This window comes from Eucyclogobius newberryi, unplaced genomic scaffold, assembly GCF_026437365.1.
Source record: "Eucyclogobius newberryi isolate DKJ021-1_F unplaced genomic scaffold, fEucNew1.0.hap1 SCAF_19, whole genome shotgun sequence".
Classification (NCBI taxonomy): Eukaryota; Metazoa; Chordata; class Actinopteri; order Gobiiformes; family Gobiidae; genus Eucyclogobius; species Eucyclogobius newberryi.
The window spans coordinates 21,904,341-21,975,597 of record NW_027315823.1 but is presented as its reverse complement, the minus strand read 5'-3'; the positions used below and the strand labels follow the sequence as shown (position 1 = coordinate 21,975,597).

Genomic DNA, 71,257 nt, shown 5'->3' with positions numbered 1-71,257 from the left:
TGTATTGTATGGTGTGAATTGCAAACACACCTTTACTTTGTTTCCCCTTATGGCCTTGTCTCCTGTGCTCCATGTGTTGCGCTTGTCCATTCCCATGACCTTTGCCCTTCTTGGTCCCGAGCAGGTTGTTTTGACTCATTCTTCCTCTGTCTCTGTCCCTCGCTGGTCCCATCTCCACACGGACTGGACTCATGCCCTCCAGCCCCAGTCCCTCGTCCTCCGGCTGTCCCAGAGGGTGAAGAGACCGGTGCAACAGAGGACCAGCCTTAGTGCCCCGAGGCCTCTGACGTTCATGCCTCCTGCTGTACCCCTGCAGAGCCTGTAGAGGGTGCTGAAAGGTGTTACTCCCTCCTGCCGAGCTCTGCCTCCTTTTGCCACGAGGAACCTCTGGGTCTGCACCATGGGACAGGTCCAAAAAGGTCAACAGGGCGATCGAGAGGACAGTCCAAACGAGAGTCATGGTCCGGGAACAACGCCTCCTGTGGGCTGAGAAAACACAATGCAATTAGGCTTTTCAGTGATAATCCTAAAATGTTTCACTTCTGTAACAAGAATCTAGTTGAAAAAGGCCTTATTTGGAGATCAAATCAGCAGACCTCTTTTACAGCCGTGTGTAGGTCCATAGCTCTTGTCTTAAACTATAATAAATGAAGTCAAGGTTTGATTTGTGCGTAGATGTGTACAGCAAACTTTACCGCCTTGTTACTTGGTGCTTAAGGCTCAAACGTTAGCAATGGCAATGCTGTTCTTCAATGGGATGACAATAAACTGAGCAGTAATGACTTTAAAGTTGCTGTCCTCTTTTACGGACGACCCGCGTTGCTACAATCTGAAAGTCCTCCAAGTGTATTTGCTCCACTTCCTGCTCCCCCTCGTCATCTCTCACCTGCACAGACAGTTCTCTCAGCCTCAGAGTGGGCCATTTATCTGGGCCGGGAGATTTTTTACACACAACTCTCCGGTCTTCATTCACGTTCTTTCATTTCTGTGCGATGCCATTCGAAAGAGCACATCCTTCATCTGGGCCTATTCACACACTGTATAGAGCCCAGTAACTGTAAAGTCACTGTATGAGCCATGGCTGCCCAGAAAACGACAACGTGGAATAAATTCAAGTGGGTTGAGAACATTAAAATACAGGAAAACTACTTCTTGCTTGGTCATAAATGGTTTGTATTCATAGATCAGACTCTCCAGCAGGCATGGATTGGAAAATTACTTTTATTTTCTTGCAAGAAGCTCCTGAATTTCATTTCGATGGATTACCATTTTGATGAAACTAAATAGAAAACAAACCAAATTTACCCCAAAGGTATTGTAGTACAGTCATTCATGATTGGGGCAGAGCTTTTAATGCAATTTTCAAATCATTATGATGAAAGGTCTCTGTAAATGTATTTTGGCATTACATATCCCATGGAGGAACACGATTATAGAGCTGTGATGGCCCTCTCCCGCGGGTTAAAAGACAAACTGACAGACGGTGCCGGGCAAATAGAAAAGAGAGGAAAGCTGCTGCTGATGCCGTGCACCATAGTTTATGCCTGCTCATGTGAAAGTACATCTTAAAGTGTATTCAGAGGTACTGCTGCTAACACACCCTTGAGTTTACTCTGGTCTATCGGGTCGTTTCAGGCAGTGAAGGTGTGTGATTTTGTTCAGTTAATGGACAAGAGCAGGCTGAGCTCCAGTGGGATTTAAAGTCAGAGCATGTCGCCCGGCCTTTTGGGACTCAGGGCAGCTGCGCAGTTTGCAAACACACATGCTCAAAAAGCTGCCGCAGCGGTCAGACTTTGTCTAAACAAGGCGTCCAGAGAACATTGACAAGGGTTATGGCACAATTGAAATGTCAAGTTGACAAGAGTCTGCATAGATAAATTACTGAATATTCTATCAACACCCAAACAAGAAAATGTTGTTATTTGCTGACCCATGTGTAGAGTTACATAATATTACTTTTGTTGCAGATCCAAATAGCTTCCAAACATTATGTAAGGAGGCGACAAAACAAACTAACCAAGGCAGATATTAGATGATAGAGGTCTAAGCACAAAACAAAGCTGAGTGAATTCAAACTTTTCCCATATTTAACTTTTTAATATCAACAACAACTTATGTTCAGTTGCCTAAAAAATGTGGAATTAAAATTAATCCCAAACAACCCGACTGTATGAAAACAGCCAAAAAGCCAATCTTCTGACTCAACAAACTCAATTCTCCAGCATAACAGAAGGACCTGGTCCATAGGGACGCCGTGCATCAATCCCAATCCAATCTGCGCTCCTGGACCTGAATAGAAGCGTGGAGTGAAAGAAAAGGCGGGCTGGCGGTTTGAACACAGCAGTGGGCTTCTTTCTGAGCTCACTCCTCACTTGTGCAGCAAACAGGTGGTCCTTTGAGGAGCTCTCGGGGTGGGATTGTGGGTCTGTATTTGCTAAACAACGAAGGCGAACAACAGCCTCCAACCAGGGAGTGTTTTATATCTGTTTGAAGCAACAGCCAGAGCGCATCGGCTGCAGGGACCAAAGGAATACTAAGGAATACCAACTAAGAAGTGAATACTATGACATTATAAAAGGCTTCATTTCTAGCATTTTACAGGCCTAGTGTGAAAGATAAGATGATTCAACTGGACATGATGCAACTAAATGCAACACTTTTGACCAGAGTTAATACTAAAGCTATACAAGCCATAAAATACACACACTTGCACATTCATCACATCAAAATTGGGTCTAAGCTGGGACTAAAACTCAAAACTAAGCCTACGCTAGATCAGAGCTTAACAAGGACGGGAACACGACCAAACCACGTTCACATCAGGACTAAACTGTGTCCAATTTAGGACAAGTGTGAACAGATAAAGCTAAACAAACAACAACAAAAACCCCTGGAAACGATAAGAAACTAAGAATCAAATTATCTGCAACGTCAGGGGAAATTCACACAGTATGGAGTGTAATATTGAGAAGTTTATGAGCCAACAAAAACATTTTGAAATCAGTTCAAATCCCCGGTCGATGTGAAAAGAGAAACACAATCAAGGCAATGTGCGGTTGATTTGCAGTGGTTGTTGTGGAAATCACCACAAGAAGTAAAGCTTATGAGCTAAAGAGAGTAGATAGATTTCTGAAGTAGATATAATACTACGTGAACAAACAATGAGCAAACTCCAAAGGACGTTTCCATTTATGTGATTGGATTCTTATTTAGTTCAGGACTAAATGCTATATCCAAGGAGCCAGGATAGAATAATTATTTCATGGTAAATAATAGATGAATAGATAGATAGATAGATAGATAGTAGGGATGTCACGATATAACATGTTTGTGTTACTAATTGTGTTAAACAATCTTATGATTATTGAAAATGTAACCAAACAACAGTGAAATCTTTAATTTTCTTTCATTCCCATGATCTTATGTGTTACTGTTCCTCATGCTTGCGACTGGCTTTACAAAACTGAACTTTCTGAATGACAAAATCAAATCAAATGTGACAAAAACATCATAACAACACCAAACAACATCAAAAGTTATTTATCTTTTTCTTTTTCTATTGTGCTCTACATTGAACAAAAAATACTTAATTCTGCTCATAAAATTGTCACGGTTATTATTTTGTGGCTCCTACGATTATATTGTGACCTGAATAACTACAATTATCGATTATATATGGCTTAGAAAATAGGACTAACAAACAGCGTGTCATTTTCTTCACTTTTCAGCAGGAGTCAGTCCGCATGGAGAGCGTGAGGGAGGTAATGACATGATAGGTAATCTGTGCACCAAATTGCAAAGAGGCTACTTACGGAGGGCGGGATAACTGTGATGATGTGTCCTGTGTGAGCCCAGTGGGTGAATTATCAGTGAAAGGACTCCAGATCTAACAGCGTTTGGCCTCCTGACTTAAACCACTGTTACTTCATCCTTAAGCCTCACCTGCTGCGACTCCGATCCCCATCTGCTCCCGCGGTTTCATCTCTCGTAGCAACCAGCGGGTCCATAAGGAAGCCGTAAACAAAGACCCCAAAGGAACAGGAGGAGAGTGAGGGGCTTTTCCTGTCACACGGAGGACACTGTGAAGGCCCCTGTGCACTCACCGGTAATATGATTATAGCAGGTACAATCTGTTGGACTGGACAGCTTTATCTGACACCAATGCAATTTTCTCATTTGCTATGTTGACGCTACCAATGAATTTAATTTAAAAAAAATAGCCTGATATCTTCAGTTTGAGGCACTGGAGGAACTGCTTATGTGAACTGTAAAACTGTATCATATTGTGTTTGTTTGTCTTATGTTTCCATTGTTTTACAGGGACCTGGAGTCTAAAATAAAGTTTGATTAATTACAGTTTTTGTTACTGGTTTTGAAGCTCCAGCACAGGCCAATATTGACTGTGTTGTCGCAGTTATGGATATTCTTTTATCATCATACTTTTCTCATGTGGGGCAGTTTGGTTTACACAGTCACTGAGTTTATTTTATGTGATATAATTTGGGAAAATGATCAAAGTCTGCCTCACGTGGCTTCAAAAGATTAGACAAGGAGCTTATTGGACATCAGCTGCTGTAGATTCTAAAATAATCTGCATCGACCATAAAAAAACACATCGGTCGATCTCTAGACAAGTGATATTTGCATTGTCAGATTATTTGAGGGAATAGTAGTGCAAGAACAACGACGACAACATTTGAGTTCAAAATGTCATTGCGCAAAAAGCCCACAGGAACTCAGACAGTCAAATACACAGCTTCTAGATTTTCCTTTTGCTGCCACAAAAATCGTTATGTAAGTCCACACACACTAAATCTTTAACCTTGAAAGTTCCCTAAATGTTTCAAACACACACTGTTGATATACTGCTAACTGGCCTTAACTCTGAAAAATTATGCATTTTCTTTCATCAATAATCGTAAATCTAACCTATCAAAGTTACCTTTATAGCATAATGCACATTTCTTCGAGGATCACTGACCTCAACTCCAGCAGTTTGAACGTGCTTTGTCTCTAAACAATACAGATGACACATTTACAGCTTTTAGTGTGAGGTGCAAACATAAGGGAAGGTCCATCTGTCAGCAAGTGGGCCATTATGAAGACACACCGAGGTCGGCTGGTAATTTGGTCCTATAGGTACAACAGCTGTGATGCTTGGTTACGTCCTCTAGGCCCTTATCTTCTGCTCGAGTGAACCAGGTTCTGAAAACGCACACCAAATATTCAGAGTAGCAGCGGGTGGGAATCTCCTCCAGACACCCACATTGACGCCGCGTGTTTCAAAAAAGCCGTCAGACATAAACAGCACCAGTGTCAGAGCGAGAGGTGTCCCGCGGAGACCAGAAAGAATGAGTTAGACAAAAGGATTTGCGAAAAGAGGCGAGAATAAGATGTAAAACGCCATGAGAAGATGTAAATATGCAGACAAAAAAGGACATTTTAACTGTAGGGAATCTTGGTTAGAACAAAATATGAATGAGAAGCGTGTTGTTATGTCAAATAAAATGTGTTTAGAGATGTTTTTTAAGTTTAGTTATAATTGAGTTCTGAGTAAATCGAGTCATGTTTTAGTCCTGGTTTGGTCATTCTTGAGTTCATGAAAGCTGGGACTGAACTGGAACTAAACCTTGACTATAAGGTAAAGACAGGACTAGAAAAGAGACCAAATCAAGTCTACAGCAGGACCAAACTGGGCTCAAACCAAGACCAAACCAGGGCAGGCGTGAACGCAGCCTGACTTAGCCTGGATTTTGTCTTAGTTTTAACCCATGAGGTCCTCTTCATGGATCTTTTTTTTTAAAGCGAGCAACAGACTGCACTACAATTTCCCGCATGATTAATACAGTTTTTATCTATCCCTCTATTTATTTAAAACCATCTTCACTGGTACAGAGAACATATATGAAAGAGTTACAGCACATTGTTTAGACGTGATATCTTGCCCATTCAACAGATAATTATTGTTAACGAACAAGGCAACAGTGCTAAATTGAGATCACTCTGAAACCCATGGACAGCTTGTGTTCCACTGAAATGTGTTTTATTTCAGGTTCAAGTAAATGTGTTAGGAATATTGCACACTTTTCATCACATATTCAATGTTATAATGATGACGAACAAGCAGAAAAAGCAACTCAAACGCATATATTAGTAGGTCATACTCGACTTTGGTTTCCAATCATTAAAATCTAACAAATCGCAGTTAATTGAACATCAATTGAACAAAATGCGCAACGTGTGCATTACCTTGTCTTTCATGTTCCAAATACTGAGTGTTTTCCGCTGCGTTTTGGCTCGGGGTCGCACAGGCGGGGGTCCTACGTTTGGATCACGCAGCCTACAGCTCCTGATTGACTCTCAGTTAATTAACACCATCTGATCAAAGCCAATTATATATTATTTTCTTCTTTTTTTTTTTTTTCCTTTTTTAAAATGTATTTTAATTGGACGATTTCAAAAAAGCAAATGCAACTTTTTCTTTCCACTTCCCAATCTCCTATAATTCCATTACATGATTGGCCATTATTAACCTGGGCTCGTGTGCAGTGAGCAACAATGAGCTGTCAGAGAGGAAGATAATAGCAGATAATCACTGCAATCATTCCCCACACAACCAGCTCAATGAAGCCTCTTTGTCCCGCACATTTCGAGGCAGAACGTGGGGAAACAAAAAAAAAAACAGCGCCGTCCTAAAAGTTACTGCGATTATCCTGGGTGACTAAAAAATCCATGAAGTGTATTGCGTATTTCAGCTCATCAAGAGGAAACTTTTGGAACATTTTGCAGCGTTTGGTGGAAAGAAATGAGCGTAAATTGGCAAATAATATGTTTCTGGGGGTGAGTCTGCGAAAACCCCCCGCTGTAAAATACATTGTAAGTGCCCCTGGGTGTGTTTCAGCACCACAGCGGCCAAACGTGATGATAAAGCAATAGAAGAAAAGATTATAATGAGTTAACGCGTCGTACCTGGTTTCACTCTGCGGTGCGTGATGCGTCCTTTGAAATGCGACTCCGGGCATGTGGCAGGAGGAGAAGTAGTCCAACTTGCTCGCTCCGTACTCTCCAGGACAAGATGTGTTCAGAGCATCAGTCTCCAGCGTCTTAAGGAGAGGAGGAGAGGAGGAGGAGGAGGAGGAGGACGAGGACGAGGAGGAGGACGAGGAGGAGGAGGAGAGGCACCGCCGAGCGCGCTCTCGTCGGCGCGTCCTCGTCCAGGTCCCATATGCAGCCTATAATAACGGCGCTGCAAACTGCGCTCTACAAACTGTTGAGTTGAGAGCCTAAAATGCAACAATTAAATAGGCCAAGACAAAAGAACGGCTGAATAAATAAAAAACTTTTAAAAAAAAACTGCGAAGAAGGGAATATTTCCTTAAAAACAAACAAACAAACAAACAAACAAACAAGGAGATGGATGAGCCAATCAGATAAATGTGAAGTTGTTCGTCTATTTGTTTTAGAATGATGAGGTTTGAGGATCGTTTCCATTGTGGTTAGAATCAGAATCAAAATCACAATCAGACAAAAAAAGGTTTATTGTTTTTGTCAGTGAAAAAAAATGCACAAATATAACATATTGCAGGTTTAAGACAACATTTTCTATCTTTTGAATAAGAAAAAGTCGCCAAAATGTTGTCCATAAGCTGAAATCCATGAATATATATATAAGCTTATGGACCATATACATTTGATAATGAACGTTCTCTCCATGTGTAGACTGTATAATGTTGTTACATGGTTCATGCCGTGACGACAGAACAAAAGCAAAAGGAAAAACTAACGGCTATACTGCTCCATGGACAGTGCAGAGAAAGATGATGCAATTTATTTAAAGAGTATAGCATGGTGGTTGGTGGGGTCATATCTTATTCTGAATAGTATTCTCTACAGGTAAATGTGACAATAGTATAGGCTTGTATATTGTTAGTATTATATTTGTAATGTGGTAGTTTTTGCACACCATGCCCATCACACACCTGCAGTCTTATAGAGAAAGACCAATGAATAGTCTGCAGCAAAAGGCACACTGCATTTTTGATGGGCTGTTCATTGTGAGCACTGCAGAGCTCCAGCAAGCGCTTATGTGGCTTGAGGCTGTTTAAATTGTGCAATAGCGAGCCAATGATTGTGTGATTACATCTGGGAATTGTTTGACATTTAGGAGTATTTATTTGGCTCTTTGTTTCAGTGGAAAATGCAGAAGAAAGCGGTGGCCGTGCTTTATAAAGCTTTGGTTTGAACAAGGACAATGCTGACAAGCCACTAACAATGTTGTGGCGAACGCAGCGGGTCAGAGCCTGCTGTATGGAGATATAGGACTTCTCGGTGTAGTCGCTTTTGTACATAAAAGCAATGTAGTCATGTGCGTATGTCCTGTAGAAATCATCAAAAAGTACATTTATAGGTTATGTCCGTAGGGATCCAATAGCATATCAAGTATACGTCACCAAGGTGATATAAAATCATATATAGCCATAGGGTACGCGTGAAATGGGTTCACTGAATGGCCATATCTCTGGGGGAAACATGTGTAGCAGTAATACAAGGTACAATTTTTCACATTTGCACCTTGCTCCCTTTATACAATTCAAGAAAATGAAAAAATTAAATAATAAATGTAAGTAAGTAAGTAAGTCAATTTTATTTGCATAGCACCTTTCACAGACATAAGTCACAAAGTGCTTCACAAAACACAGAATAAACAATAAAAACACAAAAAACTTACAGTGAGCAATACATATACAACAATATACAGTCAAATCAGTCCGGAAAAACAAAAGCAATTAAAAGGCTTGACTAAATAAAAAGGTTTTAAGCTGACCCTTAAAAGCAATAACTGAGTCCAATGTGTAAGTGCGACGCAGGGTAACACAAATCTAGAGCCTTGTTATGTTCGTGCAATGTCTTACCGTGAAAAAGAGGCAAAGCTTTCTCAATTCAGGTTACGAGGAATGTGAATTCATACAGGAAAACTTATTTTTTCAAATTGTCCCTTTATAGTCAGGACAGAGATGTGACAGAAAGGGCATCTGGTGCGAAACAAAAGGGATCTGCTAAAGTTATACATACCGGTAGCTATAACTTGTTATCAATGTGTCCCATTTGTGTTCATTATACTGGTGCCCCTCATAAAGAGAAGGATGACTTAAAACACTGGGCAACAAACATCATTCATGTAATTTTTTTGAACATGTTTCGTCTAGTTTGAATAAGAAAAAGAAAGCCAGATTTGGACATTGGCAAATGAAGCAAGTCCAAACAAAGGAACCAGACTATTGAAATTCACATATTCTTCAAAACTCACAATAGAGATTTGGCTTCAAAGTGTTGCTCTTTAGAAATCACTGTTTACTGTAACCACAATATAATTGGAGAGCAAACAGTCCGAGTCAATGCAGCACTGTTTTTTTGGGGCCTCTGTATAACTGTGCTATGAGCCTTGAATTTAATTAGACATTTTATTGAGAAAGTGAGAAAGCAACAGATGGTGAGGGCCACTGCAGCTGCACAAGTGGGCCGATTCAGAGGCTAACTTTGTTTTAAATTGTTCACGCAAAGGGCAATTTGTTTTACAGTATTATTCTGCCACCTTCATCTTACTCTTGTTAGGAATCGAGGCGCTGGAGAATATTCCAGAAAATGTGGGTCTTGGACAATGACCAGTTTCGGCCATAACACAAGGACAATTAATCCACAGTAATAAAAAAGGAGCCAGCAGAACGTTAACTTTAATTAATTTCATTTTAAATTTTGGATTGGGACCTGAATGTTAATGCACATGCAAGGTATAAAAAACAAATATGTTGGCATTTTTTTTTTAAACAAGGATGATGATACGGTATGCAATGTATTTCCATTGGAAATTGAGTAGAAACAGGTTTAATTTCCTATATATATTTATATTTATAATATTTGTAAATTGGAGGGTTCTGAATTGGCTTCTTAAAAGGTCCAATTGGCCTTGTTCTTATGTTTGGAAAATTAATTTGGTCAACAAATATTTGGGAAGCAGTAATTTAATTTCAGTATTTTTATTTTTCATTGTGTTTTCGGGTCATAATGGCACATCATACAAACTATATCAAATGTATCTGATCAAATAACCTATACTGTAGCTTATACACATCCCATGTTCAAATTCACAAACACATCAGTGTACATCCACACTGAGAGTAAAGTGAGAGGTCAGGGTCAGCTAAAGGATAGAACATATAGACACTCTCTGTCATGTGCTGTTTTCAATATTGTACTAAAAAAATGAATCATTATTTCACTAGGCAATATTGATGGAAATTCATATATTTTACTTCCTTCTCGCTTTGAGTGCCGTGAAGGTGGAAAAGCGCTGTATGAATACACTGTAATAATAATAATAATAAATATAGCCGCAAGCGGCAATGATCGGCCCTCGCCACGCCGCCGCCACACCGCCGCCACGCCGCAAGAGGAGGGGGCGCTAACGCGCCCCAATTGTCCTTTTATTACGCCTACTGCTGAATCTGTGACGCTGTCACATCTTCTCCCCTTTGTTTTACCATCAAAAAGCTATTTTATTTTGAATTCTTGGCAAAATGTGCGGCTTTGCCGCACAGACACCGTGACTCTTTGAATGAAAATGTGGATAACTTTTGATGGTCCTGAAGATGAGTCTCACCAAATTTCAGGTTAATAGGGCTGACGCCCTGGGAGGAGTTTGTGAAAGTCTAAAGTGTAAACATGTTCTGGCGATTTCCCCATTGGAATAACATGAAAGGTTTCGGTCATCGTTACGGCAACGCCATAACAATTATGACATGGGTCTCATTGACTTTTTTGATGGGGATGCTAAAATTGAGTTGTGTGTCAAATTTCATATAATTTAGCAAAACTAAACATTTAACCTCCATATAAAATCTGTAGGGGGCGCTGTGGCGCCAAATGAATTTATTTCACTTCAAGTAGGTTTAGGGCAAAGAGTTTAACAACTGATTCTAATTTGACGCAATTCGGACTTTATCTGCGCAAACGGCAGAAATTTTAAATATGGGAGATTTCTGAAATTCTAGCTACAGTTTGCGGCTTCGCCGCACCGAGACCGTGAGAGGTATCAATGTAAATTGGATAACTTTTGATGTCCCACTCCTCAGTAGCATTTTCACCAAATTTCAGCTTTTTAGGGCCAACGCCCTGGGAGGAGTTCGTAAAAGTACGACGTTTGGAAAAACTCCGAAGTCATGTTTAGCCATTTTTGAAGCAATATGGCCGACATTTGGTTGGGCGGACGGCGTTGCCGTAATAATATTTTTTACTTCTCTTGTCACCATCTACCTCTGCGCCAAATTTCATGATTCTACGATCCGATTTTTTTTGGGTCATTTCCCATCTCTCAATGCATTTTTGGTACATTTGGGGGCGCTGACGCGCCAATTTTTTATTTTAGAAAAGGGAAATAGCCAGAATGTAGAGAGGCACGATTTTTAGAGGTGTGAACATTTTTGTGACTTTTCGTCAATGTTCACTGGGTGAAAAATAGGGGGGTTGGTCCCGAGAAGAAGAAGAAGAAGAAGAAGAAGAAGAAGAAGAAGAAGAAAGAATAATATTCCGATGCGAAAACAATGTTTCCCATTTTTCAAATATCATAAACTATACATTTTCGAAAAGCGCTCGCGCTTTCCTACCTCATGGTGTGGGTCCCTGGTCACTGACGGGTACTTTCGTTAATTTTGAGTGGGCTCCGCCCACTTTGTGTTTTTGGCCCTCTATACAGTAATAATGTTCAATTTTTGCATTACATGCTTATATGCACGGAACATGCAAGAGATGGGGAACGTATTCGTGAGCTACTTAGGGCAAATGAGTGCTTTATATGGGGATGACGTCATCTCAATGTAAAGTGCTCGTTTAGTGAGCACTTTCGCAGCCGTGCTTCGCACGGCCTTACGAGATTAATAGGCCTCTCGCCAGCTTGTGGCGCTCGGGCCTAATAATACATAAAGGAAAAAATATATATACATATATGATCTCATTCAGACATTCAGATATTTTCACAATGCATCAGGAATGTGCTAAGATGAGCCTTTAAATGTCTTGGTTTGATGTTCAAGTTGAGCACAAAATGTGAACGAACCACTAAAGGGCTGAAATATCCCTTACCGTATCTGAGGTTATTTTTAATATATTTTAAAAATAGACAATATACTTGATACCATCTTTGCCCATCTTCAAAAAATAATTAGGATTTTATAAATGTTTTTGATCTCTCACCTCTAGTTACACAAGACAACAAAATCTAAAATCTAAAGTGGATGAAACAACACAGACATTAAACCCTTTCTATCTGAGGGTTTCTAGGCAGAGTATTTTGGCAATCGGAGAAGTGATGGGAGGCAAAGCAGCGGGACCCCTGCAGAGCCTCCTCATACATTATGAGCTCACAGCTTCTCAGCAGGCATCAAGCACATACCAGGGTGTCGAGCTATTCCACCGCCAGAGGAAGGAACGTTTAATGTGGGCCAACTCTCAGCTCCATGTACATTACTGACACGCTCACCCACATGGCACAAGACAGGATGGAATTAAACCGTTTAATTAAAAGTGATTGACAGACAAACATGGAATTGTGCTTCCAATGAAATCATTCTATACATACATACATATGCACACTTGTATTTTACAGATGTCTACACACAGCATACACCATTTTGCATTGGGTGAATTAATAATTCTCATTAATAAATTGCACTATTGTCATCATTTGATTGACGTTATTAGAGGCAAAGTTGAAACAGAAAGGACGTCTGTCATAACCAATAGCAAATCAGTGAAGCAAACACATTTACAACTTTAAAAGCCCACCAGCACCCACCAAGTGCTGTAAGTGCAATTGGAGCCAAACACAATGCTGGAAAGAAAATCAAAAGTATTTTTACTTAAACTGTCACAAATGTAGGTGAACAATCTATAATATATTAATGTGCTCTGATTTATTAATGTGGATCTGAAAGGAAGCAGCTGTAACTTTGGGTAATCTTTCCAATAGATTCTGATAACAAATGTTAAAGAATTGTCTTGTTTTGTCTTTTTAAGAATAAGGTGATCTAGTCACACAGTGTGTTGAATGATTACATCTACAAGTCTGGTTTACATCTATATTATTGTCTTCAAACATTTGAGTTTCTCACAGATTGATGGAGTAGCTAGTCGGCACAATGGCATTTGTGAACAGATGATTTTTCAAGTTTGTCAGTTAACAAGCGACCCTTTTGAATGTTTACAAGGCTCACATCAATCAATTCCATTGTTGTGGAAAAGTGTGATCATTTGTGTTTATAACAAGAACAAATACACAATTACAGAACACAAAAAGTCAATCATTTCCCATTTTCGACACAAAGTTACAAATCTGATACACACATCATAATAATTATTAATATAAAAAATAATGCTTACAGTATAATGCTTACATGCTCATTCACTTTGAACAACTTCTCACTGAAGTTTGCATTATTGCTGTGGGTCTGTTTTTTTACAGTTGAATACTGCCATCTTGTGGAGAAACGCACAAACACTTCAACCTACAAGGTTCTTTATGAATGACAAACATTTCCCTGAAGCCACTTCTAGTTAAGAGCTACACAAAGTGACAGTGTTCAAATCTTACAAACAAACTATAATACTATGTTCTTGTCCAATGAGCTCAACTGCTTTTAAAAAAGTGTCTTATTGTTTTTGATGTTGAACAATTGATGCTTTTTTACACCAGTCTCAAGGCACATTAAATCCCCTCTGAGAAAGTGCTGCTGCTAAAAGCTGTAATTACCTCACTGTGTCTCATTCACGCGAACAAAAGCGCACAAACTATCTCCAAAATGTACAATTCTCCAACGTGGGCGGACAATTTTGTGCATTGGCAGCTTGTATATAATTTAAAAAAACAAAAGCACTTGGAGTTAACATTTTTCCAGACACATAGGACAAGTGTAATTCTGTGCCAGTCCCAAGCCTGTAAAATGATGCCAAAAAGGGGGTTTTGTAGTGCAAATCTGATGCATTGTATTGGTTGAGCAGGCAGTGGAAACTTCAAGGAAATACTGCAGTTTGAAAAAGGCCAATGACCATAAACACAAAGTAAAAGATATATGTGATGAAAATGTAAAAAAAATACAATTATAATGTAATTTGATTCAAATACCAACCAGAATAACAATCATAATCGATAGATTCAGAGCTATAGTCCATTCAATAGCTTGTCTTTACTTCTCATCATAAAGGTGAGGGAGCTGAACCGTCAGGGCTCAGTTTTCCTGTTGGTACCTCGTACTTGAAGACGACACTAAACAGTTTTCCTCCAAGGCGGTCGGCGAGCCATGAGTTCTTGATAACGGCCATTTTGAGACTTTCACAGCTGAGCATGGCATAGTAGTTTGTGTGAATGGCTCGGCCCATGCCCTCAATTATCACCAAATCTGTTTTACGCTCCCGCACTACCGTGGCCAACACTTTGTCCAGGCGGCTGGAACAGAAAAGAATTGTGGCTCAATGAGAGACACAGAGAGTCTTGTGCGTGTGTAGTTGCCATGACTGGAGTCAATAGATTTTAAAATGTGCTTTTCTCTTGAGGGCAAATTTATATCTTCCACATACAAAGGTTTGTGTAAAGCCAACCTTAGATCTAAGCAGGGTGAACTGGAACCACTCTGGACCAACATGAGCCGCTCGTCTCTCAGTCCATCTCTGTTTGTCACAACAAAACATTGAACATTTTAAAAACATTAATATTACATATTAGATTAACACTCACAGTATCACGGGATCCATGGCAGCAATTCTTTCAGTCAGAATTTGTAGTTCATTGTTTGTTACATCGTTTAAAGCAGGACCAGAGTTACTCGCCAGAACAACCTGAGGACATTTATACATTTACATATACATAGGTTTCGTAACATTAAATGTACAGTTTAATGTTGTTCACAAAGATCTGTACCTCAGTTCCTCGAGACAAAAGCTCTCTGACAAAAGGCATCACACCAAGAATTATGTCAACTCCACTATTATCAACAAAGAATAAGGCACACCTATGAGGAGGACCCTGCAAGAGAAAACCAGGATTGATTAAAGTATCAGTCAAGATCACAACTTTGCAAAGGAACAGCACAAAATAAATACGGCCACTTATTTTCTGTGCTGGCCACAGCTGTGTGGCCAGTACAGACCTTTAGTCTCTCGAACCACTGGTCATAGCAATCAACAAGCCAAGGCCGCTCTGAAGGAGCAAACGGAAGAGTGAGAAACAGCAAGTAAGTGAGCAACAAGAAAAACAAAAGAATAAAAACAGACCTTCAAGCTGCCGTTCAGCTTCCTCAAAGCCAAATTCAGGATCAGACTCAAGAACGCTACGACATAAGGAAAAAATGAACAAACGTATACTTAAATGACTAAACAATGTTGATCATCTGTCTTTTATTTGTGGTTATTAGGTGTCCGTCATCTAGCAAATGTATAGCTTGTAATAAAATTCCCCATCGAACTTACACTCACTTTCTCTATATAAATACACTTGGTCAGCAACATACAGTACTCAGAATGTTAAAGCTATAATGATGACATTTAGATGTGAGGAATTATTTGTTACTGAGGGAAATAAAAATCAATGATAAACTTTTAATCTCTAAGAGCAACGGCGGCCAATGAGGAAAGCTGATTAATAGATGAAAAGCGTGCTCTGGACATACTCTGACACAGCCTTGGCGCCCCAGTCAAACACATTTCCAGCCAGGACGCCTCTGATCAGAGCGAACTGCCTTTCGTTCCACTCCAGCCCATCTAGAGTCTTCACCGCCTTCAGGTAATACTTGAGAGCGCCGTCGTTTTCCCTCTGCTTAATCTGCAGAAATCAGACAGAATATAAGATTTCATGTACAACATACACAACATACAAGCACAATAAAACCAAAACTACAGAAGAACAGAGAGAAAAGAGTGGACAGATGTCAGACCTTAGAGTAGGGATCAGGAAAGTTGAACTCGTTTAAACAGTGTTCCCTCGTGTCTAACAGACTTCTGACAGTGAGGGATCCATAAGCACTAGAGAGAGAAGCATCTACATTAGGCAGAAATACATGAAAACAAACATATGGGTAAGTGAGGGATGAGGGCCATGAGGGAGGTCTGACAGCAGGACTTTTAAGTTGTGCTTAAAAGTCCTGCTTAAAATTGAAGTTACATTACCAGGCCACAATGAAGAATGTAGAAGCAGCTTTGTGTCAAATTATACTATCATTAATAACGAATAAGTTTTACACAAAGACAAGTCAAGTAGACAGGGAGCGCTACATCAGTTTGACAAAGACAATTCTAGTGTTAAAGGCAAAGTGAAAGTGCAATGAACAGATCATAAAGAGATCCTTACAAAGGCTGTTGCCGAAGAGTCTGAAGTTTGTGTCTGTATTTTTGTCTAAATTTCTCTGCTCTCTCCTGGGCCTCAGGCAGATCGGGCTGACTCGCCACTGCTCTTTTCACCACCTATTCAGGAGAAAGAAGTTGTATCAATTTAAAATGTGGAGCGCTATGATAACCAAATGTTAATCTGTACTAATGTGAATGAGCCATACTCCATCAAGTGCGTCCTCAAAGCAGTAGAGCCAGTAGTCCCGCGCCAGAGCGTCCTCGGTGAGGTCCACTGTGTCCGGAATGTAAGAGGAGGGATCCTGCAGCAAAGGCAGTTTGACCAGCTGCCTCTCCAGCCGATCCATCTCCAACATGTCAAACTGAACAAAACAAACCACTGACAACCATAAATGGATTGTAGGTGCGCTGATCATTATCATATCAGACTATCTAGAATACAATCAACTTCAAGCTACTATAAACAATATTTCAACCTACAGAATCACTAAAAACAATGTACATTAAGAGGACAAGTGCCATTTCAACAAACACTACTAGTACTAGGTTTCTCAGCTAAGGAAACAAACAGGTCTATACAAAGTATGGCATTAGTTGTTTGAATTCCATTAAAATACCACATGTTGGGGCTGCAAAATATATTGCAATCAAATAAAAAAAAAAACATTTGGAGTAGTTGCGATTATCAAATCTCAAAGGCTGCAATTATTTAGATAAAACAGTGTCTTTGAAAATAGAAAAAAATCTTTCTCAATTCGGATTTCAGCCTCTCAATTGTTAAGAGTTCTTCACAATGTGTGCACTCTCAAAAGAATCCTACTTTTTTAAATTCCAATACGCACTTTACGACAGCAATCGTACAGCCCGAGCACACGTGAGCGGTATTTCATAACTACTTCAATTTCCACACAAGTCAGTAAAGCAGCCACAAAGTATAACTAAACAAAAGTTTTTTGCGATGTTGCATAAAGCCCATTAAATTGTGTGCAAAGCAATACTTCTTATGATAATCCAGCAGAATAAAGCCAAAGGATAACACAGCCAAAAAAAACTGGGACTCAAACCAGTGCACACAGCAGACAGAAGTGCGGTACTTACGGGAAACTGAACAAAGTATAGAGGACAATGGAAAAGGGAGAACAAAAAGAAAGATTATGATGATGATATGTTTGAGTGATGACAATAAGAGGAGGATGATTGGAAATCTAGGCCATTGCGACCCGTAAGTAACAGCAGTGTGGACTCACCGTTCCACTGCGCGCTCGCTGCATCGGACTCATGTCTGGAGAAACACTCATGAGGCCCGAGCTGCCCGCATAATTTTCACCCCAGCTGTACTGGTTAGGGTCTAGTAAATACAGAAATGATTGATTTACACTTATCTTCATGGAAAAAACACATGTAAGTAGTCGTCTTCCTTACTGTCTTCCTCAGCGCCTTTCAAAAAGGCTCCAATTGCTCCAAGATAACCTTCATGTCTGAGAAAAAGGGCCTGAACTTCACCCTAGAGGACCAAAGAAATACATCATCAATATCATCAAAACAGCAGATAAAACACTGAATATAGAGGAGAGTAAAGAGGGGGGCTTGCCTTGGTGAAGTAGTTGATACTGTAGGTGATTGTGTGCATAGTCACCGGGTGTCCTCTGATGAAGAAGCCACCAAAGTAAACTCTGGATAAGTTGTGGAGCTTGGCATAGAGACAGGCCAGTTGCCCAATGTCATTGCTAATCATGTGGAGTAAACTTTTGGCCATGTCCCCCTTAGAAAACTCTAAAATACAAAAGAAATTACCCACACAAGAACATATTTACTTCAAGAATCAAGAAAGGTCAGCATAACATATTACTGATTAATAACAGTCCTAAACTATAAAACTATTTTCTAGCTTTACATATGAGTTGTCAAAAATCTCTCTCCAGATAATAAGCAACACTAAAACCAATAATTGAATATTTACCATATCAAAACTAGAATAAAGACTATGCAGTAACATTAAAGCAACTACTATCATTTTGTGCTGAAAATGTCTTTTGATTATTATTATTGTTGAAATCATTATCAAGTCTCACGTATTCTCCTTAGTACTGAAATCAAGTTTGAAATGTTAGCATTGTGACAACACTACAACATATACATATATTTTGCTCAAAGATTGTCTGTTGTGTTCAATGTTAACACTTCACCTTTATCCGCAGTGGCAGACTTGCCAAAGCTGCTTGCAATAAGGTCTCCTGTCAACCCCAAAGAACCATATGATCCACCGTAGATGTCTTTCACGAGCATATCCACGTTCGTATGCTGCCCCTTTGAGGCCAGTTGTAGCAATTCATCAAACCTCTGTGGATGATGGAACAGACACATAACTTTGGAAGGCAGAAATTGCTGTAAAATGGGATTGATAACATAGTAGGAAATACCTTTGTTTTGGTTAACAAAGCTCCTAGTCCCCAGAATGTTCCTCCGCCTATTGAACTTCCTCCAATTCGCTCAAACTTGTCTTCAGACTCAACCTTTAATGGCCAAATGAGCCAAAACAAAGTTACAAACAAGCATTTACCACTGTGACTCAAAACATTAATGGCAAAAAAAAGGATTTATTTAGGACGTGTTGTTTAGGGCTGCAATGATTAATTCACTAATGCTGTGCTTCCCAAAACATAATTGTACTCATATTCATATCATATCATATTTACAGACTCTAAATCACATTGTTAAATTACAATTAATAAACTATTTCTACTTTTTTACACTTTATATGTATTATTTTCCATCTATGAGACTTTATTTGTTTGGTAATGTATTTAAAGTCTCAGTGTACATTAGCCTGACTAGTCGACGTCTAAAAACATCGTTAGTTGCAGCACTAGTTGTGATATTACCTTGACAATGGACACGCCAGAGCCAATGTTGACCAGGAGGTAAGGGAAGATATCTGGGTGAGTTTTCTGAAACCTGAACTCGGAGTCGGCGTGTTTGGCGTACACAAAAGCCTCTTGGGGTATATTCCTCAGCACAAAGTTACAGCCCTTTATAAGACAAGTCATTTCATCCTCTTTGTCCACGCTGTCACGGGGGGAACCACATTTGAGTGAGAGTCAAGTAGAAAAACAAGAACAATACACTGTTTTGTACATTGAAATCTTACTTGAGTCCCAGTTTCTTCTCGATTAAATCTTTAAACTTGTGTGCCCCTCCACCTGTGGCTTTTATAACTTTGGTGTCGGTGTTGACCAAGTGATCTTTTATGAAGTCCAAGCAGGTCTCGATGTAAGCATTTTCAAACTTGATAAAATGCAGTCGTGCAGTGACTTCTTCTTGCACCGCTATTTCGTACAGTTTGTCCCCGTGTGCCTCCTGAGAAAAAGAGCAGTAGTTGTGTCGTATATTATTGTCAGATTCCGTCAGGTTTCCATTGTTTTCTGTGCCGACATCACAGATTACCTTTGCTGTATTGTCAAAAGAGCGGACTTTGGCCACTTTGTGCTGCAAAGTTGAGTAGTACGCGAGCTTTGTGAGGGATCCACCTGACAAAAACAAACAAACAAACATGTCGAGCATGTAACGCTAGTTTGTTAATGGTAAGCTACGTGACAAATACGGTATTTAGTCATGATTCGAAGTAGTACACTGACAAAAAAATCATTGTCACATCGTTGACCATAAAAGGCAAAGATACTACATTGAACTTTGGCTTTAAGGTATCATGTTGTTGTCATCATTTTGTCTGTAGCATAGTTGCATACTAACAAGGATATTAGCCACGTAGCATCCGTATCAGGGAAAATGTACACATTTTAGATACCTATGTCAATTGCGAACCGTTTCGCGTTCTCCAAATTGCGAAAAATCTCATCGGGAGGAAGAATAATGCTTTTATCCATGGTGTGACTACTTGTGCAGCTGACAACTCGATCACATTCCGCCATGGTCGCAAACGCTACGTGCTCGACGTGCCTCCGTTCGTCTGGTTGACCAATCAGCATCCACGCACAGGTAGGGGGCGTGTTTCTATGTTTGTTTTTCATTTCATTATTGCACATATCGGTACATAATATATGGTGTTAATATAATACATCCATGGGTTGTACAAGGAATTAGTGCAGTTCACAGTTTTTTGCCAGGGGGGGTGGTGGAAAAAAGAAAAGCACAATATTATAATAATTTGGGCATTGCATCGAATCACCGAGACAAGTTCCTATGTTTGTGAATTGTGTTCATTGACAATGGCAAGGAACTTTTTCTGATTCCACTTCTAATTCTTAATTTTAGACCAGAGCTCTACAGATTTCATAGCTTTTGGGTATTACAATATTCAACAGATTTAAAATATAAGGCTTTTTCTTTATGATTAAAACTTGCTAAACTTCTTTTAGCAAATGTACATGTATGTAGTATTAAATTGCCAAAATACTTTCCATCTGTACTCAGTCAGAAGTCCGGTAAATATGTCCAGTGTTAGAACTTTCCCCTGCCAAAATGTGCCAGTCCCTGTCCATGGACTGCTTTTGTTTGTTTTGTTTAAAAAAAACTGAAACTGAACAATGTTATTTTTTGGCAATTCAACATTGCCGTAGTTTCCCGCTTGAGTTCAATCTATAGAGAAAACAACCTTTAAGCTCATAACAATTTAATTAATCATATTATATATATATGTATATATATATATATATATATATATATATATATATATCTGTATTATATCTGTATTAGACTTGGGTCTTTTCTGCCTCATTTGGACCATTTGTGATGAGATAAAGTAGATGAATGGGATGAGGTGAGAGGCATGCACATCTTAAATGACAGTAACCTTGAGTTATTCTACTGTCTGCTCTCCTCTGACCTTTGGGATGTAACCCCTACATCTCATTCTGATTTTATTTTATGTCAAATAAATAAATAAATAAATACGTACAAAAATATGTATTTAAAGTTATTTTTAAACTTGAAGCAGATAAAACAATTCTGCAGTTAATTTATCAGGCCAAAATTTTAAGATTATTCAGATCAAAAATTGAAAATGGTTTTGGAGTCTTGACCAAAAGCTCTGAAGGTCCAAATTATGATCCACGGTCTGCCAGTTGGGGACTCCTGCATCCTGATCAGCAGTGTACAAATAACCATCAGATTATGCCTTACTTTATAACCATCAGATTATGATTACTTTTATTTCACTTTTTCACCTTGACCCTGTGGAGTATATTCCTCAGCACAAAGTTATAGCCGTTTACAAGGTGAGTCATTTCATCCTCTTTGTTCACGCAGCCACAAATAAAAGATACAGCCAAGTCGAAAAGTAAATACAAAACTATAAATGGATTTTGTTGCTACAGTACGTTTCAAAATCTTAGTCCTAGAGTCTTACTTGAGTGTAATATATATATATGTATATGGGTGCACGGTGGCAAAGGCGGTTAGCGCTCTTGCCTCCCAAGAAGGACATCGTGGGTTTGATTCCCGGACCAGACCAACATCACATGATCTCTCTGGGTGGAGTCTGCATGTTCTCCCCGTGTTACCGTGGGTTCTCTCCGGGTTCTCCGGCTTCCTCCCACCGTCCAAAGACATGCATGTGTTAGGTAAAAATTGGTGACTCTAAATTGGCCCTAGTGAATGAATGTGAGCGTGAACTGTCTGTAATGTCTATGTCTCTTGTGTTGGCCCTGCGACAAGTTGGCCACTGTCCAGGGTGTACCCCGCCTAAGGCCCGAAGTCACTGGGATAGGCTCCAGTCACCCGCGACCCCGAAAGGGAACAAGCGGTAGAAAATGGATGGATATATATATATATATATATATATATATATATATATATATATATATGAATGATGGTACTGATCTGATCAGCAGTTTGGTCTCTTACGTAAAACAGTTCATATTTATTCATATTAACTTGGGCTTTGGAGAATACTTTGAAGCAATCAATAGTTAATATTAATTTCATTTCTGTTATGTAAAAATAAGGAGTTGTGTCATCTGGCAGTTGGCTGCATTTGATTTCTTTATCTCCTGCAGAGACACTCCCGATATTATCTTGATGAATTTAAAAAAGAGCCTGCATTACCAAAATAAACAGGTAGGAGGCGACAGGGTCACCTTGTTTTATGCCCCTGTTGATACTGAATCTGGATGTAGTCCTTGAATGTATTTTAACAGAGCTATTGCCGTTTTGTACATTATATAGATTAGCTTTTGGAAGTATTCTCTAATAGATCAAATAGAAAAGATTGCTCTATTGTGTCGAAGGCCTCAATAAACAAAAAACCCTAACCCTTTAAATTAAGACATAATATCAAAAATTAACCTAATATTATTACTAGTGTGTCATAAATAATTTCATTTAAACATTGTTTAATTCTCTGAGCGATATTAAGGGCAAAATGTTTGGCGTCATTATTGATTAAAGTGATCAGCCTCCAATTATTGATCAATAGAGGATCCTTGTTTGATTTCGATCCTTGTGACAGAGTAGGGGTATTTCTCCTTTTTCTATGTCTTCACAATGACACACTGTAAAATATTATTAATTGGTCTTAACATGACTTGTAAAATGTTCAAGGAATTCAAAGAGCTTTTATTATCATTAAGTTTGACAAAGTTCTGTTTAAATTGGTCTCAATAATCTGTAATTGTTATGTTTGTGTTGCTCATCTAGTTTATTATGCAGATATTTAATTGTGATGGTACAATACACTGCTAAATTATTATTACTTTTGTGTGTTAGATTGTACATGTTAGCACGGAGCACTTTAATTAGAGTGAACGTTCATGAAAGGGGCTGTACCTGGACGGCGTGTGGCGTTAAAAGTAGGTCAGCCACGCCTATTCATTGGTGTTGAGTGTGGCCCAGGTGTGTTGTGGGTGTTGTACCCTGCGTGCCTCAAATGTGTTATTCTGAACCGTGGACTTAATAAAAGTTGCAAAACGGAATGTATCGTCATATCAATCAAGGGTGCAACAGAAATCTTGGTGCCGTGACCCGGATTGGAGATCGCATCTGGACAACACCCCTGTGGTGAACAGCTGAGTGGAGGTGACGTAAGCCACCAGCTGAGAGGCCACAGCGCTGAGGCCCATTCACAAGGACTAAAACGCTTTTAAACCTACACGCTAAGGTAAAAGCACAAATCATGTCTACCGGTCGGAGAATGTCCGTGACCTGGGAAGAGACGCTCGGACAGATCGAGGAGAAATTATTGACTTTGCCTGCTTTGGAACTCTATGATCTGAGCACAATGTTGGAATTAACTGTAAGTGAAGAGGACAATAACTTACATCGCAAAATGAGAAGGATTATCCTCCACAATCTGGAAGGAGAAGACATTGTTTCGCTGGAGGATGAAGGAATGTCTGTTGCTCCGAGTTTGTGACCGCATTGACGAACTAAAGACGTTAGCTCCGTCTGCTTCTCCAATGCAAGAGCCCCCTCTGCTGGACTCATCAGGTACTGCACCTAACGCTCAAAACGTGCCTAATGTGTCCAACGCTCCAGTTGCTGCCTCTAACGTGAGTGTTCCAGTTTATAATGCAAATCCAGCCTTTGTTCACCAGTTTTACAGAAAGGAATTAAAAATTGCTGGGCAAATTGGTGAACCACATCAAAAGGATAAACTTGGCTACACTAGTTTGGAGAGGCAGATGCAAAAAGCCCTAAATAAAGGATACAGTGAGGCTGACATTGTGGAGGCTGTAATTCAGGCCATTGTTCCAGGAATAAAATTAAAAAGCTACCTGGAAAGCAGAGTGGACTTGACTCTTTGTGCATTGAGACAAATTCTGAGGACGCACTTTATTGAAAAAGATGCTACTAAACTTTATCATTCTCTGACTAGGGCAGCACAGGACTCCAGGGAGACGCCCATTCAGTTTGTTCTCAGAGTGATGGACTTAAGGCAGCAGATTCTGTTTGCATCTGAAAGGGTTGAAACTGGACTCAAATATAGCCCTGAATTAATAAAGAACCAGTTCCTGCAGACCGTCCTTACAGGTCTGATGAATGACACAATCAGGACTGATTTAAAGCCATATTTGCGGGACCCAAAAGTGTCTGAGGTGCTGCTGGAGATGGTTACAGATGCATATACTTTGGAAATGGACAGAAGAAACAAGTTAGCCGCCATCTCCAAGTCACGAGCTGCCAGAGTTTCAGCAGTGGGGGAGGAATTTAACATGGACCGAGAGTGTCCTGATTTGACACTCACCTGCAAAAAGTCCACTGAGCCCCCCAAGTGTGAGACACTTCTGGAAAAAGTAGACCAGGGCAATAAGGCAATCTGTGAGGCTATTCAGCAGCTTTCCACCCAGCCCCAAGACCCCCACCAGTAGGGAAGTTCAGCCGACCATATGGCAGAAGAGCCAGGTTCCAGCAGAGACCACCGATCTTCCGGAAATGTTAGCGCTGCCAGACAACGAACCCCGACGGCAAGTGTGACCACTGTTTTTAAATGTGGCAGTTCTGATCACTGGGCAATTGGCTGTCGTAAAGTTACTTATGCCTCGCTCAATAAGATGAATACCACGGTACATCTTGGTAAACTTGGCGTCCAGTTCAGCCAGGCTGCCCCTCTAACTAGCAAGCAGAGACAAACAGCTAACCTAGTGGGAAGAAGGTGCCTGGTTCGAGCTTCTCTAAATGGTGTGGACACAACTGTGTTATGGGACAGTGGCTCACAAGTGTCAATTGTTGGAGTGGACTGGAAAGCAAAGCACTTGCCGCATGCCCAACTAAGACCAGTGGCGGAGCTCCTCGAAGAAGGTGGGCTTGACCTGTCTGCAGCGAATGGGACAGAAATCCCCTATGAGGGATGGATTGAGGTAGAGTTCTCCTTGGCTCACAAGGCTGTCCCAGGAATGAGCGGACAGTCTGTGCTGGTTCCTGTCCTCGTGGCCAGCAGTGACCTGGAGTGTCCCATAATTGGATTCAATGTCATAGAAGAGCTGGCCCTAACCAGTGACGCCTCTGGGAACTGTAACCCAGTGGGTCACATGGTTCAGAGACTCTCTTCAGCTTTAGAGGTGGGCCGTCGCACTGCTCATGCTGTTTTGTCTGTATTAAAGCAGCACTAACCTGAGAGTATCCCTCACATTGCTCACCTCAGCTGACGCCCCATCACTATACCCCAAAATAGTATTCTAAATGTGTATTGTGGACAAGTCAACAGGGGGGTAACTTACGCTGTGCTGGAGCCCAACCCAGAGGCACCATGGCCTAGTGGGCTAAAAGTAAGAGAGCAGCTTGTTGTGTTCCCCCAGGACAAGACACGATTTACGGTGGCGGTGGAAAATACAACTGACAGAAACATCACACTGTGGGGCCGCACCACACTTGGCTGGCTGCATAGTGTTGACGGTGTATACCCACTTGAACCTAAGCAAAGACCAAAGGGAGGAACCACGGATGTAATGGAGCACTCTACTGAGATGCCACCAGGGGAGCTGTGGGATCTGCCTGTGGACCTGAGTCATCTCTCCCAAGAACAGCAGCAGAAAGTACGGCAAATGTTGAAGGAGGAGAGTCAAGTGTTTGCCAAAGATGACTGGGACACGGGATGTATTAAAGGACTGGAAATGGACATTCAGCTAAAGGACAATATCCCAGTGCAAAGGACATATAATTCCATCCCACGTCATCTCTATCAGGAAGAAAAGGCACATATTCAAGACCTGTTAAGTAGAGGATGGATCCGGGAATCATGTTCACACTATTCTTCACCTATTGTCTGTGTCCGGAAGAAAGATGGGAGTCTCCGTCTCTGTGTGGATTACAGACTGTTGAACCAAAAAACTTTGCCTGATCGTCATCCTATCCCTCGGATCCAGGAGATTCTGGAGAATCTCGGGGGCAACTCGTGGTTCACTGTCCTGGATCAAGGAAAGGCATACCATCAAGGTTTTGTGAGTGAGAAGAGCCGACCATCTACCGCCTTTATTACACCTTGGGGACTATATGAGTGGGTACGCATTCCGTTTGGACTCCCAAATGCCCCAGCAACATTCCAGCGCTACATGGAAAGCTGTCTTGGGCATTTGAGAGATGAAGTGTGTGTTCCTTACCTCGACGATGTCCTGGTCTTCAGCCATAGTTTCGACCAACATGTACACAATGTGAGACAGGTGCTCCAACGGCAAAAACTATCTGGCATCAAACTGAGACCAACAAAGTGTGAGTTCTTCAAGCCTGAGGTGTGTTATGTGGGGCGCATCGTCTCGGCTGAAGGCTACAGGATGAACCCCAAAGAGGTAGAGACAGTCCAAGCTCTCCAATATGAGACCCCATCTACTGTCAGAGATGTGAGGAAGTTGATGGGATTCCTCAGTTACTACAGGTCATACGTCCAAGACTTCTCGAACTGCAAAGCCACTCTATGACCTTCTCTCCAGGCCCAAGTCTGCAGAGAAGAGACCCAAAAAGAAGCCCTCAAGTGGTCAGTCAGCTCAGCTTCCCCCATCACATCCAGTGCAGTGGACCACGGTTCACCAAGCAGCCCTTCAAAAACTTGTCAACCACCTGATTAATCCACCAGTCATGGCCTATCCGGACCTTGAGAAGCCTTTCATCCTACACGTGGATGCTTCAGAAGAAGAACTCGGCGCGGTTCTCTATCAGAGACAAGGGGGAGTCCTCAGAGTAATTGGGTATGGCTCCAGAACATTGTCTGCCACGGAGAAGAACTATAAACTCCATTCTGGGAAACTGGAGTTTCTGGCTTTAAAATGGGCTATTACGGAGTGCTTTCGGGACTATCTCTTCCATGCACCCCACTTTACTGTGTCCAGTGACAATAATCCCCTTACCTATGCTACCAAATCTGCGAAGCTCAATGCTACAGAACATCGGTGGGTTGCGGAGTTGGCCGACTACCGGTTTACAATTAAGTACCGGCCTGGGACTGCAAATCGTGACGCAGATTTCTTGTCAAGACACCGACCTATTCACACACTCATCGAAGAGTGCTCTGAGGATTGCCCTCAAGAGGACATTGAATGCATTGGGATGGGTGTGCAAGGAGAGAGCAGCGGTGAAATCAACTGGATATCAGCTGTCACCTGCAACATTGACGCACTGCCAGAAGAGGTCAGCATTTTTCCACCTGTTCAGCCCTTGGCAGTTAGAGACATCAAGGCAGCACAAGGGTCTAACTCAACCATAGCCAGAGTCCTGTGCCTGAAGAAAAAGCTGTACCTCAAGTACAAAGAAAAAGTGCCAGAGAGTGCACCAGTTCGACACCTGCTCAGAGAGTGGCCCCGCTTGCATGTAGATGAAGATGGAATTCTTTGGAGGGAGACAGCCGGCCGGGCACAGTTGGTTGTTCCAGAGTCCATGAGGGCCCTTATTTATAAGCACCTGCATGAGGATATGGGACATTTGGGAGCAGATAGAGTTGTCACCTTGGCACGCGAACATTTTTTCTGGCCTAAACTGAGGCAAGACATTGAACATCATGTCACACGTGTCTGCTGCTGCCTAAAGAGAAAAAAGCCAAATGGAGTCACTCGGACACCAATCCAGAGTATCAAAACATCAGCCCCGTTGGAGATGGTCTTCATTGATTCCCTGCATTTGGAGAAGAGTAGCGGTGGGGAGGAGTACATCCTGGTACTTGTCGACCACTTCTCAAAATATGCACAGGCCTACGTTACAAGAGACAAGTCTGGGAAAATGGTGGCCAAGAAAATCTTTGACTGTTCTTCGCTTTGGATTTCCATCAAAAACTCATCACGACCAGGGGAGAGAATTTGAAAATCAGCTCTTCCGTAGGCTTGAGAGTTATTCTGGTGTCAAACACTCCCGTACGTCTCCTTACCATCCGCAGTCCAACCCAGCGGAACGCTTCAACAGGACATTGCTAGGCATGTTGAGGACACTGGCAGACACCCAGAAGGCACGCTGGAAAGAACATCTGAGTAAAGTTGTCCATGCATATAACTCGACTGCCCATGAAGCCACTGAATTTTCTCCATGCTTCCTCCTTTTTGACCGGGAGCCTACTCTGCCCATTGATCTGCTTATCCCTCGCAGGAGAAAGGAGAAGGAACATCAGTCTGTGGTGGTGTATGCAGAGAAGTGGAGGGAAGCCATGCAACAGGCTTATGCCACAGCCATGGAAAATATGTGGAAATTGGCCAGAAGAGGGCAGCAGTGCTACAACCAGCGCACATGGAGTTCTACGCTTCAGCCTGGTGACCATGTGTTAGTTACAAATCTGACCCCTAGAGGTGGTCTTGGAAAGCTGCAGAGTTATTGGGAGGAGAACATCTATGTTGTGAGCGAGAGGAAGGGTCCAGACAGTCCTGTTTACGCAGTCGAGCCCCTGCGAGGTCCTGGGAGGAGACGAGTGTTGCACCGCAATCTGTTACTGCCCTGCCCTTACCTGGTAGAGGAGCCTCCAGCAGACATTCCTCAGCCAAGCTCAAGTCCCCGTCAAGCTCAAACAAGGAGACCGAGAGTCCAGCCAGAGCTGCAACGATCCAACACTGAGCGTTCAAGTGAAGAAGAATTTGTATGGGCCGCACAACAACCAGTTCCCCCTGTCACCAGAGCAGCTGCAAGAGAACCCCTAATAAGAAGGAGGCATGTAGAGAGAGCTATGCCTGCTCACCAGCCGGACGTTGTTGCCGCTGAAGTTCCTGGAGGCAAGCCAGAGCCCCAGGAGGGTTCACAAGCCTCTGATACAGTCTGAAGGAGAGCAAAGAGCGCTTACAGCCGCGCCATCAAGACCTGTGAGGGTGAGACAGCCACGATGTCTTTACACCTACGAGCAGCTAGGTGAACCATCGGTCTGGGAGCTGCATAGCTGTACCGTTGATGTGAGAGGAGCTGGAGAGGTCTCCAATGACTACAAAAGACCCTATACGTGTCCTTTTTCACGCTATTAAGTAGAAGTGCCAATGTAAATAGTGGTTTATTGATTAAGGTTTTGACAGTGGGTGAAGTAAATGGTAACAATAACAAAGTAGAAAAGCGTATGTACTAATTAGAATTATGATATTGTGGAAGTATCTGATAATTTTATGAAAGTAAGGATTATGGTAGAAAATTTATGTTGTAATGTTTTGGGTGAAACAAGTATTTTCCTTGTCCCATTGTGTGAATATCGGGGGGCCCACTGATTCTTCACTGGACTATGCACCCATTGATACCAAACGGACTGAACGTCCCTGTTAAGGGAAAAAGGATATTTTATAGTTATTGAAATGTGCAATAGTGAGTCATCGTTACCACGGTCCCAACCAGGATACTTGATACCTAGAGCAACCTTTTTATTATTGTATTGTTTTGTTCACTTTGGTAAAATGTAAAAATGAAATCCAAAAAAATATATGGGGAGCACTTCTCTTTTCAGTGGGGGAGGGTGTTGCTCATCTAGTTTATTATGCAGATATTTAATTGTGATGGTACAATACACTGCTAAATTATTATTACTTTTGTGTGTTAGATTGTACATGTTAGCACGGAGCACTTTAATTAGAGTGCACGTTCATGAAAGGGGCTGTACCTGGACGGCGTGTGGCGTTAAAAGTAGGTCAGCCACGCCTATTCATTTGTGTTGAGTGTGGCCCAGGTGTGTTGTGGGTGTTGTACCCTGCGTGCCTCAAATGTGTTATTCTGAACCGTGGACTTAATAAAAGTTGCAAAACGGAATGTATCGGCGTATCATTCAAGGGTGCAACATTTGTTTTATGTTAGTTGACAGGATTTTTTAATGCTCATGGTTAACCCATTTTAATCATATTGTATTTCATTTCATCTGTAAAAATGTCAACACAAAACCAGAATTGAGCATGTTAATACAATGTATAGCCCTACTCAAATTCATGGTCCGATTTCAGAAGTATTTTTGGCATATTCCAGATTTAGAGTACATTCTGAACTGTTACTGAACTTTCATCATAAGCAGAAATTCGGGAAACGATACATTCAGTTATTGGAAATACAAAAAACACTCTAGGCCTACTAATTCTCAACTGTCTCATAACATAGGCTTTTAATAATAACAGTAGTCATACTTGTTATACTTTGTTATACACCTGTACCAAAAAACAAAAGGGCTTTCAATGGTCCATTAAACGTCTTGAAATGAAATTGGCAAACGTTTGCATTGGCTCCAAACCGAGACGTGAAGTAGGGCCTCGCTCGTCGCTGTGAAGTGTGCCAGTTCCCCCTGAGACGAGGCGGGAGCCGGTGGGTTCTGGAGATTAATCAGAGTGAACTGTGACTGCGCCCTCCGCTGCTTTCCCACACTCGGCCCATTGACAGCGAGCCACGGACAATAGACGTGCCCAGTAAAGATGCCTAAAGACCCCCTCCACACACACATTCGCAGTGGTCCCCTGAGGCCCCTGAGGCCCCCGAGTTTCTTGTTTAGGCGATCATTCATTAACTAGCGGAATAGACACTCATTTTCTACTCATCGTTTATGTTTTTATTTGTTTGTATTGTGATTTTAATGTAGACTAACTTCATTGATCCATATGGGAAATTACTCAGACACAGCAGGACACATGTTGCAATATATTAACAAGATAAAAAAAAAAAAAAAAGTTAACAGAAATGTAAAATATTAACGTAGTAAAAACAGCAAGTTGTTTCCGATTAGGGAAAAAATAAGGCAAAAATAATTGTAATATGTACAAGAAGAATAGAATAAAGTATCTGAACACACCTATTTACAAGATGATGGACAGAAGATGGAAGACATTCTTTCTTGGCACTTTGAATTGAAGGAACATGGGGAATTAAAAGATCTCTCAAATTCATTATGGATGTGTCTATTTTTTACCCCAGAAATTAAATTGAGCTAAAGAATGAAAATTATATTAAACCGGCCAACGATCCAATTATCATCCCTGATCACTACTTTACAAGCGCTAAAACAGAGCAAATTATAGTTATATAGCTACATTAATATATATATATATATATATATATCTAAATGTTGTGGTGTCTATATTGTCGAAGTATGAACAGATTCAAATACAGTAACCATCATGCTTGTTCATTAAAACTATCCCAGACAGTTTTCAACCCAACCCCTCTATTTTACGTAATTTTGCCATTACTTGACTAACTGCATGCTTTCTGTCGGGCACATCTATGGCCCTGTTTTGTTCTGCTTCGTGTGTGATTGGGGTTCCCCTGCTTTCCCACACTCCGTCCTTTCATGGCGGCCCTGGACAAAAGAAGTGTGTCTGGGAGCATCACATTAATTATGGAGTCGGTATTGGCGAATTCAGTCCCACCGGTCGCTCAATGGAAAATCCTGTCATCGTCAGACTCATCGTGGCGGGCTTTTGTCGTGAAGCGGGAGGAATGCAGACAGGGAGAGGATTAAAGGAACGTTCACAGGATATTTTTGTCCTGCTTTGCTCTGATTATTCATAAATTCATTCCAGGTTATTGAGGGGACAGAGTTGTACAATGTTGAAAGTTAGAATAAATCTAACGCCGAATGATACAAAATAGAAACGTATACAAGATAATGCAAGGCTGAAAACCTAAATTGTACAGTAGCATTGTACAGTAAATTTTACCGAAATGATATTTTTTGTGTAAGTTATTTATGTTCCTGGAGCCCTGGAGTTAAAATGGCTTGAATTTAGAATAATGTTGTTCGGAGTCGCTTTGAGTCTATTGTTTTTAAGAAGCTGACAATAAATGTAGTCTTAGTTTGAGTTGATTATTTGTAGTTGACACAATATATTCGATTACTCTATAACCAGATAATATATTTTTATTTAAACTAAAACAAACAGAGCTGGATCCACAGTCACTAACACAATTCCCGAAGAAGCTGCGGAAAATAAGTCCAGCTGTGTTGGTTTAAGTCTCTTTAGAAATAATAATCTGCTTGGATGTCTCGAAACCTTTTTAATTTTAATTTTAAATCATTCTGTATTGCATTGCATCATGGGAGATGTAGAGATGTTTTACTATTACTATAGATATTGCGTTGGTTTATGGTCTGGTTTGGAGCTCTCGGAATGAAATATGGAACTTGGATCCATCTCCACTTCTATTTTTAGGTCAATGTTTAGTTTTCATTATTCAAAAAAATAGACTTTGAAAATTTATACTATATAGTGCAGCGCGGTGTCGTGAGTTTGAATCCCAACTTTGACAGTTTTCTGCTTGTCCTCCCTTCTCTCTCATCTCCATTTCACACTGTCCTTTCCTGTCAAATAAAGCCTACAGGCAAAATGTAGTTTTTGTCATTCTTTACTTTATTTAGACAAAATTAAGACTGGTTTCAACATGTTTTTGATTGGTTTCACTATATTGTTTCTGTTGAAGACAAATTGAATTTTCAGGGATGGAAAGAAAAAAAGTACTTTTAAGAAATATGTTGAAGGTCCAAAAATCTATTATTGCATAGTTTTGCCACCGTCACTTTTCCTGAGTACAGGTTATGTCTACTTTCCCACCTCAGTCTTCAGTTTAATGATGAGTGTATATCATTGATCAGACTCAGGGTCAGCACTTTCCCAGATTCACACAGAGTCGGTCTATGGCCCCAGTCCTCCACCTGCTCCCCAGAGACCCTCCATTATCCCTCAGGCAATAACCCTATTCACTGAAGTGCAACCTCTATTGTCCCTGTCTGCGCTCTGATTGGTCCAGAGTGTGAGAAACTAGTCCCAGGCCTAGACCCACACATTCATATGGAGATGTGGCTCTATAAATATGAGAGTGAAGGAGCACACAGCAGACTCTCTACACAGAGCTCTACAGCTCACATCCACATGGCTCCTACAATCACTGCAGCAATGGGCCCCTCTCAGGAGCACCTCAGCCTCTCTCACAAGGTAAACCCAGTTTCATTCTTCTACTGACGCTTTTATCAGGCCTCTGCAGTTTGACTGAGACATTCCTGTGGAACAAATTAACTCATGTATCTCTTGTTTTTGCAGCTGAGAAAGCCTGTGGTGGAGAAACTGCGCAGAGAGAGGATCAACAGCAGCATTGAGCAGCTCAAGTCTCTCCTGTGTGCAGAGTTCCTCCAACAGCAGCCAGACTCCAAGCTGGAGAAAGCAGACATCCTGGAGATGACCGTCTCTGTGCTGACACGTCTGCAGCAGCAGCATGGAGCTGTGAGTCAGGGCTACTCCAGATGTGCCCAAGAGGTGGCACACTTCATATCCAAGGAGAATCTTAAAAGCCAGTCCCAGAGACTTCTGCTGCTTTCCTCTACAGAAAGAACTCTCAGAACAGTCCACAAAGACAAGACTCAGGGGAGCAGCACCCTCTGGAGGCCGTGGTAGAGGCCGGACATTGAACATAATGCAACAGCATTAAATTATTGACCACATTGGTCCACATTAGAAATGGACTATGTCTATTGTTTATGAAGCTTGATTTATTTTTATTATAACCGGTATTTTTTTAAGCTGCTGTTTCTTACATCGCCTTTTAAACAGGCTGTTCTCTGTAATATTTGCAGATATAAGAAGCATGTCTCTTCGTTTTTTGAGTATATGTTATACGTCACAATTGTCAGTTTTTTCCTGAAATTGTTTATTTCCACATTGGAATATATTGTTGAACATTATGTGCCCCATGTTTTGGGAGATCTGCTGTGTGTTCGTAATATGAATGTGATGGACCCCCTGCTGAAAGGTGTCTGTAGTAGACTGTACTGTGTACAGCCGTCTGTGTTTTAACAGGCTCTTTATTCTGAGACTCAAGTGCTGTTTTGACTCTGAGAGTCTGCACTCATGCCTTCTGTGAAGCTTCTACTAAATGAATGTATCTCTTCAAGCCAAGTGATGCGCATTAAAACAATCACAAAAAACAAACCCTAATTTTTCTTGTCATTTCCTTACTGTGGTGGAAAGAGTGCTGAAAATCTGTACTCAAGAAAAAGTACAGTTATACTGAAATAGTATGCATGAAAAATACTTTCTTTCATGATATAATTTCAGATCAATCTTTTATCAAAATTTTATAAATCAACCCGTTTAAAGATGAAGTTGTTTTTACCCAAAATCCATATTTCTCTGAGCTCTGGCCAATCAGAGCAGGGGATTCAGTGTTGTTATGTGTGTTTGTCCGTATACAGAGCAGAGACAGCCGTGAGACAATGGTGGACTGGGATGATTGGGACTTGTGTTGTACTTGGGAATTTATAACATTTAGGTGGTTAAAATTATGCAAGCACAAAGTCTACTAAAAAAGAACGAGTACCCCAAAAAATCTTCTCAATTACATGAACTTGAATATGTTTAATTATTTATTTTCCACTCCTGTTTTCTTATTAGATAAGTCCAGTGTAAACAGAAAGGAAATCAAATCAAATTGGGATCAGTGAGCATGAACTACAGTATTCACAGCTTCATCTAATAAAAGAAGAATGTTTATATGCGTATTCTTATACTGAAATTACCTGGAGTGTGAACACCAGTCATCAGGTTTCTCCATTATCATAGACACAATCTTGAACCACAGAAAATGTATGTGTTTGTTTCCTCTGTCTGACTAATGTTCTTCTGTCTATCCAAAACAAAGCAGAAGAAAATATGTTTATTAAGGAACAGCTCTGATTGGATCTAGAGGGACATGCAACATGAACTAAATGACTCTGTGTATAATTCTACAGAGGTCAGACTATGGAGTAAACGGTATATTTGTGTTGAATTAAATGGCACTGATTTGTGTTCATAAAATTGAGATTGAAACCCATATTTTTTTCTTAATAAGAAAAATTAAAATTGAACTTATAATCACAATTGATATATGAGGATGAACAACATTAACTCATCAAAAAGACAGCATGTTAGCACAATCATTTTATTAATTAGAAGATCCACAAGCAATCTCCCAAGAAATATAAAAGTAATAAAAAATGTCCTTTACAAAATAAAAGTTTTTTTGTCCTTTACAAAATAAAAGGTTTCTTGTAACACTTTTCACCCTTTACAGAGCAAAAACAAAAACACGTGTTTAACGTCTGGGTCGAACTCATTTGTTAAACATAAATTAGATCACATTTTGTGGTTCAAAAATTAACCACATATATTTTTTATGAACTTCATTGTCAGCGAAGTTTGAATCATAAAACATTTGTATGAAAATATATACTTTTATAAACATTGTAGCACAACCTCTTGCCTTGTCAGAGACATTTCAAGGTGTTTTTGAGTCCTTTTTGGTCTCTAAAGCAACAGTGGACACACATCATCCTCTGCTTCAGGAAAGAGCCGTAAAATGTCCCGCGAGTACTTGGAGTAGCCGTTGTGTGCCACTATAGTCTTCCTCAGTGTGAATAAAGACAGTGTTTTGTCCAGCAGCTCTGACAGTGACATCCCATTCTGTGTGTGTTGTTCAAGCAGAGCCTTCAGCTTCTCCAGTTTAGTGCTGCATTTCCTCTCTAGTACATGGAGTTTACACCTGAGGGGCAAAAAGGACATTTAAATGGTTACTTAACATAACAAAAATACAAAGATTTAGGAAACAATTTGTATAATTTTTTTGTGTTTTAAATACTTTCATCATACTAAAATGAGGACAAAGTTTGATTATAATGTCTCCTTGCAACTGATAAAACCTGCCTGTCTTTGGCAGTTTTAGCTAAACTCATTTGGTGAATCTTTTACAAAAAAAATCTATATAATTGGAGATCTGCTAAAAAAATTATTAAACTTTGATGCGAACAAAATTAAAGAGTCAGTCAACATTTAATAGGAAAAAAAAAGAATTTTACCTAAAGAGCTGCTCCTTGATGCTGTCCTGAAGGTCCAAGTCTGAGTACTGAACCATTTTGCCGTTTCTGTTGGTTCTGCTTGTATCGAGAGATGAGGAATGAAGTTGGTGCCGGCCTGGTTCAAATGCCCTGTATTTAAGCGTCTCATCCAAAGGCCTCTGCCATCCTTTCAGCCAACCAGTGAGCAGCAAGGGCGGGACAATGGGGTGAATGATGTGTGTCCCCGCTGAACAGGTGGAACTCTCCGAGGTCGGTGGGAAAGTGACTGACCTCAAGTGGACATAGAATATTAATGTACTTTGATATGTGTGTATTTAGGAATGGAATACAAATGGCCAATGATTAGGGTGAGATTGTGCATATTTGATACAGGCAATTTAATTATTATTTATTCAGTAATAAATGCTGTAAAAGTTTGTGAACAAAAATATCCTAAATTCTAGAATGGAGACAAAAGTGAAATGGAAAATAATTTGATTTCAATGGAGAAATAGGGAATAACCTCTGAATATCACAAGATATATATTAAATATAATGGTAGATTTGGCAAAGGAATACCACTGGGATACACGTGAGTCTGCTTTAAAAAAAAAAAAAATGTGATTATGACAGCCGCTTCACATTTTTGATGAAGGCAAATGTTTAATTATATTTTTGTGAAATTGAAATACAATTTGTGGCTAGAAAATAGTATTTTTCTCTTTTTCTTATCAATAAACCAATATAAATCTTGGAGATTTTTTGTTTTAAATCCTTAAATCTAGTATTTAGATCTGATGTGAGTCCATTTTTTAAAAATGTCGTACATTTTATTTATTTTCTCTACAATTGCAATCATTAAAGAACATTATAATGATGTGTCAATAGAGATTGAATATACAGTTCATACAGACATTTGTCAGGTTAAGAAAAACCTTCAGTTTCCCACACTACACGTGCCCAGGAGGATAGGCTATGGCAGATGGGATGCCTTTGCAGCAGACACACTTCTATTGTGTTGAGGACTGTGGGAAACCGCTCCCAGCACTGGAGCCAAGAGGGGCGTTGCCCAAAAAGATTCAACTAATGTGAAGGGGGTTTATGTACATACAAATCCCAATTATTTAAATTCTGAAGTCTGCGCCAAGATCGTTTTTAAGATGTGAATACTTCATAATATTGCATGCTAGTCCTGGCTCCACCAGCCTCATCATTCAGACCTCATTACCTACACCATGTTTATTGTGGACTGCACTTCTGCTGGACTTGCTTTGAACCTTTTGCTGCTTACTTATGTAAAAGCTCAAATGCACCTTAATACCAATTTTAGTTTAGGAAGGAATTCAAACTGACTTGAATAAGTCCTGGGAAGGTTATCTATTTCTGAAGCAACTTGTGATGAGGTAACTAATGGAGCACACTTCTTTTGTTAGTGCAGTGAAAGGCAAAGTGTGGGAAACCAGAGGAGACACACTCACAGCCGCAGAGGGACAATAGATGAAGACCTCTGACCTGAACACGCTGGACTCATGGGACATTCACCTCTCAACTCTTCCTTACTTTTACACCACATTTTAATCTTGTGTTTTTGAGGAAGAACCTGTATGTGCAAAAGGCTGTTTGAGTGAGTGACTGTACATGTCATAGTTTACTGACTCCTGTTTGAGGCTGAGAGGAAGGAGGCGTGTGCAGTGTCCACCTGCTCCTCAGAGAGCTGACCCCAGGCCATAACAGCATGTGCCATGCTCCAGCTCCCATTGTCTGTGCTGCACTCTGATTGGCTGAGAGTGTGAGAAACTAGTCCCAGGCCTAGACCCACACATTCATATGGAGATGTGGCTCTATAAATATGAGAGTGAAGGAGCACACAGCAGACTCTCCACACAGAGCTCTACAGCTCACATCCACATGGCTCCTACAATCACTGCAGCAATGGGCCCCTCTCAGGAGCACCTCAGCCTCTCTCACAAGGTAAACCCAGTTTCATTCTTCTACTGACGCTTTTATCAGGCCTCTGCAGTTTGACTGAGACATTCCTGTGGAACAAATTAACTCATGTGTCTCTTGTTTTTGCAGCTGAGAAAGCCTGTGGTGGAGAAACTGCGCAGAGAGAGGATCAACAGCAGCGTTGAGCAGCTCAAGTCTCTCGTGTGTGCAGAGTTCCTCCAACAGCAGCCAGACTCCAAGCTGGAGAAAGCAGACATCCTGGAGATGACCGTCTCTGTGCTGACACTTCTGCAGCAGCAGAAGACACACTCCCTGTCCCAGAGCCACATGAAGAGCCTTCAGAGCCACTGCACTGAGCTGCATCACCAGAGCAGCTCCAGTAAAGACAAGAGTTCAGTGAACAGCACCCCCTGGAGGCCGTGGTAGAGGCTGCACCGTGCACAGACTGACAGTAACTATAGACCACACTGGTCTGGGCGCCTCAGTGTTCTTCTGCATTTCAAAATCCTCTGGGACACATGTTTCATCTAATTTAAAATGTTGCATTTCCCATGGAAATGTTGTCCAAGACGGACTGAATTCATTTGAAGACAAGAAGTTGTGTCTGATTCCAGACGTTTTCTTCTGTGTTAGCAGAAGTCATGGATTGTCAATGATATATTTCCTATGGAAAGTATACAACATATATAACTTTCATTTAAAAGATACTCTGTTGTACATGTTGTATGAATCTCAGTGATTTTCTGCTGTTTTCTATAGAAGCAATTGTTATGTCACACATTGTTTTATAATGTGTTTTGCTCCTTTAGTGGGATTGTTCTGTTTCTATGTTTTCTCTGACAAAAACTGTGTATGATCCAGTGTAAACTTCTTTACATGCTGGTTTTATATCGTGTTTGCTCCTTTGATTGTGAAGGCCTGTAATGTAACTGTGTCACATTTTGGTGACAGCGTGTGTCAGTGGAACTTGTTGTAAAGTTTCTTCTGTTGAACTTGTTGATGAGGTCCACATTGGTCTGGACCAGGATTAACTGTGTCTTTTATAAAGACAACTGTCCTCTGCTCTGTAAGAGCACTGTGTCTTGTACAAACTACAAGCTGCTGTTGTGATGCATCATCACTGTTTCTTTGAAGCTTTTTAATAAAACTTCTGAATTTGAATGTTTTGGTTTTGAGTAAATCATTTCAGGACTCTTCTCATCTTCCCTCTATTTTCTAACTTTTCACAGAATTGTGTGTTTAGGAATGATGGGACAATACCACATTTTAGAACTATACACAAATACAGATGCTGGTCAAACCTTATGGGGGAAGAAAGTATTTTTAGAACAAATATTCAATATCATAAATGTGTAAATCAAAATTCTATTTCCCTGAACAATGTACAATTTTAATGAACAGTATCAAAGACCTGTGTCCACATAGACTTTTACTGTAAACTGGATGCTTTTATGCCGCGGTGTGAACGTGCTGTAAAGCAACTGCAGCTCTGACAGTGCGAGTCCAAATATACAAAATACTACATCAAGAAAATAACAATACATGCTTTTTAAAGCCATGGGTCATAATCTGTGGCTGTGGTTTGAAATGAAGTGTTGGTAATCGACTGTGTGCCAAAAATAAATAGCATAAAGAATTAAAGAGAGAATGGCTTCCCTCCTCATAGGACATTTTCGTTAAAAGAGAGAATTTGAATAAAAAAAGCTCAGCTTCTGGTCCTGTGACTCACACTGTGTCTTACTGTAAATGAAGGGTTCAGACAAACACAACATCCACATGTAGGAGACGAATGAGGTCGACTGGACACGGGAAACAAAAACAGTTTCATTCTTCAGCAATCGTGTGCAACAAAGCGACCTTCTCCTAAAAGTCAAAATTATACTTGTGAATACACTTTTCCAAGTGCTTGAAGTTGTGTTACTTTGAATGGCAGTTGGCAGCCAACTGAAAAGGAGCATTTACCATCACCTACTGTAGTTGTACGTCTTCAAAGTATGTGTTTTATGCTATACCGTGTAAAAGGAAAATAAATATTAAAAGAAACAAAGATAAAAGTAGATAGAGAATTAGAGAAAGGGAAAGAGAGAAAGAGAGAGTGAGAGGAGAGCGAAAGAGAGAAACTTTTCCAAGTCTAAAACTTTAGCCAATCAGAGGCTTTCCCTCCAAGTCCCTGATGATGTCAGTGTGTATCTCCATGACGACACTGTGAGCATCTGTTCCTCAGGCTCCTAAGCTTCAATGAACACACAACACAAAGACTGTGTGGGAAACGGAGCAACGCTTTTTACTCAGCGCTAAAGACACATGTCACATGACACACATCTGGCACCAGATTCAAGCAGACTTCCTCTGATCATGTCAGGACTCGTCCACTGCCTGCAGTGTGTGAGGACATTTATGCTTCAAAATATGGATATAAACGTTCAAACGGAAGAAACATTTGTATTATTACTTCATTCAATCATCTGGTAACTATTTGTGAAGAACGGTGACTTAGAGCCTCCTATTTTATACAGGTTCATGTTAGAAAGAAAGAAAAAATGAAATAAATAATTAATAATCATCTGATACATTTTTAAACTTGAATCTGATCATTTTTCTTTTTATAAATGTAATACTCCTTGATATTTGTACATAAGGAACTTTTCTGGAGCGGGGCGGCCTTCTTGTCTCCAGGGAGATGTTATTTCTGTGCCTAGAATCATCCACATTATACATTTAAACTCATTTGTTTTGAATTCATCCAATTAGGTGTTTTATCTTGCCACTTAAACAGGCTTTTTTGGATCATGTCAGGACTTGATCCAATGTAAATGATGAGGATATCAATGGAAGGATATAAAAAACTAAAAAATACAAGTCAAAATCAATTAATGAAATAGTCTGTAAACAACATTACTGTTGTTCAAGAATAGAGACTAAAGTCTTATATGATCTTTTTTACTTGTTGATGTAAAAACACCTTTGTTGAGTTTCTAATACTTCAGAAGAAATAACTTGCCACAATGATCCATATCACAGGAGTTTTTTGATTGCCCCTTGTGACGAGGTAACTAATGGAGCACACTTCTTTTGTTAGTGCAGTGAAAGGCAAAGTGTGGGAAACCAGAGGAGACACACTCACAGCCGCAGAGGGACAATAGATGAAGACCTCTGACCTGAACACGCTGGACTCATGGGACATTCACCTCTCAACTCTTCCTTACTTTTACACCACGTTTTAATCTTGTGTTTTTGAGGAAGAACCTGTATGTGCAAAAGGCTGTTTGAGTGAGTGACTGTACATGTCATAGTTTACTGACTCCTGTTTGAGGCTGAGATGAAGGAGGCGTGTGCAGTGTCCACCTGCTCCTCAGAGAGCTGACCCCAGGCCATAACAGCATGTGCCATGCTCCAGCTCCCATTGTCTGTGCTGCACTCTGATTGGCTGAGAGTGTGAGAAACTAGTCCCAGGCCTAGACCCACACATTCATATGGAGATGTGGCTCTATAAATATGAGAGTGAAGGAGCACACAGCAGACTCTCCACACAGAGCTCTACAGCTCACATCCACATGGCTCCTACAATCACTGCAGCAATGGGCCCCTCTCAGGAGCACCTCAGCCTCTCTCACAAGGTAAACCCAGTTTCATTCTTCTACTGACGCTTTTATCAGGCCTCTGCAGTTTGACTGAGACATTCCTGTGGAACAAATTAACTCATGTGTCTCTTGTTTTTGCAGCTGAGAAAGCCTGTGGTGGAGAAACTGCGCAGAGAGAGGATCAACAGCAGCGTTGAGCAGCTCAAGTCTCTCGTGTGTGCAGAGTTCCTCCAACAGCAGCCAGACTCCAAGCTGGAGAAAGCAGACATCCTGGAGATGACCGTCTCTGTGCTGACACTTCTGCAGCAACAGAAGACACACTCCCTGTCCCAGAACCACATGAAGAGCCTTCAGAGCCACTGCACTGAGCTGCATCACCAGAGCAGCTCCAGTAAAGACAAGAGTTCAGTGAACAGCACCCCCTGGAGGCCGTGGTAGAGGCTGCACCGTGCACAGACTGACAGTAACTATAGACCACACTGGTCTGGGCGCCTCAGTGTTCTTCTGCATTTCAAAATCCTCTGGGACACATGTTTCATCTAATTTAAAATGCTGCATTTCCCATGGAAATGTTGTCCAAGACGGACTGAATTCATTTGAAGACAAGAAGTTGTGTCTGATTTCAGACGTTTTCTTCTGTGTTAGCAGAAGTCATGGATTGTCAATGATATATTTCCTATGGAAAGTATACAACATATATAACTTTCATTTAAAAGATACTCTGTTGTACATGTTGTATGAATCTCAGTGATTTTCTGCTGTTTTCTATAGAAGCAATTGTTATGTCACACATTGTTTTATAATGTGTTTTGCTCCTTTAGTGGGATTGTTCTGTTTCTATGTTTTCTCTGACAAAAACTGTGTATGATCCAGTGTAAACTTCTTTACATGCTGGTTTTATATCGTGTTTGCTCCTTTGATTGTGAAGGCCTGTAATGTAACTGTGTCACATTTTGGTGACAGTGTGTGTCAGTGGAACTTGTTGTAAAGTTTCTTCTGTTGAACTTGTTGATGAGGTCCACATTGGTCTGGACCAGGATTAACTGTGTCTTTTATAAAGACAACTGTCCTCTGCTCTGTAAGAGCACTGTGTCTTGTACAAACTACAAGCTGCTGTTGTGATGCATCATCACTGTTTCTTTGATTGACAATAAAAGAGTCAAAGGCTAAATTTTAAGTGTTTGTGGATACTTAGAACTTTTCTTGTCTCACTAATATATAAATAATTGAGTACCGTACTGTAATGTACTTGACAATACAAAAATAACGATGAAAGTAAGCAAAGTAATAATTTGAGCATGTCCTTAGTTTGCAGGTTTTACAGAATAGAATTCTGGTATATTTACAGAAATGCTAATCATTGTATCTTGCTCGCTGTTCCTGCAAAATAAACCAGGTACAGTCCAAGACCAAAGTTAGATGGTATATTTATTTTAAATCTGGTTTACAATAACCATCATAATTTTCTTTGCAACATACAGCAAAACGTTATCAGAACAGGTATGCCTTTTAATAAGAAAAAATGGTTCAAAGTTAGCTTTCTATTTCAAACATTTGTTTCAATAAAGTGAAGCAGAAGGTAATTGCATCCAAAATAACAACTCAATCGACTGTGCTTACAGGTAGCGATTTGATATAGGCGTATACTCATCCATTTCGACTTTGTCAAGAGACAGGAACATGTTCAAAACTCAGTGCATATCAGTAATGTACGAATTAATGGTTTTATAATAGCCAGTAAGCAAATTCCATTTTCCATATTTGACCATTCTAGACAATGGTTCACCACCAATCTCACATATCTAACACCTATATTTATATTTAAACAACATCTGGACTACAAAAGAAAAAAATAATTTAGTTTTAAAAATAGAATACAGACTAAATGTGTGATTGTTCATACATCATACAGTATTCAAATCGTCACACGAATGCTAAATACAAAGCAGTACTAAAAATATTTATTCTCTAGATCTATTAAAATACCACTGAGAGCACTTCTATTTACATAATACCAAGGCATATTTGTATGAAGGATGCAATATAGTAGGAATCGCATGTGAGATTGTGATTGACAAATATGCTGATAAAGGCACAGTAAGTAACAAAAGAGGTTACACATCTTTTCAAATGTGAGTTTCAATGCCCAATTTTAAAAAGCCAGGAATGGGTATGGTCTTTTTTGTAATTTTGGATTAATGACTCATTAAACTAAGAAATATGAGCATATTTACTTAAACACATCAAGCAATTCCATTTTCCACTATAAAAACATTAAATAATCCATCATCAGCAGTAATTCAGTCCGTAACAGATTCCACATCGTGAGTATAAAATAATACAATAAAAATATCTGAACACAAAGTGATGAAGAGATGTCATTGTGAATATAATAAAGTGCTGTGGAAACACATTTTTCATCTGGTGATACAGCAGTCGCAGACAGTGACTTACACATGGTTTAGTGATGGTAGAAAGAGCCGGCCGACACAATACAGTAGACACAATACTGTAACAATCACCTGAAGAGTGGATCCTCTGCAGCACTTACAGTAACGGAGATGCGAGTTCAAGAAACATCAGTACATTCAAACCTTTCCAAATCATTCAATTTGGTCCCCATTTTTGAAATTTTCTCATAAGTAATCTGGTTGTCACATGAGAGCTCCCATTAGTGAGAGTAGAAAAAATACAGAATCGTGGTCAATAGTTTCCCAGAAAATGTCATCTTGTTGCTTATGGAATGGATTATAATTAGAAATAATAGATTAAACATAAATAATTTGTTTGTACTATAATCAATGTTCACGCTAATTCAAATGTAAAAGACATCGAACAGACATTAGAATAAGAATCAATATACTCAAATGAGGGTTTAGCAAATCAATAAAATATACAGAGTAATCAAATTAATTATTAAAAATCCTAATCTTAGTAATGTTCATATTCTCTTGTCTCTTTCTAGTGACATCTTCAGTATAATTCCTTGTGAAATGAACAGTGAGGTCTTTATTACGTGCATGGCTCCATCTAGTGGAGGAAAGGCGTCACCAACATTGTAGTGTCAACTGAATTACAGCGTTTCAATCCAACAACCAGTATTCTGCACAGTGAAAAGGATATCTACATCTACAGTGTTCAGGCTACAACAAATTCATTCATAAAACATTAGGGTACTATAAAAATAGATGGATTGACAGGCATACTTATTTCCTTTCATTAAAAAAATGTTCCAAACCTTTCTCCGCCCCTTCACATTACACTAGGCTCCTCACGCCTGTGGAACATTTCTCAGTGTCAGAAGAAGGGGCGATTGAAAGCATCATGTTGGACAATCACACAGAACAATATGGTATGGTGCCCGAAATGTGCTGACAGTGTGAAAAAAAACTACCAGTCTACTTTTAGTGAGTAGACCATTGTCCATTCTTGGTAATTTCAGACAGTTCAGAGCTGAGCTTCAGCTCCAAGACTGTTAAACTCCTCAGGCGAGTATTTCTGTCTGCCACCAAAACCGTCCGCAATGTCATCAAATGTCCGGCCCTTGGTCTCCGGAACCTTGAAGTAGGTGAAAATGAAGAATATGAACAGTAACACGGTGAAGATGACGAACACGTAGGGGTAGGTGAGCTCCTGTGGAAAGACAAGAACAGTTAGGGATCAGATATGATGATTCTGTTTGAATCTGTTTGACACCGTTTTTCATCTCACCTCGATGTATTGAAAGCACATTCCCACAATAAAATTGGCGGTCCAGTTGGAGAAACCGGCCACAGCCATGGCTGCAGGCCTGGGTCCCTGTGAGAACAGCTCCGCCACGATAAACCAGGGAATGGGACCTGGTCCAATCTCAAAGAAGGCCACATAGGAAAAGATGGCCATAATGCTCAAATATGACATCCACTTGAGTTTTTCCTGCAAATACAAAATATAAGTAACCTAGGGACTTCTAAAACACCTACCGGTAATACTGAAATTAAGAATCTAAAACTTACCAGCAGTGCCAAGGCAATGGTCATTAGAATAGTGGCTCCAGCCATTCCCATCAGCCCAGTGAGATGCAGAGACCTGCGTCCGGCACGTTCAACGACAAACAGCTACAGAAAACAGCACACAATTAAAAAATAATAATGAAATATAACAGAACATATCTATTCCTCAAAACAATGTGGCGTACTCACCGACACAACGGTGAAAGCAGTGTTGACGACTCCAGCTCCAATAGTAGCATAGACTGGCTGCTCGACTCCTGCTCTCTCAAAAATACGTGTGGAGTAATAGAATACCTACAGGAGACAGAAATATTGTTTTATTCAGAGGTAAAGTGGAGGTTAAGAATGAACGCCAAAATAACTTACAGCGTTGATGCCGGACAGTTGTTGGGAGAGCTGCAGGACGACAGCCACCACCAGAGGCTGTCGGTATCTCTGAGATCGGAGCAGCTCCAGGATGGTCACTTTGGGCTCACTCATCATCTTACGACTTTCCTCCTTCATCTCCTTTATGTCCGTGCTCACGTCTGAGACCCCTCTGAGCTTCTTCAACACTACAGGGTGCAGAAACACAGTCAAGTGTTTAATTTCATTCTTTTGACTAATATTGCTAGGTTTCAAATGAGGTGAGTGCGTGCAGAGTTTGGATGGGGCATGGATATTTATATAGTGTAAGAGTGTACTGAAAAATGGCCTCCTGCAGTGACTTTTCCACATCTTAGAACATGAAAAGAAACAAAGTCCAATCTGTGCAAAACGTACCATTCTTAGCTTTGTTCTCCTCATTCTTGTTGATAAGCAAGAACCTGGGGCTCTCCGGGCACATTGGAAGTATGATGCATTGAATTAGAGCGAAGATGAAGATGAAGCTCAACAGAAGCGGCCACAGATCATCATTACCCATAACCGCTTCCAACCCAAACACCTAAAATGAAAAAAAGACATGAAACAAAACAGAAAATGAGTCTAATCAACTATAGCTAATAATTAAAGATGTTTTGCTACAGAAGCTACAAACCTGTGCAATTAGGATGCCAAGGACAATGCCGAGCTGGTGGAACGTACCCAGAGCGCCTCGTAGTGCGGTTGGGGAAATTTCACCCACGTACATGGGCACCAAACCTGTCGAGAGCCCAGAATATAGGCCCGCGAAAAACCGCCCAATGATCAACATCTCCCAGGAGCTCGCCATTTTGGAAAAGCCCATGAGAGCGGCGGAAATGAAGGACAAGATGTTCACTAACAGCATGGAGTTCCTCCTGCGCGGGTCAGAGTTGGAGTTACAGTTTGTATGTAAGATGGGAAGACACTTTAATATCCCACAACTGATTTGTAGTACCTGCCGAAACGGTTCACGAACAGTCCAACAGAAAAGGAACCGACGATGCCACCGACTGAGAAGATAGCAACAGAAACAGACCAGATTGCGGTGAGCGAGCCTTTAGAGATGGGCTCATTGTAGCGTTGTTCATATGTATTATTGATGAACCGCTCAATAACCTAAAACACACAAAAAAAGGGGGTTTATTACATGTATATTGTGATTTGAAAAAAAAGTAGAAGGGCAATATATTCAAAATTGATAATATCACAAAATTGTTTTAAAGATATGCAAAATTAGACGTATCGCATATAATTAAAAAAATAAAAATCTGTTAATATCTGTTCTAGACTTGAACTTCAACCAGGACATTGGCAGGCACATTTGAACACATTCCTGATGCATGTTTTTATTGTATTGCATACATCTTATGAATGTAAGTGCATATTAATCATTTTAGTTTATACATAAGGGCGTATCAGGGACCTGTATATGATATTTCATATTTTCTAAATTCAGAGAATATTTCCAGCAGCCATTAGCAAATAGATCTTTGCTCTCCAAATAAAAAAGATACAGTGCCTTGTACACAAGGGGCAAACTGTGATTTTACATGGATGAGATAGACCTTCCTCAAATGGCACGACACCAAAGTTTGCTGTTATGGGGTTTACCTTAAACCCTTGCCCACAAACGGATGACATGCTTTTGAATATGAAAGCCCACTTTTTTAAAAGCAGTGACATGACCAGAACATACCCCGCAAAGATGATGAGAAATGGAGTCTATGGAAAATTTGAAACTGAATAAAGTTAATGTTTACACAAAATGAGGAGCTTATTCATTATATAGATGTTTGCCACCAGAGATAACAAGGCCAAGTTTGAATATTGTTGTCGAAATTATCTTATTAAATTGAGACATTCATTTCTGTCAATATTCCCCAGGTAACAGGTAAAGAAGGACTGGCCAGGTGGGGGCAGTATTGTGCAATCACGAGCCTAGCAGGAAGTTCAAGCAGCTGGTGTCAGATTTCGACTGAATGGTGTGGTTGATAAACACACCCTGTCCTGGTGTCATGGTGCAGTGTAAATATCATCATGTGACTCAAATATGCACCTGTCCTGCCTGTGACTCTGTGGCCTCACCACGATGTGCCCTGCACCGTCAGCTGTCACAACACCCAAAGGTCTGCTCCAGTTTGGTCATGTGGAACTCAGTGTCCATGTGTGCTGGAGTATGAAAGAGAGTGTGTTGGTGAGGGTGGGACAATGGCTGGAAATTAGCCCATGGTTACAATCCAGTGTGTTTACGGCATATGTATCATGTATGTTCGTTAACATGCACTGTCCCGTGTCCCGACCAAATAAACAGATAAGATGACACTGTGTAAGCGCAGGGGAACATAGTCCTGCTGGGATTTGAAGTCAACTTAACCTGAGTATCAAGGGTTTATAGTAGGACAAACATGTATTAGTTGAGGTTTCAAATGGTAAATAACATAAAAGTGCAGAAGTATCACTTTATATCCTTATATAAAGGATATTCACAGCATGTTTTCACCATTTAAATGTTTAATTTATCAGCTCTTTTTGGAGCTGTCTTTTTTAATTTTTTATAAACAATATACCGGTACTCGATATCCAAATTTAGCACATCTTCAATACAACATTCATAATTTAGTTGCGGTTCCGATGATGTGCCCAACTCTAAGTGAGACACTTGACGTTCCCTTCAAGGACACAAAATATTGAAGTTTACATTAACATGACTTTGGCTGGTTCTAGCTTGTTCTGATAAAGAATGTGACACTGAACATCATTCATCAATCCTATGACCCAGTTTTACCAACTTAACAGTTAGACGTTCCTCTGTTCAAATACAAGTAGTACTTAATTTAGTTACTTAAGCAAAAGTACAGATAGACAAAGATTTACTCAAGTAAAAATCTCACATATAAAAAGTATATTTTAAAAATTTTACTTTAAGAGTAAAAAGTATTTTGTGCAGATTGTTGAAAACTAAAAAGAGTTACATGGCCTGATCTTGATAAAGAATTATGCAGATTTTTTAAAATGGAAATTAATTTCTCAACATTTCTAGACTTTTTATATGTATATTTTTGTCTGCTCAAAACCAGGACTAGAATTCAAAACCTTGAGTCAGGTTGTAGTCAGAATAAGTCTGACTACTTATTCTATCAAACAATATTTATGATTTAATTTCACTTGCAATCTGTTCTTTGCCTTTTCTTTTTCTTTTCCCACTCCCTGCCACTCCGGTGGGAGTGGGACAGGATGACCTGTGGACCCCGATGCTACTCGAGTCCCTGAAAAGCGGTCTCTACTGCATATGAACGGTCTCCATCTGCCTCGAAGAACTGGTTCTCCTCCTGAGTGGGTCCAGCTCCACAGTCTATCTTGCGTCAACCTGTCCATCTGAGGGAGTCGGATCTCTCCTTCACTGTGGAACTCCTCCAGGTTTCAACTTTTTTTCCCATTGAGGTTTTGTAGCTTTTCCTGGCCTAAAAGGAGGGTCTAAGGACAGGGGGCCCTGGGACATCGCCCCTCGTCCCTATGGACACTGTTTAATCCGTTTTTCACTCCGAGATAACTGCTGTTGTGATTTTGGGCTTTACAAAAATAAATAGGATTGAATTGAAATGTAATTGTCAGCATACATAAGCAAAAACATAACCCCTCAAAACGAACAGAAATTACTTTTTACATTTCAATCCGGTTCAAAAATGTAGTGGAGTATAAAGATACCTGCTCTCAGATGTGGTGAAGTAAAAATGCAGTAAAATGCACTTAAGTTAAGTAAAATATGTTTTTCTCAAGTACAGAAAACTGCCAATAGTATAAAACTACAATACACATGCAATGTTTTTAGCCTATGCACAACATTAATCTCATCAGAATTGCTTTGTTATTCTAAACACGGGATCAAAATACTGTTGTGTAAACCAGCAACACAATCAAACAAGAAGTCTATTCATAGTTTCAGAGCGGAGGCTGGGCTGCCAAGGGGAACTGGGCATTCAACTTGCACAACACAGAGAAACCTTTCATAAAAATATGAAAGCTATCTAAAGAAATCACCTCAAGTTGCAGAAAGATCTGGTTATCTTGCCTAAAATGTGACCAACTGTAAAAGACTAAGTGATATTTGGCAAAGATAAAGTAATTTCAATGGGTGTCCAAATAAGGAGGACATTTTCGCTGTGGAACAAGCAGCAGGAGGAGGAGGAGGAGGAGGACGAGGAGGAACCAGGGAGCCCTTGAAAGAGCATATCTAATCATAGACGCTGTAGCGCAGTGCACGGCCTTCGTCACAGCCAGCAGCATCACAGGAGCTTCTATTGTAGACTCAGGGGAAGTGCAGTGCCAAATGAGGACATAATAAGTGTTTTGCAATTTCGCTGGAGTGGTTTTAAGCGGCCCACATGTGACAGTGCTAATCATTACGGCTTGCAGCAGTGAGGATAAAGACTCGGGGGCCCCACCATAAGCTTAAGTACCACACTCACTCTCAGGTCACATCCGTACGACACGTGCGGGGTCACAAGAAAACAGGATTGAGGCAAATGTGATATTATTGATTCTTCTAATTTAAATATGACAGTTTCAACGCTAGATTTAGTATTGGTATCTGTATCTGAGTATTGATACTCTCGACAGCCCTCTTTACTGTCCTATTTAAAAGACTTACGCTATAAAAGTGCTTAATAACACTGATGTTTTGTGTAGTACTGTGTAGTTCCTTCTATTTATTTAACCGTTGCTGCAACAAAACAATTAATTTAAGCAAAAAAGTTTATAATTCGGCATAATGAGACAATACGTAATCACAATATTTTGTTTATTGTTTCATTACTTTTATAGGTGATATTTCTGAAAGCTCAACTAACATGTTTCTGTCTGGCTTAACATGCTATTGTATTGAGGAATAAACTAACAAAGCAAAATATCTAAAATAACAAAAGTGTAGGATAGCCGTGAACAAAAAAAAAACAGTAATAAAAAGCATACAGTAGTCTTCAGAGAGATCTAAGGAGGAGGATGACAGGGTTGTAAAACTAAACTAAACAACAGCTGTGAACAAGATTGAATGGAAATTTCCCCTCTGACTGACAGCTGTGTTGCCAAAGGATGTGTTCAGACCAACCCACCACTAATCACCCAAACACAAGTGGACAGTTCAGGAAATGAATGGCCTCTGGGGGTTAATATTGTCCAATATAACAATAATCCTATATAATGCATTCTGACTTATATTTTTCTACTTTCATTTGAAATAGTTAGTAGGTTCATCGGCATCCTCCCTTCTGGGCATTTTCCCAGACTTGAGTAAGACCATTTTTGGACAGGAATCCCTCTGTCTGGCCCATAATACACTGCCTTGGGTCCATTGGTCTCAATGACATAATTACCGGCATTTTGTTTTCAGTGTCCCACCGTAGCAGCCTTTTAATGTAAACATGTAAGAAACTACAAAATAAACACAACTTACTGCATCTGCTTATTGTGCTGTGTAATAAATCAAAATAGTCGATGGTGATGGTAGCTTACCTTTTGAGGAGCGTTGATGACCCCTGTGTTGTAGCCAAACTGTAGCGAGCCGATCACTGCTGCTCCCACACTCAGCAACAACGTGAATGTCAGACGCTACAAAAAAACATAAAGCACAAAGTCAAACAAGAGTTCAGAGGCATCTCCACATCGCAGCCATGAAACATATTTTACAAGAGTTAGTTTACAATTATATGTGGAAACTAGACTCACGTAACCACATAAACACAAAGACCTATCATTGGATACGATCAATTATAAAATACAACATTGTGGTGATTTTTTACACTCAAATTAATGTTGGAGCATATGGTTAACAGTTAGAAAAATGTACACGGTTTAGGTTGGACTCAGCCCAAAGGACTTTGTTGTTCAGAGTCAGACCAGAGTCTGGACCACGTCCAGCAGTCGCTCCATGTTATTCCCGAGTTCATTTGTTGGATAATCTCAAGAGCCCAATAGATTAGGTCAGATTTTTTTCATACCACCAAGTTAATAAAGCAGTAGTGGACGTCAATGTCCATTTCCTGCTTCCCAGACAGACAAAATGCCTCAGGCTATAATAAACAATGACTTTGTGTTATTCTCCCTCCAGACAACACAAAAAGCTTAGAAACCCATCATGCTTTAACAAAATAAATGAGCATATATTAAGTTTTTCCCTATTGTGTGGACAAATAAAGGCCATCTTATCTTATGCGGGACCCCAGCTCTGTGAAGGAAAGACTCATGGGCTGTTTTATGGTTTGGCAATAGGAAGATTTGCTCAAAACTATTCCCATACATTTTCCTGTTGCCAAATGAAATGGCTTATTGGTTGCATTAAACACTTCAAAAACGTTCTGCTAAGGAACAAAGGGTGACACTCTGTGGCATTTCTTCTAATAAAGTCATAAGCTTATGGAATACGTTCATGTCAAACGTGGGATTTAAGCTTAGTTTGCTTAATAACTTCAAATCCAACTGTGACTAAAGCCAGACATAGACAAGACTACCCCACCAGGTTTCATTAACTCGTCTTGGGAAGCATTTACAAATGTTCTCGAGGCTGAACTTGCAAAGTAATATTAGCAGTGTTTGCGCCCGAGGCCTGTTTCTGGAGGCGAAATCCCTTTACTCTGTTTCTCTCGCCTCTGACAAGACGAAGAGGAAAAAGTCCTCTACATATTTTGGAGGCTTGCACTTGGGCGTCTTCACTCTCTGTTGACCACGCCTACTTTAGAGAACCAATAGCGTCCACATGTGCCGGGTCATCAGGGGCATGACGAAGCTGTTTAGTGGCAGTGTATACGTTCAGTTCTTCAGGGGGTATGTTAAAGGGGACACGTTGGATTTTGACCAAACCAGAAGCAACCGACTAAGAAAAACTCACAGAACGTACAAGTAGGGCCTCGACAATATGATTAAAAATGAAATACATATATTTTACATCACCTTTATCTATTCCGATGTTGTATTTTAATGTATTTTCTTTCATAAAAACAAATACAAATTAAGTTTAATATTGAATTCGTGAACATAAACAAGAAAATTAAATGTTATTCCTCCTTAACTTAATATGCAAACAGATCGTTTCTTCAAGTCAAAAACTCTATTGATGTCTTAAGATAGTGTTTCCACTACTAACCCGCTTTGTAAAACCAGCAGTTGCCCTGAAAAGTTGCCACTGTTTGTATGAAATATAATACTTCACTTTTAACCTACTTTCACCAGCGCCTCCTTGTGCAGACTGGCCTTGAGGTTTGAGCACAGTCGAGGTCTTTTTAGGTTTTCTAACAGGGGGAAAAATGGATCCTAAATACGATTTTAAGGATCTGTACTTTTACTTTTCTTGCGTCGTTACTACTACTGTAAGTTTAGTACGCTGTAAATATAGATGCAATACACCGCTTCCTTTTGAGGGAAACAATGCTGTCACACCCGCTCAAAGTATTTCATGATTCTAGATAATGGAGGAACTACCTGGAACTGCTGCTCTTACACTGCTGAACCAAGATATTTGTTTCCAAGGGCCAGTATCTGCCTGTGCCAAAAGAGGTTTTATTAGTTTGCCTTTTAAATATAACACAGATGATTTTGTGAGCAGTGAAGAAAAGGCAAATCATTATTAGAAGATATACAGGGCTGGTCTTATATGAGCTCTTGAGTTTATACTGACGTTTGTATTGCATTTGATATTTGCAGATACAGTTACAACTAAGAATTTACAATCCATGGAAAGGCAAAGTAAAGTGCACAGAAAATAACATGTATTTAGCTTGGATGTGTGATGAGTCTATTCAAATTTGGAAAATCTGCAGCAAAGGAGGACAAACCGGTTAATGACAAATGGACACAAAGAAACTGGGACAACTTAGAATAAGCTTTGGTGAAAGGTTCAAAACAGAACTAATACCAAAATCTGTGAACACCCTCCTATATCACAATAGGAATGTTAATACGGGATTAGAGACCTGGCAAAAAGTTAATGGTGCACACAGCAAACCGGTTTTAGGTTGATTTGTTTGTCTTATTTTTTAACTTAATTCGTTGGCTTTCCATTCTTCCTGGGTCAGAAAAGTGTAAACAAGGGTGACATTGCACTTTATGTAAATAGACTCTTTTTGCATGTGGACAGCCGAACATGTGATGCTGCAGAGAGTTTGTGTCTATCAAACAAAAGTAGCATTGTAACCCTCACACAGCAGCTCAGCTAAATGAAGACTAAATCCCAACACAAAGGTCTGAAAACGTTCCAAACAGGAAGCATCTGAACGGAGAAAAGTTTGTTGTCTCCACAAGATCAATGGAGACTAACAAAAGGTGACAGTAAGATAAAGAATACTGACCAGGAAGCATTGAGCAGGACAATCAACACGATGCAAACTGCATTTTAGAAATAAAACAAAGACCAAATATGTTCACTGGCCGTGATAAATCAAGTTGTTACTAGTCAGATGATAGTCTGCTCCATAGTATTAATATCATTATGATTTTACTATGTAGGGCAATGCAATGTGTAGTCAGTAATTACGTTTGTAGTCAATTCAAATCATATATTTTAGGAAAAATTTTGTAAATCTGTCCTACATAATACATCGGCCTTGAAAATAACAAACATATCTAATAAACATCTATCCATCTACCCATCTATTTGAAAGCAATTCTGTTTAGAGTGCACATTTTAAACACATCCAGGAGCGTTGACAGTCATAAACAAATACAATTTCTTGATTCTTTGTATAAATCTGAACTCCAGCAGCGAGATTAGCCTTTGCTATTTGATAACTGCGATTTCCATTTGATTTTTGTCTGTATGATGCGGCCTTATTTGAAAGTGTGTCTACTGGAAATGGCGACTACTATTCTGAGCAACTACAGATTCGTTGATGTTATGACTCATGGTTGTGGTTGGAATGAGCAATTCTGAGTATCCTGCCAAACAACACCAGAATTGTGAAAAGTCTACGCTGCGCTCATCACGTAGCTGACGCTCCGTTGCACATCTGTGGAGGAGGAACACTTTCTGTCTCCCCGCCCCAGACCGTCTCGCCGTTTGTTGCCCTAAAATCATGAATTAGTTGTTTCTAAATTGGTAATGGCACAAAACAACTTCAACAAGTTCGTCAACATTCATGATCGAAGTATTTGTTCTCTTCTGGTTGCTATGTTAACCGTGCGTCTATGTCTACAACACAATATCTATTAAATCTACGCGTTACATGTCAACAGTGCCATTAAACGACCGACTATTATCTCTTATGTAACCGTGTAAGCCGTTTTGTACCACAATGAACCTGTTTGTGTGCCAAAGAATTACACTTAAAGACGTTCAAACTTGCTTTCAGTTACCGGTAAATCCCTTCTGGATCAGTTAATCTCAAAATTCACTGAAACACTTCAACGTGCTTCGTTTAAAAGTAGTTTGACGGACAAACTGTTGAACGTAACTAATGGAGCTACTCGAGCGATTCATGAAAAATGACTTGAGTGTCATACGGGCAGCATTTCTAAACGTCAGATGCATGGTAATTATGTGGACACAGAGCAACTCAATCAAGATTAAACTTTCAGCTACTTTTTGTTGGCCACGGTCAGGTTTTTTAGGACTTAAATTTGGCAAAGGGACAATGTGTGACTTGTCCTTCTTTTGAAAGGTTTGCACATGAGAAAGGTTTACTTGACCCCAAATACTTCATCCCTAACATGCTTGGACGATAGACATTTAGTTTCCCCCCTGAAGGATGTTTAAATAGTTTGGGTTAAGCATATAGTATTTCTTTAAGTAAGAGAAGACACACATATGTCAACAAAGTGTTTAAATGGCCTGCTACAAACATCCTGGTGATGCTGTTTATTCCCAAAGTGGGACACGAACAGGGACCCATTCCCAGCACGTCCAGCTGAGGGGCCATGACACCACAACATTCCGATTACAAAACAGAACCACAGAAATGTAAATCCACCATTCCACTAGTTTAAGTGATTTATATTTTTTGATTTTTTGCAGTGAGAAGGAGCCAATATTACCAGACGGCTGATGAGTAGCTTTCATGTTAAAAACTACAACTTGTTATGATTTTAATGATGTTAAGTTTTACAATACAGCCCACTTTTGTGTAGCTTTGCTGTTTGGTTACACTATATCCAGGCTATTCTCATATTATACAATAGTCATAGTTGTGACTAGAAAGCTTACAGTCAATCAAATCAAGGTTTAAAGTTTCATTGGACTATTCTTTTGTATTAAATCACACTTCATTTGCTCTGTCTATACCGAAAATAACTAAAAGGATATTTTAATTAAAAACTCTTGACAATCAAAGTGAGTAAATAAACTATTATTTGCTTTTGCAAACCAACCCCCCCAAATCACACAGTGGTGTAAACCTGGGGCACTTCAGGGGAATTCTTTAAGACAAATAGTAGCCTAGTAAGTAAAGAGTAAACCCTTTTATTTATCTTACAGGAGGTGGGGGGCACAGCTAAAGGTGGTTCTCCAGACAAACAGGACTGTGGTGTAAATAAAGCTTCTCTTATCTTATCTCATCTCACAACGCTCTCCTCGCTGGCGCCCCAATCGCGTCGCATGTGTCTAATATCGGGCAGTAAAGCGTCTCTTCCCCGCGCTGTGTGATAAAGGATGCTCGTGGTCTCCCTCTCTCTCTTGTTACTAATAGTGGGCTGTAAACACGCAAACTCCAGGAAAAAAAAGCCCGTGACGCGTACAAACCCGGTGCGCCGCCCACGCCACAAAAGGGCCCGGTCGTTACGCTCAAAACGCAACATTGTACGTGTCGATTATTTATTCGGTATCACCAGAGACTTTACACAAATGCGCGTAAGTTGTAAAGTTGCGCCGGCGATGATGCGTTTAAAAAATAAAATAAAAAATAAAAAAAATAAAGTAGAGGCGGTGGTCGTTTAAACGCGACACACTCCACATGGACGAGGAAGAAAGAAAGAAAGAAAGAAAAGAGACAACGTGGACAAAAGTGACGCATTTAAAGGTTTGATTGTGCGCGGAACCGGTCGGACAGCCTCGGGCGCGTGCGTTTACAGGGGCGCGAGGCTGCGTGTTGTTGTTGTGTTGTTGTTACCTTGTCATTGTCGGAGCCCATAGCAGCAGCAGCAGCAGCAGCAGAAAACACCAACGCGGATCACGCTTCAACTTTCTGGAAACGACGAGCCCCCCTTTTGCTTTTTAGTCTCCTCCAGAGCTTCTTTTAGAGGCGATCCATTCCCGCGACCCCCTCGGCGTGGTGACGGCAGAGTTACAGGAGTTGTAACAAGTTGTTTTCGACGCGTCTTTGGGTGCGGGGTCTGTCCCGAAGTAGACGTGTGTTTTTGGGTGAAATCTAGTTTGAAACGCGGCTCTCTTCTTTTTGGAATAGAGCCGGGTTGGGCTCCATATATCGTCTCCAACATGGGCTGGTCCCGCACGGGTAAGACCAAACCTCCACGTGTGAACCAATGGGGGCGCGTCCTGAGCAGGGGCCAGTGACGTCATTCGGCGACGGGTTTGACGCGCAGTGAGACGTCTGGAAGAGCTCGAGTCTCACACTTTACTTTTCTTTTTACTTATTGATTCGACTGCAATTTGTGATAAACATCTATAACTACGTGGGATTCAGCTTCATGTGTTGGAGTAGAGAGGGATTTAAGGGTTCGCGGTAGTAGATGCTTTACTACGATGGAACTACGCCTGCTGGACGAATGAGGGATTACACCAACTATCTTCATTTATATGGAACGTTTTAGATTTAGATAATTAAATATTGACTTGGCAGGAGAAACAAGACATGCTAGTGCTGAAACGTGTCAGTCACAACATCAGTAAAAGCATAAAATATTCACATAAAGGTTTGCATTATGAATATACAAACACTAACATACTTTTGAGGACTTTTCCCCCATTCAGAAGATAACATATTTGGTTTTAAATTGGTATTGGCTATGGCAAGGGTTCAAATGCTGCATTCTGAAACTCATGAATAGACCGATGAAATTATACCACAGCATACAATACAAAAGGTGGAATTTGACTTGAATGTGGTTTAAAAGTAGGTTACTTTACTTTAAAGCAGTGTTTCTCAAACTTGTACTTTTGTTTAAAGTGCGTCAATTTCTTCCACATTTCTGTCCACGTTAATGTTAATGTTAATAATACCCAATACCCAATACTTGTTTAGCCCTTTAGACCTGTCGCAGTCTTTGTTTGTGGCCAAATGGAACATGCATGAACATTTTTTGAAACACAGTTCTAAAGAACAGACTTATGACTCAATTCAGTCACAAAAGTTACAAAAGTAAACAAATACACTTTACTTTCATGTGTACAGCTGCACTTGGTAGTCATATTCACTTATTACAGAGCACAAAAAAGTAATTCAGATTGTTTACACATGATGTTTCTGTAATAATTCCATAATGAAGCCTACCAGCACGAATAACGACACTAATCACAAGCCCCTTTGCTGATCCAAGTCTATGATCAAAGCTATACATTTCTGCTTTCTGTGAAAGTTAGATAAAAGAAAATGGACTAGATATTTTTCCTTTATTGCGTTTTCTGTTAAACAAACACAGACAAAAACATAACATCCATGGTTTGTCAGTATTGTGGAAATTCACTGACATATATATAACGTACTGTACTGTTTTTCCTATCTCAATACATAACTTCTGACTTGCTATAATTTGTTGTAATTTAAATTCACATGTTGGGTCTGACAATTGCTTTGTTTACATGCACACCAACAATCTGAACATGTCAGTTACATGTGATGTGAGTACGGTAATCGGATTTCTTTCTGATCATTCACACGCAAACAAATGTGGAAAAGACAAAAATGAAAAGAAAAGAAAAGCTAAAGATTGAAAGAGTTACTCTGTTGTGTGTTTTTGATTATCATATTTCTTTTGTGCATACAGAAAGACATCTAATTATTGGCTTTTCTGATTATTCAAGTTAATGATTTTTTACAACTGTGAAGAATGAACCATTGATCAAAAGCTCTCATTTATGCCCCGTTTTCAAACAATGAGTTCAATGCTTCATCTTCATTTTAAGGGACATGTTTACCTTCTACGTACAGGCCTGTCTGCTATGTGGCCCGTTTGTTTTAACAGAGCCCTGTACAAACAGCTTTTCCAAATGAATGACTGTTTGAATGAGAGTAGAGGTGTGTGTTATGATAATAATTAGGAACAAGTGAACGGAAATGCCCGTGTTTTTGCAGTAGAAGCTCAAACGTCCAGACGGGATAGTGGTTTAATTTGAACTTAATGTGTGTTCCCGTGGCCTCCATTTGATTAAACACAGTTAGAAAAAAAATCTTCATGGAGATAAGGCGGTGGCAAATCCTCCACCAGTAAAACATGTTTGAACATGCATATTGTTAACATTATTTTGCTTCTCTTTTCTGCCTTTTTAGATCTCAACTATTTGAGTCTGAGGGACGAGACTTGATGGACAATGGCCTACAGCCTAACTTATATTGCAACATCTGTAAGTATCGGCGAGTACATCCATAACTTCATACTTCAAAAGATTCCTCGAGGGCAAGGTTAAGAAACATTAACATTTTTGTTTTGTTTTAGCAAGCCTTTGAAATACCAGTGAAAACAATAATAGAAATGTTATTATTCAAACGGTATGGGTTATGTCCAGGAGGGTGCACACTGACACTATTGGTCTGGACTATAAAAGATAGTCTAACAAGTTGTGTAACAACATTGTATTTAGTGCTGGGTATTGCCAAGTTGAAGAACCCCTCCATACAATATGTTTTCCGATTCATGCATATTCCTAAAAAGGTTCTTAAAATGTCACAATTTTTACAATGTAGAATAACAAAAGACATTAAAATTTAATGTTCACATCACTCTTAATATCAGAACAAAGTTGTCACTTATTTAGTTCCATATATTCAGCCTTGTTGTTTAAAATGAACACAATATAGAATGTTGTATGACACGAGTTCCAAGACGTCCGTCACGTCCGTTTCAATATTATAAGTACAGCATAATTGTGCTGATGCGTCCGGAGTTGATGTCACTAGAATGTCAGAGAATTTTTAATCTATTTTTAACTCTTGTTGCATTCCTTCTCTCCAGAGGAGACCTGGTTTAACCTCCTGAGGTCACTCAGAATCCTCATCTACCCTCTTCCCAGTTCTTTTGATTCCTGTGGTGGCTTTCCTTGAATAATGACTAAACTCATATCCTTTTCCATATGTAATACTGTTCAGGAGTCCAGAAGGTTTACAAAGTTGATCTGCGGAGAGAGATGGCACTGCAGCTGCTCGTGGCTAACGCAATCTCACCTCTGCCCTTTACATCCCAAAACCTCCACAAAACCCCCAACTCTGGCCAAGCCTCCACAGGGGGCAAGGCTACATCCTTTGTAGCTCAGTCTGCTCTGTGTGTGTAATACCACACTCGCAGGTCCTATCTGTTTTACAACCTTTTGTTTCAAACCTAAGTGTCGTGTGTGTGTGTGTTGTGTGTGTGTGTGTGTGTAAATTCACTTTCGCCCTGGTTCAAATGTTTCCGTAGTGACAGTGTTATAACAAGTAAGTAAGTAACTAGTAAGAAGAATGCATATTTTTATGGGAGTGTCTGCAGAGCCGCGGTGCGCGGCCGAAACTGCCATGTTATTTTTGTGCCGGCTGCGCTCCTGAAACTGCGCCGCTATTTGACCGCGTTTTAGCGCCGTTTTACACCGCACCGGGTTAAGGTTAGGGTTAGGGTTAGGGTTAAGGTTAGGGTTAGGGTTAGGGTTAGGGTTAGGGTTAGGGTCAAGGTTAGGGTTAGGGTTAGGGTTAGGGTTAGGGTTAGGGTCCCTGAAACTGCGCGGCCTATTTTTAAAGATATTCATTAAAGTAAAACAGCTTAGATTTAATAAAAACAAGATAAAGGCAGGCAAAGCAATAACATCTTCATCTTCAGACAAGCCGGCCCCTGCCAGAAAAGTTACAAAGGGTTTGAAAGAATGGAAATTAGCTTTGGCTATAATCCTGCATATTTACATGTATATAATGTTTAATTACGTTTTCTGCTTTTATGACAGGTATTTTTGTAAATAAATAAACATAACTGCATTTATAAAATGGTATATCATGTAGAAAACAAAATTGATATGGACACCCAAAATAAACCCTCGTCTTTTCTTCATGATAACTTTGGAGTAAGAATTTGAGATTTGAGTATAAAAATATACTAAACTAAAATGTTAATGCTATTTCAGTTAGCATCCTCTCGTTGTCCTCTCTAGTACTATGCTGTTAACACCTGGATGGACATCTGAGAGTGATTTACACTATTCCTCTAGAAGCTCATGTTCTGTGTGCCCGGGACTGACTGTGTGCCCTCTAGCACGTAGGCTCTCTGCTACTCACCAGTGTCCATAGCAACCCATTGTGCCACTAAAGCTCCTACTATAACTACTCGATTCAGTCCGGTTTGGACCTCGCCAGCATACTGTAAACAAGTGCCAAAATCTATATCAATTGTATAATAGTTATGATTGACAACAGATGACAATTGCTAATCCTAGATAAAACACACATGTCACAATAAGAAAAAAAAACCCGTGAGAACCTGTCATATGCACTTTGACCAGCAACAGGTACATTTTCATTAAACTAGTTGAACGCCTTAAACTGACTTCTAGTTACTGATTGTCAGCGTGCTAGTTGAATCTATAGTTACAACACATTGTTGTGGGCAGTATCCATGGATACAATACCAGATTCTACATAGAAATGGAAACAAAACCAATCCAAATGAGGCCAAGTAGAGCTAATATTTAGGAGCAAGTTTAATTGCCACGGCTTCCTTTGGTTACATATCATGCTACATAGAGGATACCAACTGATATAACAATTGTTCTATGTTTCAACACAATTTTATTATTTGTTTATTTACAAAACGCTTGAGGGTCTAATGAAATGCCTGCTGTGGTAAAATGGTCCCTAAACAAAGCTATTAGATCTCATATTATTGTAATGTTGCCTTTGACCTAATGTCACCCAGCCTTTGTGTCTAAGAAATTCAAAGGTAAGGAATTGACGGTATTTGAAGGAAAAACGCCATCAGGAAGAAGGTCTACGTAAGTCCTGTACGTAACCAACACGTTTTCATTGGTCTGGAATTCGCACTAAATATAAAGTGACCAACATTAGTCTCCGGTTCTCTTGCAGACAGGGTTGTGGTCCTTCTTAACACAAACGCTTCAAAGGTGTTTTTTCTGTGGTGCCTGCCTGTTTACCAGAGGCTTTGGGAGATCACACACAGAGTGCCTATCGGCCTGTGTAAATTAGGCTGACGGTGCCAGGTCATTTCTATTTGAAGTCTGTGCTTATAACAAAGCCAAGGACCCCTGTGTCAGCTATTGGCTTTACCTGCTTTTATTTAAGCAATGCATCTTCATTTTCAGGTGCAAATACAAGCCTTTAGGTTGTTGAATGCTACTTTAGGCCTACACAGTCTAAAATTATGGGGAAATAATAGTCTATTTATATACACTCTAACACGTTTGGGAAAAAAAAAATGTTTGCAGTGGTTAAGCTAGTTTCAAATATGACTAAATGTAATGCTACAGTAATGCAGCTTGGGATCCAGCTATCTGTATATTCTACACAGAAGATCACTTACATCTTCATACAGAATTGGAGAAAAGTGTATTGAGCTGGATAGACCAAAAAATGTAATAGAAAAACAAATTAATAATCATTTAATGTTATCTTGTCTTATTGGCATTGCCTTTAAACCACACTGTAACTTTACAGTACAGCATCACATTTAGTCTCAGACGCAGACGTCCAAAGCTTGACCGTCCAGTGGACCCGGTTTTCTGTCACTGATCAGGAGTAATGTTCTTGGATGAGTCTCTTGTTGTAAGGTCCCCTTGTCTTAGTGTCTGCTGGACTGGACTAAGGCCAGTCTGACTCTGGCTGTATTTGGCTGTAGGATAATTAGTTATGTCCACTGGGCTGATTCCCAGACCGTGGATACCGGAACTCAATGAAACTGTAGCTGTTTGACTGTGTACAAACTCAATGGATGAGCTTTACAGTTTCTAATGCTAATTATAAGCACAATTACGGTCTGTATAAATACTCTGGCTCTGTCTGTGAACAGCACCAACACATCTAAAATTGGAATGTGTCTGTGACTAATCTCGGTCCCTCCATGCTCTATCAGGACTGGCTGATTGCCCAAATGCTGTACGTGCACAATTTCACTCAGTACCATTCAACCCCCAGTATCTTTAAACAGGTTTATCTGTTATTTATCTCAACCTAAAAAACAATATCTTCAGTCAACACATGGATAATCCAAAGTCTGAATTCTTCATCTGAATGAAAAGTGCCCAGTGTGAATGTGATGAATGTGGTATGACAGAGTGGTTCCCCGATTGACCACAGAAGACCTCTTTGACCCATCTTTACAACTCAAACAAAGTCAGTGATTTAGTTTTCTGAGGGAGACACACATAGTACTAGTAGTAAATTGTACTTTGACCTGAAATTACTTGGATATTGGGGCAACATGTTTTCTTGCAGTTTAGTGGATGGATTAAAGCTACATGCAGGTTACATAATAGAGGGATTGCCAGACCAACCAAAACTATGAACAAAGAAAGCAAATGCTCAGTGCCAAAATTTCACTCATCATTAGAAGTTATTTAATTAATTGGATCAAAGTCACTTAACATGACAATCAAACTCTACTTGACTCTTTAAACATGATTAAAATTCTGCTTTATGACGTAGCATGGCTAATGCCTATACATGGCACTGATGTTTAGCTCATTTTTCAAAATCAAAGGCCAATATGACACCAACACAAGGCCAAGTGAGGTTTTCAAATGTATACAGTTTCATGATTTTTTTTTTTTTTTAACTTGTCAGTGCCAAATGAATGTGCCAATCACTGCACACTGAAAGCAGATTGTGTGTTACAAAATAAAATTACATTTCATTGTTGACGGCTAAATGTCTTGGGAGGTTTTGGTACATTTTTAAACCCTCTAACTCATGCGATGTTGAAGACCTTTATGTCATTATGTGGAACAAGGAACCACGCTCATCTGACTTCTCAATCTCATCTGACTTCTCAATGAATAGAAAGAGGGAAGTAAAAACTGAAAAAGTCGGTACAGCCCAAACTCAAACTTGTAATACTATCGGATTTTATTGTTATTGTGTTTTTTGAAAGCAGTGCTAATGCCAAATGTACAAAGGCCTTTAAAGAGTTGGCATGTCAGATATGGGAGGCATATTACTCCAACACAGTGCGGGTTGTGAAACTGTAAGATAGAGCACAAACTGTATAACAAAGGCATTGTGTGATGGCTCAAGACCAGACAATCATATCTGAAATGTTACAACACAGATACACATTCACTCGTTTGTATTGGCTTCCTTCTATCAGCACCACATGAAAAATACACTTGCATTGTCAATGATTTCACCTTTTTAATTTAGCACACATGTGATAAATCCTTTCTAATGCAGCCCTATTTTTTATCTGGACTCGACATTTAGTGCATCTACAGCCGCTCTCTCTGTGGTCGTATTGTTTAGCTCTTTAAGGATCTCTGTTGTTTTCAATACAAATAGTGCCTAGTCATATCTTTGGACTCTCAGCATTTCACCAGCCAGTCCATGTGATACTCCTTTGCTTTTGCTTTTGGCTCTAAGCTACTATGGTAATTACTGTAAAGCCTACTATAACTAATTTGCGAAGAAACAGTGCAGAGTTGTATCAAACGAGTGTTTTCGTTCCGTTCCATCAACTATCATCCTTCACAACGTCGCCTCTTCTCTAGTTTGCTCTGTCACAATGCCCAGTTTGACGTGGCACTAACAAGGCGCTGAGAATGCTGACAGCTCTCCTCACAGGTCCCACAAAGGCTGCACCCTTTGGCCCCTAAGACTCCTGAGCATGAGGAACTTGGAGGGGAGAGAGAGCTGCAGCAGGGTGAGTGTGCATAATCCTCTAATAATTAAAATTGCCAACAAAACAGCTGCATGAAACATGATTTACTGAACATTTCCTTCAGCATCCCTTTACTTGAATATTGCTTTTCCAAAATGTGTGTTTACAACTCACCACCGGGCAGTATTGGCAGTGTAGGCAGAAGTCTTGCACAGACTTTGGTGTTGGTTTCATTTAACTGAACTTTTGTGTGACTGACCCAAAGTGTGTTTTTTACCCACTGCACAACACGAACACTCCCCCCCATTCACTTCATCATCAAGACCAATTACAAAAATGTCACTCTCGCATTACTTCTCATTGTTTCACCCAAAATCGTACACAATTAGAATCCAAACATCCTGTGGCAGTGTTAGTGGGCACTCAGGTGGTCCGCCCGCCTAAGTGCCAGGGCTGTTCTGCTTCTATTGCAAATCCAACTTATTATAGCCTATACATTTACTGAAATAACACTGCATTAGCTTAAACTGAAATACATTACATACATTTAAAGCTTTAGATTTAACTCTCAACATTGTATTATAGCCCCGAGAGGATGCATGAACAGAGGAAACCTTATGCTATTGTCAGTGATGCATTATTAACAGAGGAGCCCTGGTGCGTTCAGGCTCACTCTGGTTTGGCCTCACTCACTGCCTCATGACAGTGACAGGACAGCTCTTCTCTGTCCAACCTCTTTTCTATTCTTTTCTATCTTCTATCTGTTTCAAAAATCAGATTATGCAACTCTTATTTTGAGCCCCATTTGGAATTACGGTATATGAATAAAATCACCAGCACCAATGTCAGGGGCAAAATAAAATGTGAGGTAATAATAATCATGCATTAGTCTTTTCAGTTCAAAGTCGCTTTACAATGTTGATCATTATTTACTCACTCCGCACTCATTGGCGGTAAGCTACAGTACAGAAACAAGGCTGCCAATCTTCTCTTCTACTGTACCTGCTCATGCAAAGGCATATTATATTTCACATTATCCAAAAGTAATCATGTCAGATATAATGATAAATAAGAATAGGAGTTACATTGCCCTGTCTCAAAGTAATAAAGCACTAGGACATATTTATATATACACATAATTGATTTTGTTCAAACCTGCTTCAGCTTGTGTTAGCATGTAATCATTACTCTTAATAAGTAGATAAAATCGACAAAGGAATGCTAAAGACTAGGTAACTAGGAACTAGGTAAACCAGTTCAGTTCCCATCGCAAACATTTATTAATAAAAAAATAAAATAATGTGCAGATACTGAAGCTGTTTAATGCAATAAAAGCAGTAACATTTTTGTTGTTTCGGAGAGTGTAAAGACGTGCACACACAACTCGAGTAGAGTATATAATTTCAATTTGACTATGTACTCAAATGAGTCATGCACGTTTACTGCTTCCCCTTTTAAACAACAATCATCAGTGCATACGTGCTCTGTGCCTCATTCTCTGAAGCTTTACAGAATGTCACACTTCTGAGTTTTCAGCCCCCTCAAGGTTGTGGTTAAATCAGGCAGTGGCAAGAGGAGTGCCACACGTGCTCTCACTTCTGTCTGCCCACATACTCATACCAAAACGCCAATGGAAAAAATCTGGTAGCAAACCACGTGGAGGCTTGTGAACTCAACTCAACTGTTACCTCATTTGACTCTCACAAACCCTTTTGTATGTCAGTCATATTCACAATCATTCATTCATCAGAATCAGAATTTTATTGCCATGCTCAGTGAACAAAATTCACAAACATAGGAACTTTCTTTGGTGGCACAACATACAACATACAACAATGAATAATAATAAAAGCAAGATATATCAATAAGGCATAAATTAAACAAACATATTAAATGTATGGCTTTAGAGTATATACACCACATTTACACTTACATTTACAGACGTAGTGCAGAAAGTGAACAGTGCAATGAGTGGTTGTTAATTAAGTCATTGTTAAAGTGACTGGTGTTTGAAAGTGTCCATGAGTCCAAAGGCACTGAGCTCCTGCACGGCTTCAAACTGCTTATTCACATGGAGAAGCTGGAGTGGACCACCCTGGCACGAAGCATCAAATACTTTATTATTAGATGCAGACAGCATGCAGCAGTCTGATTTTGTTTTAACAATATATATTTGGGGGAAAAAACACATAGTGTACTCCTTTACCAAAAAAAGTGAAAAATAAAATAGTTAAAATAGTGATACTTGTTGTACTAGTGGCAGTACAAGCGGTTAAAATGTACATGTTCCTTTAAGGCTCATTATGTGCTAATTGGAGGATTTAGTAGATTTCTTGTGTCACTGGACTTTACTTACACAGGCCTGTTGTGTTGTGTTGACAAAACAATACTCACATGTTTTCTTGTGTGAGCTTATTGCTTATTATATAATTTTCTGAGCGCCAAACCAATGAGAGAAGCAGCAGGTCCAACACAGAGGAGCTGTGAGTGTTGCATGGGCCTTGAGACAACACTGAGCACTTGTTCCACTGAGCACTTGCACACTCATATTGTACGTGCTCATATAAGTCCTAACTTCTTTGTGTTATTCTGTCTTATCGGGGCTAACTTTGTTGTGATTATTTTATTTTGTTATTTAATGCTTTGTTCAATGTCAGCTTCATTTAGTCCAATAGAGGACCTCATTTTATTTTCTACACTGAAAAAAGTAAAACAAATTGGACAGTAGTCATTCACAAGAAAAAATATCTTTGGTCACATCGACAAAGGTGAAATGACCCAACAAACTGTTTCCCACTTGGTGACTGTTTCCAATTACAGACAAAAGTGTGTTGGACTGAAAAAGAAAAATGCTGTGGGAGCCCAATTAAATCAGTTTAATTGGATTTTATGAGTGGATTTACAGTACCGGTATATTAGAAAAAGCTTCAGTTGTAGTCATCTGTTGTGTACCGGTATATGCTTCTATTATATTTTTATTAATATAATGTTTTATTAATATAATTTATTTGAAATACTTGTTGCGAGGAGAATAAGTCACAGGAAGTGGTTTGTAATTGACTTAACAAATGTAATTTTAATTGAATTATTAGGTTAAATGAAACTCTTAACCCTAACAGTCTTTTCTGCAAAGGACAACGGTCATGTTGCATCACAAATATCCTTGATTCTGTTTCCAGAGTTGCTTAACACTCAAATAAGCTGCAATATCGCCCAACATGGTCACATAGAAAGTCTGTCAATGACAAGTTTCTCTGAAGTCATTGTGGTCCTGCTGAGGGGATGTCTGCTGAGGCTCCATCAGACCAAATATCCTCCTTCACAATAGTCATCTCTGCTGCGTAAACACTGGGATAGGACTGGTCACAACTGCAACAATGGGAATAAAACTGGGCAAATCCTGAACTAATAATCAAACTTTGAACACAGAGGCCACTCCCAGGCACTTTCAAGTAACAGCAAAAACAAAGGTGCGCCCACTGCAGTGTCTTTGAAAATCGAACATAAGCAAACATACGGGCACATCGGTTTTTATTTCAGGACTTCATTGTTTCAGTTAACATGGCTCTTTGGAAGTTATTTCAAACACCTTTTTATAACCAGAAACGATGGTAGGTATAATTTCTTGCTTGTCCATTTCTTTTACCACTCAAAGCCGGTTGTCTGTGACCAAATATATCTCATGAGAATAATTTATCAGTGGATGAATGCAAAAAAACCCTCTACTGAGGGAAACATCATAGGACACATACATTAAGTTACATCTTTATTTAAACTGAGTAGTGTTTGAGCAGTGTACAATCTCGCCAAAGCTAAATGTACACATAATGCCTGTTTTTTGGTTGCACCGGTAAAATCTTTTTAATATAATAAAAAGACAGAAGGTTTAAATGTGTTAAATGATTGTTATGTATTTATTTATTTAATATGGAATCATGCAACTGGGCTTATATTGGGTGCATTTCCAGATTTTTTTTTGCTATGCCAATACAAAGTGTAATATGAAGTCATAGAGGATTGAAGGACAAGGTCATCTGGACACTGTTCACTGTTGCATTTTTTCTACAATGAAACTCTCCTGGACGATTGATTACTATACCGACTTGTAAATAAAGTTTTACAAAACAGCCTTAAACACAACCTTTGTAACAAATATTGCAGTTGAAGCTGAATAAATATGTTTTACCTGATCTTTATAGGTGCTACATATCTAAGTATCTTTCATCACCTCATGTCAAATTATAACTCAGTCGTGAAGCTTAGTTTAAAGCTCCATCTAGTGGTAGTTTATGAGGTGGAATAGAACTTTGCTATTTTTGCTACTTCATACTTTTTCATTGTATTCGCCTTTCAGTGCCACTTATCATTATTGTGTTTTTTTATTTGTTTATGTTATCATCATGCGTGAGCTATTTAATAAAATGTCCCTTGTGGGTCAAAAAGGTTTGTCTAATTCTTTGTCTAGTTAGGACTGAACCCAATTACCACCAACAAGTGCTGTCACTTTACATCACATATTGTTTGCTCATTTAATGATACAAAATCAACTAAGTGCCACCATTCTCATCCTCATCATTCGTTCCCTTAAAGTTGTATTTTAATTAACTCCTGAGCAATCCTGAGCCCACCTAGTTGGAATTATTTGAAACATTAAGACTCTGCGTGATACACATAGGATTCTGGAAAAAAATAAAATAAAATGTAAAAAACATGTAAATGACCATCTGCTGCGCGTTACACTGAAAAGCCACACACAAGAGGCGGGGCTTATCGGCACTGCTGGTTCGAACAGGAAGTCAATGGCCATGTTAGGTTATCAAGCTGTTTTGGATCAATATTGCGGTTTACAATGAACACGATCTAAAATAATGATCTACTTCTGTCACTGTTAAATACTCCGTGCCTGAAAAGTAGCACAAAACGTCTATTCTCAACCAAAACCGCGCTCCGGGGCAGCAGAGGGCGCTAGTGAGCTGCCTCCGCGCTACTCCCCAGAAGACAAACACAAGGTCACGTGGTCAGTGTGGAATGCAAATTGTCCTCCCGCTGCTCCCCGTGCTCTGTCTGAAGGATACTGCTCTGAAAATGGTGTAGGACAAGCTGGATCACCGCCAGGCATCTCCGCGGGCAAGAGACGGTGGCGCACGCCTCGGTTGAAGGGTACGATGTGTCCCGTTTGTCTGTTTCCCCCTCTCGCTCGGGACAAAGATAGCGCCTGGAGTTTATGCGCGTGGATTGAGTGTCGGAACGCTGCACGCGCGGGCCCCATAAACATCAGCACACTGTGGGGTTTTGCTTATAGCTTTCTGCACACTTGTAGTCATCTGTGGCAGGGGTACATCAGACCGACGTGCGAGCGGTTCCCTTGGGCCATCTTAAATCGGTTGTACGGGATGGCACGAGTGACACAAATAGCCTAAACTTGCGCTATGAATGAAAACAAACTATTCCCAGGTTGTGCGTTTGGACTGTCAGCGCTGCTAGCACATGTAGTAGTTCATCATTCATTCAGTCACCCGTGTTTACAAATGCTTTCATGGAGATTTGCCTGACAAAGTAAAGAAAAGCCTGGGACTCGAAGTGAAATTAACTGACAGGTGACTTCCTCACCTATATAGATACAGAGCTTATTCTGTACACAATTGTTTAAAGTCTTTTACTTAGCAAGGCCACAGTTGATTCACGGTCACACACACTAGTTAATTGCATGGATTCTGTTTAAATCGTTGATCAGACTGTTGCAGTAGTTGTCCCGACTCATTTTTAGGGCTGTATAGTCGACTAAAGACATGCTCTGCTGATTAATGAATCGGCTAAAACTATTAAGTATCTCCGTCTGCAATCACAAGACTGCAACTGCAAAAGAGTTCATGCAAAACAACAATTTAAACAGAGATGAAGGTTATTATTATTATTGTTTGTTGTTTAATTTGATTATGTAGTTTGTTTGAGACACAAGAATTTGAACGTGGCATAGAGAAATTATATTTTGCAGGTTTACAGGCTTTTAGAGTGCTGTGCTTTTTTACACACACACACACACACACACACACGGGATAAAATCAAATTGTGATTTCTATTGCGGCTCAAACACAGTATTCCATTTATTCTTCCTACTGAGAGAGTGACAGGTGGATTTTAACAGTTCAAACTCTCAAAAGATGGAGATAGTTGTAGGTCACTCTTGTAAAATATGTGACAAATTGAAATTGTGAAGTAGGCTCTGGAAAAGCATATGGTGATATATGTTTATTTATTTTTTGGCCTATCACCACACATTTGTCTATGCTTTCTTTTATTATTGCACTCTGTAGTGCACTTTGTGAATTTTTAAGTCCTCAATTAAGTCCTACACA

At 39.9% G+C, this 71,257-nt stretch overlaps 7 protein-coding genes across 8 annotated transcripts in view; 4 read left to right on the top strand and 3 right to left on the bottom strand.

Annotated features, from left to right (window-relative positions):
- The window catches only part of draxina (dorsal inhibitory axon guidance protein a), a 4,445-nt gene extending 3,952 nt beyond the window's left edge, over positions 1–493 (bottom strand). For both annotated transcript variants that reach the window (XM_072452162.1, XM_072452163.1), the window contains exon 1: positions 31–493. In XM_072452162.1, coding sequence (XP_072308263.1) covers positions 31–460 — 430 coding nt within the window. In that variant the 5' untranslated portion in view covers positions 461–493. The remainder of the gene's footprint in view (positions 1–30) is intronic.
- Positions 494–12,552: 12,059 nt separating this feature from the next.
- Positions 12,553–20,320, bottom strand: pank4 (pantothenate kinase 4 (inactive)). The gene is made up of 19 exons (XM_072452161.1): positions 20,192–20,320; positions 19,831–19,913; positions 19,535–19,743; positions 19,269–19,452; positions 18,807–18,899; positions 18,573–18,726; positions 17,978–18,159; positions 17,809–17,890; positions 17,634–17,734; positions 16,593–16,748; positions 16,391–16,503; positions 15,978–16,065; positions 15,714–15,865; positions 15,319–15,374; positions 15,195–15,244; positions 14,966–15,070; positions 14,783–14,883; positions 14,647–14,715; positions 12,553–14,494 (listed from the first exon to the last, which is right to left on the bottom strand). The coding sequence occupies exons 1-19, from the start codon at positions 20,313–20,315 to the stop codon at positions 14,245–14,247; spliced, it is 2,352 nt and encodes a 783-aa protein (XP_072308262.1). The 5' UTR covers positions 20,316–20,320; the 3' UTR covers positions 12,553–14,244.
- Positions 20,321–33,034: 12,714 nt separating this feature from the next.
- LOC140366201 (transcription factor HES-5-like) lies at positions 33,035–33,762 on the top strand. The gene is made up of 2 exons (XM_072452871.1): positions 33,035–33,188; positions 33,294–33,762. Exons 1-2 carry the CDS (start codon positions 33,045–33,047, stop codon positions 33,642–33,644), a joined length of 495 nt encoding a protein of 164 aa, XP_072308972.1. The 5' UTR covers positions 33,035–33,044; the 3' UTR covers positions 33,645–33,762.
- Positions 33,763–37,913: 4,151 nt separating this feature from the next.
- LOC140366200 (transcription factor HES-5-like) lies at positions 37,914–38,573 on the top strand. Its single transcript, XM_072452870.1, has 2 exons — positions 37,914–38,032; positions 38,138–38,573. The coding sequence occupies exons 1-2, from the start codon at positions 37,970–37,972 to the stop codon at positions 38,432–38,434; spliced, it is 360 nt and encodes a 119-aa protein (XP_072308971.1). The 5' UTR covers positions 37,914–37,969; the 3' UTR covers positions 38,435–38,573.
- Positions 38,574–41,515: 2,942 nt separating this feature from the next.
- Positions 41,516–42,127, top strand: LOC140366199 (transcription factor HES-5-like). Its single transcript, XM_072452869.1, has 2 exons — positions 41,516–41,625; positions 41,731–42,127. The coding sequence occupies exons 1-2, from the start codon at positions 41,563–41,565 to the stop codon at positions 42,025–42,027; spliced, it is 360 nt and encodes a 119-aa protein (XP_072308970.1). The 5' UTR covers positions 41,516–41,562; the 3' UTR covers positions 42,028–42,127.
- A 1,678-nt stretch (positions 42,128–43,805) lies between these two features.
- Positions 43,806–57,172, bottom strand: LOC140365628 (solute carrier family 2, facilitated glucose transporter member 1-like). Its single transcript, XM_072452160.1, has 10 exons — positions 57,053–57,172; positions 51,474–51,569; positions 46,921–47,081; positions 46,600–46,840; positions 46,344–46,506; positions 45,948–46,135; positions 45,771–45,875; positions 45,585–45,686; positions 45,301–45,504; positions 43,806–45,222 (listed from the first exon to the last, which is right to left on the bottom strand). The coding sequence occupies exons 1-10, from the start codon at positions 57,071–57,073 to the stop codon at positions 45,037–45,039; spliced, it is 1,467 nt and encodes a 488-aa protein (XP_072308261.1). The 5' UTR covers positions 57,074–57,172; the 3' UTR covers positions 43,806–45,036.
- A 12,732-nt stretch (positions 57,173–69,904) lies between these two features.
- Positions 69,905–71,257, top strand: part of phc2b (polyhomeotic homolog 2b (Drosophila)) — a 31,529-nt gene continuing 30,176 nt past the window's right edge. The window contains exon 1 of the mRNA XM_072452159.1: positions 69,905–70,061. The gene's annotated coding sequence lies outside the window, so the exon portion shown is untranslated. The remainder of the gene's footprint in view (positions 70,062–71,257) is intronic.

Bases quoted from the DNA above. Each gene is read 5' to 3' on its own strand.
- LOC140366201 (XM_072452871.1), top strand. From the start codon at position 33,045: ATGGAGATGTGGCTCTATAAATATGAGAGTGAAGGAGCACACAGCAGA. The intron at 33,189-33,293 runs GTAAACCCAGTT...TTGTTTTTGCAG, and splicing joins ACCTCAGCCTCTCTCACAAG to CTGAGAAAGCCTGTGGTGGA.
- LOC140366199 (XM_072452869.1), top strand. From the start codon at position 41,563: ATGGCTCCTACAATCACTGCAGCAATGGGCCCCTCTCAGGAGCACCTC. The intron at 41,626-41,730 runs GTAAACCCAGTT...TTGTTTTTGCAG, and splicing joins ACCTCAGCCTCTCTCACAAG to CTGAGAAAGCCTGTGGTGGA.
- LOC140366200 (XM_072452870.1), top strand. From the start codon at position 37,970: ATGGCTCCTACAATCACTGCAGCAATGGGCCCCTCTCAGGAGCACCTC. The intron at 38,033-38,137 runs GTAAACCCAGTT...TTGTTTTTGCAG, and splicing joins ACCTCAGCCTCTCTCACAAG to CTGAGAAAGCCTGTGGTGGA.
- pank4 (XM_072452161.1), bottom strand. From the start codon at position 20,315: ATGGCGGAATGTGATCGAGTTGTCAGCTGCACAAGTAGTCACACCATG. The intron at 17,735-17,808 runs GTAAGGAAGACG...TGTATTTACTAG, and splicing joins GAAAGGCGCTGAGGAAGACA to ACCCTAACCAGTACAGCTGG. The intron at 16,749-17,633 runs GTGAGTCCACAC...TGTTTTGTTCAG, and splicing joins AGCGAGCGCGCAGTGGAACG to TTTGACATGTTGGAGATGGA.
- LOC140365628 (XM_072452160.1), bottom strand. From the start codon at position 57,073: ATGGGCTCCGACAATGACAAG. The intron at 45,687-45,770 runs GTGAGTACGCCA...TGTTTTCTGTAG, and splicing joins CTGCTTTCACCGTTGTGTCG to CTGTTTGTCGTTGAACGTGC. The intron at 45,505-45,584 runs GTAAGTTTTAGA...TTGTATTTGCAG, and splicing joins CCATTGCCTTGGCACTGCTG to GAAAAACTCAAGTGGATGTC.